Source organism: Hyla sarda, chromosome 5 (genome assembly GCF_029499605.1).
Source record: "Hyla sarda isolate aHylSar1 chromosome 5, aHylSar1.hap1, whole genome shotgun sequence".
Classification (NCBI taxonomy): Eukaryota; Metazoa; Chordata; class Amphibia; order Anura; family Hylidae; genus Hyla; species Hyla sarda.
In genome coordinates this window covers 351,682,626-351,754,714 of record NC_079193.1, presented here as the reverse complement: position 1 = coordinate 351,754,714, position 72,089 = coordinate 351,682,626, and positions in this window count along the sequence as shown.

The following is a 72,089-nucleotide window of genomic DNA, read 5'->3' as shown; positions in this document are numbered from 1 at the left end:
TGCTTTTGTGCCCTAGAGAAAGCTACTGTGCTTCTGTGCTCCTGATAGTTGTGTACCTGATCCTTGTACCGTTACCTGACCCTGCACCTGTGCCACCTGCCCTGACCTACTGCTACCTTGACCTCGCCTTGCCAGTGTCCCTTTGTGCCACGCCACATCTCAGCTACCTGTGTGGACGAGTCGTGCCAAGGGTAGCAACCTGGGTGCCACCTACAGCAGCAAGACCATCCTGCTTTGCGTCGGGCCCTGGTGAAAACCAGCGGCATCTAAGACTCCGCTCCCTCGCACGGCTGACGTCATCATCCACACAGGCCCAGAGGATCCACACCACCTGCCGTGACCTATTACAATTGTCTTGGTGGTCGCCAAACATTTCTAAACGCTGAACTGATATTTACAGCACAGCTCTATTCCTTTTTAATCTCCAGCAAATACATGAAGTCATTACTAGAGATGAGCAAACCTCCCGAAATTTGCTCGTATAAGCCATCACATTTTTTTCCTATTGGACTACCTGTACAGGAGCACAGACTCATTTACTGGGCAAGGCGACACTAGCATGGTATACCATCAAAGGTGCGTACAGGAGCAGGATACCATAAATAGTGTAGAAAGGACCAGGATACCATAAATAGTGCACACAGGATGGCTAGTGTACAAAGGACCAGTATACCATAAATAGTGTACACAGGAGCAGGATACCATAAATAGTGTACAAAGGACCAGGATACCATAAATAGTGTACACAGGAGCAGGATACCATAAATAGTGTACAAAGGACCAGGATACCATAAATAGTGCACACAGGAGCAGGATACCATAAATAGTGTACACAGGAGCAGGATACCATAAATAGTGCACACAGGAGCAGGATACCATAAATAGTGTACACAGGAGCAGGATACCATAAATAGTGTACACAGGAGCAGGATACCATAAATAGTGCACACAGGAGCAGGATACCATAAATAGTGTACACAGGAGCAGGATACCATAAATAGTGTACACAGGAGCAGGATACCATAAATAGTGTACACAGGAGCAGGATACCATAAATAGTACACACAGGAGCAGGATACCATAAATAGTGTACACAGGAGCAGGATACCATAAATAGTGTACACAGGAGCAGGATACCATAAATAGTGTACACAGGAGCAGGATACCATCAATAGTGTACACAGGAGCAGGATACCATAAATAGTGTATACAGGAGCAGGATACCATAAATAGTGTACACAGGAGCAGGATACCATAAATAGTGCACACAGGAGCAGGATACTATAAATAGTGTACACAGGAGCAGGATACCATAAATAGTGTATACCGGAGCAGGATACCATAAATAGTGTACACAGGAGCAGGATACCATAAATAGTGCACACAGGAGCAGGATACCATAAATAGTGTACACAGGAGCAGGATACCATAAATAGTGTACACAGGAGCAGGATACCATCAATAGTGTACACATGAGCAGGATACCATAAATAGTGTACACAGGAGCAGGATACCATAAATAGTACACACAGGAGCAGGATACCATAAATAGTGTACACAGGAGCAGGATACCATAAATAGTGTACACAGGAGCAGGATACCATAAATAGTGTACACAGGAGCAGGATACCATCAATAGTGTACACAGGAGCAGGATACCATAAATAGTGTATACAGGAGCAGGATACCATAAATAGTGTACACAGGAGCAGGATACCATAAATAGTGCACACAGGAGCAGGATACTATAAATAGTGTACACAGGAGCAGGATACCATAAATAGTGTATACCGGAGCAGGATACCATAAATAGTGTACACAGGAGCAGGATACCATAAATAGTGCACACAGGAGCAGGATACCATAAATAGTGTACACAGGAGCAGGATACCATAAATAGTGTACACAGGAGCAGGATACCATAAATAGTGTACACAGGAGCAGGATACCATCAATAGTGCACACAGGAGCAGGATACCATAAATAGTGTACACAGGAGCAGGATACCATAAATAGTGTACACAGGAGCAGGATACCATAAATAGTGTACACATGAGCAGGATACTATAAATAGTGTACACAGGAGCAGGATACCATGAATAGTGTACACAGGAGCAGGATACCATAAATAGTGTACACAGGAGCAGGATACCATAAATAGTGTACACAGGAGCAGGATACCATAAATAGTGTACACAGGAGCAGGATACCATAAATAGTGTACACAGGAGCAGGATACCATAAATAGTGTACACAGGAGCAGGATACCATAAATAGTGTACACAGGAGCAGGATACCATAAATAGTGTACACATGAGCAGGATACTATAAATAGTGTACACAGGAGCAGGATACCATAAATAGTGTACACAGTAGCAGGATAACTGGCGATCACAGGGGCCAGAGCATTGTGACGTCATGGCCCCGTCCCCGTGTGACGTCACGCCCCCTCCCATAGGCTTGCATTGAGGGGGCGGAGCATGATGTCACACGGGGGCAGGGACGTGACGTCACAATGCTCTGGCCCCAGTGATCGCCAGTAATCAGAACGTGCTCCGGGGACTGATTATAACAGGGTGCTGTGTGCAAGATCACAGGGGTCCCCTGCAGTGGGACCCCCACGATCAGGCATCTTATCCCCTATCCTTTGGATAGGGGATAAGATGTCTTAGCGCCGGAGTACCCCGTTAAGTTGCAAAGCCAAGGTGTCTAAAAGTAATAATTTAAGCAACCAGACGCCAACGAGGTATAATACAAAAATACACTTTCTAAACATGGTTCAGCCAATATGTTAGCTGCTTTCACTCCTTCAATTATGTTCAGAGCCATAAGGACCCAGTGGAACATACTATTTCTGATTCACTTTGACACTTGATTCCTATCTAATGTGCCAGACACATCTGCTCAGACACTTCACCATTCACTTTATGACCTCAAAGAAAACGCAGTGTCAAATGAATAAAAATAAACTTGGAATAGCTCCAAATGCAATAACAAATCAATAGACACATATAAAATAACACCAACCAATGGCTCTAATCGTGCCAACCAGTACAATAAATGGCACAACAATATAAACACTGCTCCAAGAGCTCTTCAATCCCCTGTACACAACACCCTCCAATATGAATGTACAATAGATGACAATAAATACGGCTGATGTCCGGCTGAGTAATATGCGGTTTGTTCTTGATATGGTCTTGCGAGTATTACTTGTCTGAATGCTCTGCTGCATCTTACTTTTGAATCAATGACACAGGGTAAAACTGCATGATCGGGATGCGTTGCAGTTGCATTTCGGTTTGAATCTGAATCATGACAGCTTCCTATAGTAAGTAATGGAAAATTTAATTAGTGTACTGATAGTGTGTTTCGGCACCTGTGCTGTTGATTCTGTGGTTGTCCGCACATGTTTTTTGCATCTACATGACCACTTTTCATTGTTTCTGCTGAACTGTGTGCAGTTGACATGCTAATTAAACAGACACATTGGCCCTCATTTACTTAGAAAATCGGGTTGTAAGTCTATCTTGCTTTCTTACCCGACTGCTTTTTTCCCTGGTATTTATTATTATGTTGCATCCTGTTTGTCGCACGTGGGTTTTGTTGGTTTTGGTTTCCAACTCCTCTGAGTTGTCGGGAAAAAATCCACAACAATTCAACATATTCGGGTTGGAAACCTTTATAAATACGTGGGAAAGCTCAGAAATGTCGGGTTACGCCCCTTTTTCGGGTTTGGGAGAATCCACATCGGGTCCCTCGGGAAAAAATGTTGCATCATGTCGCAGACTGGCGCACGATGTCTGCGACATGTCGCACACAAAGATGCACCAAAGAAACCCGACAAAACAAGTCGGATTTAGAATAGTAAATGAGGGTCATTAACATCGAAATTAATTAAGTAAGCTGTGATCTAATCGGGACCTCCACGGTGTAATTACGGGGTCCCAATGATCTGTGATGACAGCCAGAGGGTCCCTACCTGCCTCTGTGCCATCTAATTGGTGCTCTGAAGGTACAGGCAGCCTGTATAAGCAGAGCACCGATAACACTGATCAATGCTATTCTAGGGAACAGCATTGAACAGTGTTTTAAATAAAAAGATTTCATGTAACAGTCCCCTATGGGGACTATAAAAAAATAAAAACAAAAATAAAAGTGTTAATAAATATGAATAAGCCTCTACTCTAATAAACGTTTAAATCACCCCCCGCCCTTTTACCCTTTTTCAAATAAAATAAAATAATGTAAATAAACATAAACATATTTGACATCTTCACGTGCGGAAATTTCCGAACTATTAAACTATAATGTTAATGAAACCGCTCGGTAATAGCATAAACGTTAAATAATACCAAAGTCCAGAAATGCAGATTTATTGTCCCTTTATATACCAGAACAAAAAAAAAAAGGCAATTTAAATGTCCCATCAAAACAAAAACGGAACTGATAAAAACTACACATCACAGCACCAAAATGAGCCCATATACATCCTCGTATGTGGAAAAATAAAACATTTACAGGGGTCAGAAGAGGACAATTTTGGGGCATACCAATTTTCTTACAAAAAAAATATATATATACATATATATTTTTTTTTACTCTGGGGAATTAAACCCATAGTCCCTCCTTTCCTTCTTACCAACCTATGTATTTGTCTAAATATCATTCATTAGCTATATAGAGCAGTTTCCCCTCTTTCAGCTGTCACTTACATGCAGGGATTTAGAGAAAGACATCAGCATCAGATCCCCCTTGTCTTTGTCCAAAGCCCTCAGAGTAGTCCCCACCCTCCTGCAAGACAAACACCACATGATTTATGTCTTGTCTAGGGGTCTAGATTCACAGCCACACCTCCCCTCCCTGTGTGAGGATCTTGCCGGCAGAGAAACAGCCCAGCATCTCCTGTGAAGATTCTCAGTCAAAACTCAGCATATTACGCTGCTCTTTGCCTGCTGTTGATCTAATCACTGACTGCTGTCATTCAGAGGATAGCATGATTTATTGCTGGGGGAGGAATAGTTTGAAAGAAAAGACTTATACACTGTGTACTTGACATCTGCTGCTGACTGTGTTTACTACAACACAGGATGCAGGCAGATAGTAATAAAAATTGGCTGACAGCCATTACACAGAGCCGCACTGACTGCTGGGAGTTTTGGGCTGCAAGCAATAGAAAAGAATATTCAGGGACCACAGGATCTTGCAAAATCACATGGATAACTACAGGGGACACAGAACATGTATTGTGGTGGCTTTGGGGCATTTTTATTTTTCTCAACTTCCCCGATGCACCCCTTTAAAACAAACAAACAAACAAAAAAAAATCCTATATACATTGGGTATCATTGTAATCATACGGACCTACAAAATAAACATAACATGTCCCTTTAACCGTAAATTGCACTGCGTGGACACGAAACCCTCCAACAGTTGCAAATTTTTTTTCTCGATTTCTGCATGATCTAGTGCAGGGGTACTCAACTGGCAGACTACTGTCCAGATCCGGACTGCGGCCGCTAGTCATCCAGACCACCTGCCGGATCTCCCCTCATTCATTTGCATCTGTGTCTTAGACACCGATACAAATAAATAGCTGCGGCCGAACGCTGTGTCTCTGCCTGCCAGGTGCTTCTTTTGTGATGCAGGCTGCGAGATTAGCGCCACCTGCATCATCTGCTCTGGCCAGGCCATCGTTATTGCCACCACTGCTTTATACAGCGGTGGCTTTTGGGAAGTAGCGTGCACGGCGTAGTGCAGAGTAACGTGCTGCGCGCAGGCATGCCTGATGCCGCGCGGACTGAATACCGAAGATGGGGAGGGGAGGCTGCTGGGAACCGACGTGGCCCGCGCAGGTACATATGTCTGTTCTTAGACCGGCCTGCATCTTCCATCATGCACTGAGTGAGGGGGGAAAAGTAAATACCAGCCCGGTACACTGGTGTCCTGTCATAGTCGGCTGTGAGCGCTGCCGACCTGCACTACATCCCCTGCCACTGAAGCTGCTGAGTGATGCTGATCTCCTGTCAGAGAGGTGAGGGGGGGGGGGGGGTGAGAATGGGTGAAAAGGGGCACAGCGGCATAATTCATTGTGGTGGCACAGAGGCATCATTCATTGTGGGGGCACAGTGATATCATTCATTCTGGGGGCACAGCGACATCATTCATTGAGGGGGCACAGAGGCATCATTCATTGTGGGGGCATAGCGACATCATTCATTGTGAGGGCACAGCGACATCATTCATTGTGTGGGCACAGCAACATCATTCATTGTGGGGGCACAGCAAGATCATTCATTGTGGGGGCACAGCGACATCATTCATTTTGGGGGCACAGCAACATCATTCATTGTGGGGGCACAGCGACATCATTAGTTGTGGGGGCACAGCGACATCATTCATTGTGGGGGCACAGCAACATCATTCATTGTGGGGGCACAGTGCCATCATTCATTGTTTTATGGTACAATAAGTCGGTACAGGGCACAGTGTTTGTCAAAATTATACTTGGGGACATAGTGTGTGGCAGTAATATATCCAGGGGCACAGCATGCAAGCAGTAATATATCCAGGGGCACAGCATGCAGGCAGTAATATATACAGGGGCATAGCATGTGGTAGTAATATACCAGGGGCACAGCGTGCATCAGTAATATCTGCAGGGGTATAGTATATGGCAGTATTATATTCAGGGGGTACAGTGTGTTGCAATAGTATATTTAGGGGTACAGTGTGTGGCAGTAATATATTTAGGGGTACAATATGTGGCAGTATTATATTCAGGGGTACAGCATGTGGCAGTATTATATTCAGGGGTACAGTATGTGGCAGTATTATATTCAGGGGTATAGTATGTGGCAGTATTATATTCAGGGGTATAGTATGTGGCAGTATTATATTCAGGGGTACAGTGTCTGGCAGTATTATATTCAGGGGTACAGCATGTGGCAGTATTATATTCAGGGGTACAGTATTCAGGAATACAACATGTGGCAGTATTTTCATGGGTACAGCATGCAATAGTTTTATATTAAGGGGTACACAATTCAGTATTATATTCAGGGGCAGTATTTTATTGTCTTTGGCAGTATTATTTTCATGAGTACAGTATGAGGTAGTATTATTTTCTGTAATACACTCTGTGGCAGTATTATTTTCAGGGGTACAGTAGGCAGCTGTATTTTTTTAGGGGAACAGAATGCAGTAGTATTTTCAGAGATACAGTCTGTGGCAGTATTATTTTCAGGGGCACAGTATGTAGCAGTATTATTTTCAGGGGTACATTAGGCAGCAGTATTATATTTAGGGGTACAGTATGCAGCAGTATTATTTTCAGGGGTACAGTAAGTAGTGGTATTATTTATAGGAATACAGTTTGCGGCATTATTATTTTCAGGGAAACAGTAGGCAGTGGTATTATTTTTAGGGGTACAGTATGAGGCAGTATTATTTTTAGGGGTACAGTATGCAGCAGTATTCAGCAAATACAGGAAACAGTAAAATTTTACTTATATCCTTCATGGCACTGCGGCCACTAGGTATGAACCAGGCCTTAGCGCTTAGCTCGGACCTTTACCAGTGACAGACCTGGATGAGCGGACCCTCACTAAAAATAGTTGAGTACCCCCGATCTAGTGGGTAAGCATTTTTTTTTCGGTGATATGAGAGGTACCCTTTAAAGTGTTCAAGTCATTTGGCAATTTATGATAAGTGGCACACATAAAGCGAGTGTATTTAGCATACCTAGTGAGAATTATCGATATTTTGTTTTTTGATACATTTTGGGCAATTTCTTCCGTTATCCTGTCTCACTATGACACTATAGAGAAATTCTCCCAGATTATGTCATTACATCTCTGTATAGTTTTTAGATTTAAACATAAAGTCAATGAAAAAATTGAAACTCGTGTTATAGTCGGCATTTAAAGCATTTTTTTATTATTTTTTTTTACTTTTTTTTGTGTATTTGCACTTCTGAGCACAATATTGCAGAAAGCAGGAGGGCGGGCTGCAGACATTAAGTTGATGGAGAAGGCTACGCTGCCTATTCAATCCCATAAAAGTATGATTTCAAATATGTATCTGAGCACAACATGGCAGTAAAATGGCTTTTTCCCTGATTGTGTTCTTTTTCCACCTCCATAACATTTGGATTCCCCTTAGCAAGGTGATATATCTCAGGCCCATAATTCTGTGCAAGAAAGTCATCTTAAAGTAACTTAGCTGGAAAATATAGCGAGAGACTGTACAATTAACATAAAGTGCACTGCGCCTCCTAATGATCTCCGCTACCGACATAAAGCGGCGTAAAGACACAGAAGTATAAGCCGCTTTTATGTCCACAAAGCACTTAGATACAATACTCTGTGATTCCATAGATATTGCTCTGCACTTGAGCTGTTTTATAGTAATATTCCCAGTAAACCAATAATGATATTATCCGGGGACTTTTTACAATCTGGGTAAAGTGTGGTCCTGCTGTAGAAATAGGATTATAAAGAAGATTCACCAATAAAAATAAAAAAGGCTTTATTTAGAATACAATGCATTCAGGAAGCCTTCAGACCCTTTCACTTTTTTACATAGTACGGTTGAAAAAAGACATACGTCCATCAAGTTCAACCAGGGAATTGAAGGGTAGGGTTGTGGCGCAATATTGGGGAAGGGATGGGATTTTATATTTCTTCATAAGCATTAATGTTATTTTGTTCCAGGAATGTATCTAATCCTGTTTTAAAGCTGTTAATTGTTCCTGCTGTGACCAGTTCCTGAGGTAGACTGTTCCATAAGTTCACAGTTCTTATGGTAAAGAAGGCGTGTCGCCCCTTTAGACTAAACCTTTTCTTCTCCAGACGGAGGGAGGGCCCCCTCATCCTATGGGGGGGTTTGACCTGGAACAGTTTTTCTCCATATTTTTAGTATGGGCCATTTATATACTTATATACGTTTATCATATCCCCCCTTAAACGTCTCTTCTCAAGACTAAACAATTGTAACTCCTTTAATCGCTCCTCATAGCTAAGATGTTCCATGCCCCATATTAGTTTAGTCGCGCGTCTCTGCACCCTCTCCAGCTCCACAGTGTCCCTTTTATGAACAGGCGACCAAAACTGAACAGCATATTCCAGGTGAGGCCGTACCAATGCTTTATAAAGGGGGAGTATTATGTCCCTGTCCCTTGAGTCCAGCGTTTCCCCCAGACATGATGCTGCCCCCACCATGATCACTGTAGGGATGGTATTGGGCAGGTGATGGCCAGTGACTGGTTTCCCCCAGACATGATGCTGCCCCCCCCCCCCCATGATCACTGTAGGGATGGTATTATGAAGGTGATGGGCAGTGCCTAGTTTCCTCCAGACATGATGCTGCCCCCACCATGATCACTGTAGGGATGTTATTGGGCAGGTGATGGGCAGTGCCTGGTTTCCTCCAGACATGATGCTGCCCCCACCATGATCACTGTAGGGATGGTATTGGGCAGGTGATGGGCAGTGCCTGGTTTCCTCCAGACATGATGCTGCCCCCACCATGATCACTGTAGGGATGGTATTGGGCAGGTGATGGGCAGTGCCTGGTTTCCTCCAGACATGATGCTGCCCCCACCATGATCACTGTAGGGATGGTATTGGGCAGGTGATGGGCAGTGACTGGTTTCCTCCAGATATGATGCTGCCCCCACCATGATCACTGTAGGGATGGTATTGGGCAGGTGATGGGCAGTGCCTGGTTTCCTCCAGACATGATGCTGCCCCCACCATGATCACTGTAGGAATGGTATTGGGCAGGTGATGGGCAGTACCTGGTTTCCTCCAGATATGATGCTGCCCCCACCATGATCACTGTAGGGATGGTATTGGGCAGGTGATGGGCAGTGCCTGGTTTCCTCCAGACATGATGCTGCCCCCACCACTGTAGGGATGGTATTGGGCAGCATAGGCGTGCGCAGCCTATTGCATTAGGGTGTGCACCATAAAGCACAAACTCACGCGGCGCGTGTGCATATATATATATATATATATATATATATATATACGCACACATACACACAGTTAGTATAGTTCCCCCACATTAGGTGCAGTATAGTTCCCCCACATTAGGTGCAGTATAGTTCCCCCACATTAGGTGCAGTATAAGTCCTGCCACATTAGGTGCAGTATAGTTCCCCCACATTAGGTGCAGTATAAGTCCCACCACATTAGGTTGGCAGTACAGTTCCCCCACATTAGGTTTGCAGTACAGTTCCCCCACATTAGGTGTGCAGTACTGCACCTAATGTGGGGGAACTGTACTGCACCTAATGTGGGGGAACTATACTGCACCTAATGTGGGGAACTATACTGCACCTAATGAGGGGGAACTGTACTGCATCTAATGTGGGGGAACTGTACTGCACCTAATGTGGGGGAACTGTACTGCACCTAATGTGGGGGAACTGTACTGCACCTAATGTGGGGGAACTGTACTGCACCTAATGTGGGGGAACTGTACTGCACCAGTACAGTTCCCCTACATTAAGTGCAGTACAGTTCCAACACATTAGGAGTTGTATAGTTCCCCACATTATGTGCAGTAGAGTTCCCCTACATTAGGTGCAGTATAGTTCCCCCACATTAGGTGCAGTATAGTTCCCCCACATTAGGTGCAGTATAGTTCCCCACATTAGGTGCAGTATAGTTCCCCACATTAGGTGCAGTACAGTCCCCCACATTAGGTGCAGTATAGTCTCCCACATTAGGTGCAGTATATCTTTCCACATTAGGTGCAGTACAGTTCCCCCACATTAGGTGCAGTATAGTTCCCCCACATTAGGTGCAGTATATTTCCCCCACATTAGGTGCAGTATAGCTCCCCACATTAGGTGCAGTATAGCTCCCCACATTAGGTGCAGTTTAGTTCCCCACATTAGGTGCAGTACAGTTTCCCCACAGACATACAGCCTTCAGCCATATACAGTGTATGGCTGGAGGCTGTATGTCTGTGTACTGCCCCACTTCAGTGTTCCAACCACCGGTCCTCCGGTCCGGGGTCACGATCTACTGCTATGGCCTATAGGCCATAGCAGTAGGTCCCGGGACTGGAGGACCGGTGGTCGGAAAACTGAAGACGACATGCTGCCAGCTCGTGTTGGTCACTTACCATTCCGGCCGGCGCTCATCCTCTTCCTTGAATCTCCGCTCCTCCGTTGCTATGGGCGCACGCACGGGACGTCAATGACGTCCCTGCGTGCGCTACTTCCCGGCGGCCGCTGTGTTTTTAAAGTTAACACGGGGGGCGCTGTAGAAAGGTAACCGGGACATCCTTGTGTTCCGAAAAGATCTTTCGGGACACAGGGATGTCCCGAATGTGACGGGGGGGGGTCCTCTGCGAGCTGCTCAGTGGTGGCCTCGGATGCCCCCCTGGGCTTGATTAGTGTGTGCCTGGGCACACCCGGCACACCCCGTGCGCACGCCTATGTTGGGCAGGTGATGGGCAGTGCCTGGTTTCCTCCAGACATAATGCTACCCCCACCATGATCACTGTAGGGATGGTATTGGGCAGGTGATGGGCAGTGCCTGGTTTCCTCCAGACACGATGCTGCCCCCACCATGATCACTGTAGGGATGGTGTTGGGCAGGTGATGGGCAGTGCCTGGTTTCCTCCAGACATGATACTGCCTCCACCATGATCACTGTAGGGATGGTATTGGGCAGGTGATGGGCAGTGCCTGGTTTCCTCCAGACATGATACTGCCTCCACCATGATCACTGTAGAGATGGTATTGGGCAGGTGATGGGCAGTGCCTGGTTTCCCCCAGACATGATGCTGCCCCCACCATGATCACTGTAGGGATGGTATTAGGCAGGTAAGAAGCAGAGCCTGGTAAGGAGCAGAGTAGTAAGGGTCTATTCACATGGTGGAACTTCACCTGATATTAAAGCCCAGAGACTTCTATGGGATTCGGCACACCCATTCACACTTCTGCAATTCTGCAAGCGGAAATTCCGCCATGTGAATAGCGAGGCGGTCATAGCAGAGACCATTATTAATGAAAAGCTTTAATGTAAAGGAGGATGCTATATTTTAGCCCAAATTTTCCTTCACAATTACTATACATTTAATGGGGTACTGTACTGGAAAACTTTTTTTTTTTTTATGAACTGGTGCCAGAAAGTTAAACAGATTTTTAAATTATGCAAAAGAATTGGAAGGCGCTCACTTAGCCTTTAACCCCTTAAGGACGCAGCCCTTTTTCACCTTAAGGACTGTCAGCCCCTGACAACCATCACTTTACGAATTAATAACGCGAAAACGCTTTTACTGAATATTCTAATTCTGAGATTGTTTTTTCGTGACATATTCTACTTTATTTTGGTGGTAAATTTTCGGCGTTACTTGCATCCTTTTTTGGTGAAAAATCCCAAAATTTCATGAAAATTTTGAAAATTTTGCATTTTTCTAACTTTGAAGCTCTCTGCTTGTAAGGGAAATGGATATTCACAATACATTTTATTTTTCTTCACAAATACAATATGTCCACTTGTTGGCATCATAAAATGGACATATTTTTGCTTTTTGAAAAAATTAGAGGGCTTCAAAGTAGAGCAGCAATTTTCAAAAATTTCATGAAAATTGCTAAATCTGAAGGGACAGATGTTACAGAACTACAACTCCCAGCATGCCTGGGCAGTCGAGGCATGCTGAGAGTTGTAGTTTGGCAACATCTGGAGGGCTACCATTTGGGCACCACTGTAACAGTGGTCTCCAAACTATGACACTCCAGATGTTGCAAAACTACAACTCCCAGCATGCCCAGACAGCCTTTGGCTGTCTGGGCATGCTGGGAGTTGCAGTTTGGCCTTCCTAGTGGTTGCCACAGTAAAGATCGTTTTACTTTCAATCCCCCCCCCCCCCACCCTACCGTTGATTCCCTACCTGAGCAAGTATCCAGCAGGCTCCTGCAAAGATCCCGGGTCCCCAGGCATCTTCTCCTGCAGGTACGGCCTTCATCTTCTTCCCAAATCCCCTCGACATCCAGGGGCGGGCAGAACGGGGGTAGCCAAGGCCACCCCCTGTCCTGTGCTGGCATTGGTTAGAACTCCGTTCTGACTAATGGCAGGGGATAGGAGGAGATCGCAGCTCTGCGACCTCACTTCTATCCCTTAGGCTGATCGGGGCTGTTGCTGACAACTCCGATCAGCCCTATTTTCCGGGTGATCGGGTCACAAGAGACCCGATCAGCCCAGAATTGGAGAAAATCGCATGTCTGAATTGACATGCAATTTTCTCCGATCTCCGACATGGGGATTTCAGCAGGCATCCGGCTCCGGTCCCCAAACGGCTAGCGGTGGGGACCGGATTTCCCACGGGCGTATGGATACGCCCTCGGGCCTTAAGGACTCGGAATGTATCCATACGCCCTGTGTCCTGAAGAGGTTAATACCAAAAATCGAGCAAAACCCATCTGAACACCTATACCCTAGGTGTTAAATGAAAAATGTAAATTTAGGAAAAGAATGACAGAGCTCAAAGTTACATGGATATAATATCTCAAGTATGTGTTTATTAAAAATAACAATATAAAAAATACATAAAATATATGGTTGTCTGAAAAGCTACAGGGCCCTTGTGGCTGACCTCTAGCTATATAAAAAATAACGAATGAAACATGAAATAATGATACTAATAATGGGAAAGAGATAAAAGATATAGTGCCGTGGGAACTGCTGCTGAAATCAAGTGCAAAAATAAATAAAAATCCAATATTCAAGTTACTCCTGCACATATATATTTTACACTTTCAGGTGATTATACATTCTAATGTCCTCGCAAGATGGATAGCACTAATTCCAGCAAGGAATTTGGTAATGCACTTTGCTCCGGCAATTGGTTTCAATGATTTTTATTTGTTTTTGAGAAAATTTTACAAGAAATGTTGGCCAAAGAAAACAAAACGCGGCCAAAAGAACATTACAAAACAATGTATCATATCCGTATAGAATTAGAATCGAACGAACACTCAGTAGTATTATAGGTTTTTCTATCTATAAAATTGAATCAAAAAATTATAAGGCTATTGTATAGTCATATCCGGTTAAATTATATAAATTAGTTTGAGTAAAAGAAAGTTGTATATAATCATAATCACTAAGTATTATATAATCATACTTATGATGCGTCAGCAATTGGTCTATTATTAAGAATATGGATAGTAATATACAGCAAGTTATAGTGCGGCGGTGCTGTGCACCTCTCACCTATACCACCGGTCACGGGAGATGTGGATCGATGCGGTGCGATCCTGCAGCTCCTGGAGTTGACAGCGCAACTCTGATGTCACGGGCTGTATAAGTTGTATCTTGCCGGCACGAATCTTCTGCAGCGGCGTGCAGGTACTGTCAGCTGTATGATCCTCGGAGACGTGTGGACCTCTGCTCTGCGGCAGGTATATGAAGCCCCGGTGTCCTCTTTGAGCATGAGGGGTGCTTGATTGACAGGGCACTATCTGTCCAAGGCACCTGTAGCGGTATTCAGGCAGAGAACAAGAGGAAAATCCAGCTCCCAAGGTGCAAGTACAATAAAACTTAACGTTTACCTCATCCAATTAAAAATAAAATTCCGTGGGGGAAGTGAGTGGTGACATGTCACTCTAAAATCAAAGTGAAACGCTGATGCGTTTCGAGCATAAGCTCTTAGTCAAGGCCATGATCAAGAGCTTATGCTCGAAATGCGTCGGAGTTTTACTTCAATTTTAGAGTGACATGTCACCACTCGCTTCCACCACAGAATTTAATTTTAAATTGGATGAAGTAAACGTTAAGTTATATTATCCTTGCACCTTGGGAGCTGGATTTTCCTCTTGTTCTCTGCCTGAATGTTACGGGGATAGGTGGATCCCTTCATCCGTCCTTCCATAATATCATTCGTCTGTGTCTGGAGTCTCCAAGCGGTGAGCTGATCTGTTTCCCTTCTGTACCTGTAGCAGTATGCTGGGCAGCAGCAGACCTCACTTAGGAATGATGAAATACGATTAATATTCAGGCTGGACTAGTTTCAGGGTCACCATAGATCCTTTCTTCAGCAGCCATAGTATATTGTGATGAAAAAAAATGTTAAAAAAAATCACAATATACTATGGCTGCTGAAGAAAGGATCTATGGTGAACCTGAAACTAGTCCAGCCTGAATGTTAATTGTATTTCATCATTCCTAAGTGAGATCTGCTGCTGCCCAGCATAGCGCTACAGGTGCCTTGGACAGATAGTGTCCTGTCAATCAAGCACCCCTCTTGCTCAAAGACACAAGGACGCCGGGGCTACATATACCTGCCGCAGAGCAGAGGTCCACACGTCTCCGAGGATCATACAGCTGACAGTACCTGCACGCCGCTGCAGAAGATTCGTGCCGGCAAGATACAACTTATACAGCCCGTGACATCAGAGTTGTGCTGTCAATTCCAGGAGCTGCAGAATCGCACCGCATCGACCCACACTCCTGTCTCCCGTGATCGGTGGGATAGGTGAGAGGTGCACAGAACCGCCGCACTATATACCGTGACATTATTTCTAACTTGCTGAATATTACTATCAATTGCCGGAGCAAAGTGCATTACCAAATTCCTTGCTGGAATTAGCGCTATTCATCTTGCGATGACATTAGAATTTACAATCACCTGAAAGTGTAAAACATTTATGTGCACGGACTACTAACTTTAATATTGGATTTTTTTTGCACTTGATTTCAGCAGCAGTTCCCACGGCACTATGCATTTTATCTATTTCCCATTATTAGTATCATTACCGTATTTTTCGTTCTATAGGACGCACCGGCGTATAAGACGCACCCAATTTTTAGGGGCAAAATCTAAAAAAATAAAGATTTTGAACCCAATAGTGGTCTTCAACCTGTGGACCTCCAGATGTTGCAAAACTACAACTCCCAGCATACCCGGACAGCCGTTGGCTGTCCGGGCATGCTGGGGGTTGTAGTTTTGCAACATCTGGAGGTCCGCAGATTGAAGACCACCGCATAGGAGGTAATACTCACGTGTCCCCGCCGCTCCGCACCCGTCACCGCTGCCCTGGATGTCGCTCCATTGCTGTCACCGTGTCCCCGTCGCTCCGGAACGTCTCTGCTGCCAGCCGGGTATCCTTGCTCTCCGTCGCCGCCATCACGTCGTTACGCACGCCGACGCACGTACGCGACGACGTGATGACGAGGAAGGAGAGCGCCAGCCATACAGGGGATCCCTGAACGGAGAAGACACCGAGGAGGTAGGTAATGTCCCTCCCGGTGTCCTGTAAGCACTAACCCGGCAATTCAGACGCGCTGTTCGGGACCGCCACGGTGAAATCGCGGCGGTCCCGAACAGCCCAACTGAACAGCCGGGTTAGTGTCACTTTCCCTTCAGACGCGGCGGTCAGCTTTGATCGCCGCGTCTGAAGGGTTAATACAGAGCATCACCGCGAGCGGTGATGTCCTGTATTAGCCGCGGGTCCCGGCTGTTGATGGCCGCAGGGACCGCCACGATAGGGGTGTATTCGCCGTATAAGACGCACCGACTTTTTCCCCCCAGTTTTGGGGAAGAAAAAGTGCGTCTTATATGGCGAAAAATACGGTAAGTTCATGTTCTATTCGTTATTTTTATATAGCTAGAGGTCAGCCACAAGGTCTATATATTTTATGTATTTTTTATATTGTTATTTTTAATAAACACATACTTGAGATATTATCTCCATGTAACTCTGAGCACCGTCATTCTTTTCCTAGATTTGTAAATTACTCTCTATTCTATTTAAAAAAAATCTTAATCCTTCAGCTACTGTATGATCCACAGGAAGTTCTTTTCTTTTTGAATTTCCTTTCTGTCTGACCACAGTGCTCTCTGCTGACACCTCTGTCTATTTTAGGAACTGTCCAGAGCAGGAGAGGTTTGTTATGGGCATTTGTTCCTGCTCTAGACAGTTCCTGACACGGACAGAGGTGTCAGCAGAGAGCACTGTGGTCAGACAGAAAAGAACTTCCTATGGAACATTCAGCAGCTGATAAGTACTGGAAGGATTAAGATTTTTAAATAGAAGTAATTTACAAATCTGTTTAACGTTGTGGCAACAGTTGATTTAAAAAAAAAAAAAAAAAAAACATTTTTAGTGGAGTAGCCCGTTAACAAAACATTACCAAATTATTAACAAATTAACAAAACTGTATATTCCAAGGGCTTAAGAAGACTCCGAAGACTTCCGTGCCGTGTTACATACATTTCATTCTATTTATAAAAATGCATTGGGTCAAATAACCTATTTAGCCTAATATCTGTAAATTCACATAAAAAGCACAAAAAAATCCACAATAAAGCAAAAAATTTTTACCAGAAGAAGAAACAATATCAGAAACAAAAGAATAAAAAATTATATATTATGGGTAAAAAAAAAAAAAAGAATAAAAGAATACTGTATATTAGACATATACTGAACATACTGTATAGTAGAACAAAAATAATACATTCAATAAAATAATATATCTACAAAAGTAAGATAATAATAATCCATAATATAGACAAATAACATAAAATAATATGTCATAAAATCAGAAAAATCTAAAAATAATGTATGAAATAAACCAAGACAAGCTCCAGTTTTTAATAGCTGTCTATGACTTCTGTGTAAACATCAGGGACGAGGGGAGTTAGTAATAAACATAAAGGCAGTATATGGTAACTTGGTGCATAATCAGGTGATCAGAATTAATGCCCCAGGAATGTATATGGTTTGGAAACAACATAGAATTCTCATAAGTACTTTCATTTTTATAGAGAACATTTTTCCCAACCATGAAACGGAACACCTTGGCCAACGTTCCAGATCTGCACTGAGATTACAGGGAAGCTCTGGAGAGTCATCGTGAGGATGGAAGGCGCCGATAATTAGACAAAAAACACATTTCATCTTTATTCTGCTGTAAATTGCTAATGCACCGGATACACGGGAAAACACAACAAATGCCACCGGGTATAATAGAGGCTTCTATCAAAGCCAGAGATGCACATTGATTTTTAGACTTTTCATTCGTTTGGGGTTAAAGAGGTACTCTGCTGCAGGACATCTTATCCCCCATTCACAGGATAAGGTATAAGTGTCTGATCATGGGGCAGTCCAACTGCTAGTACCCCCCCCCCCCCACCCCCGATCTCCTGCCCGGTGCCTCGGCTCTCTCTCTGCTGCATGCATGGATTACTGTTGACCACCACACAAAGCGATGGCCGACACAGCCCTCTATGTATCTCTATGGGAGAGCCAGAGACTTACATGTAGATAGGGGATAAGATGGCTTGATTTAAATATTCATAAGTGCTGGTCACGTGAGCGCTCATGCCTACTGAGCGCTCACGTGACCAACGCTTATGAATATTTAAATCCACCCAGCAGGCACGTCTCAAAGCGCAAGTCAGCACTAGAAGACGGGGACGTTTGGAGGATCGGTGCTCCGGACTGCAGGTAGGTATAGCAGTCCAAAAACCTGCATCGGTCTCCTCTTCACCCACACTATAACCGGGTGTATCGGGTTATAGTGCGGGTAAATGGGTGACTGTTTTCCTTTAAAGGGGTACACCCATGGAAAACATTTTTTTTTTTTAAATCAACTCATACAGATTTGTAAATGACTTCTATTTAAAAATCTTAATCCTTCAAGTACTTATCAGCTGCTGTATGCTCCACATTAAGTTATTTTCTTTTTGAAGTTCCTTTCTGCCTGACCACAGTGCTCTCTGCTGACACCTCTGTCCATGTCAGGAACTGTGCAGAGCAGGAGAGGTTTGTTATGGGGATTTGCTCCTGCTCTGGAAAGTTCCTGACATGGACAGAGGTGTCAGCAGAGAGCACTGTGGTCAGACAGAAAGGAAATTCAAAAAGAAAAGAACTTCTTGTGGAACATACAGCAGCTGTTAATACTGGAAGGATTAAGATTTTTAAATAAAGTTTAGCCTCTCAGGTAAGGGCAAAACACATACTCAGGATATCCTGGAGAGGTCAACATGATTGCCAGACCTAGTTACACACAATCCTGGAAGTCTTTGACCAACTTCAGATTGAGACAGCAACAACCTCAGAAGTAGGGTTTACATAGGGAGATAAATGCACAAGCACAATTTATACCAGAAAGTGCTAGGGAATTCTAGTAACGCTTTCCACCAAAGGTGGCACCAGAGAGCAGAAAGTGTATGTGTATGGGGATAAAGGGGTACTCCGGTGGAAAACAAATGTTTTCAAATCAACTGGTGCCAGAAAGTTAAACAGATTTGTAAATTACTTCTATTTAAGAATCTTAATCCTTAAAGGGGTACTCCGGCACTTAGACATCTTATCCCCCATTCAAAGGATAGGGGATAAGATGCCTGATCGCAAGGGGTCCCGCTGCTGGCGTCCCGCCTCCGCCCCCGTGTGACGTCACGCTCTGCCACGCTCTGCCCCGCCCCGCTCCTTCCCTCGATGCTAGCCTATGGGAGGGGGCGTGACGTCACACGGGGGCGGAGGCATGACGTCACACGCCGCCTGCCCCGTGGTTGCCCGTAATCAGACCTGGAGCGAACATGCTCCAGGGACTGATTTTAACTGGGGTGCTGCGTGCAAGATCACGGGGGTCCCCAGTGGTTGCTAGGGATATTGGTTGCTAGGGATATTGTTGATAACCTCTGACAAGTGTATTGGTTGCTAGGGATGTTGTTGATAACCTCTGACAAGTGTATTTGCATCATTCTAATTGGCCCACAAGTGAAAAGAAGGGATATGCAAATATTCATATATGCCCAAATGCGGAAAAAAAAGTGAATATTCGCAATTTCGAATATATAGCAAATATATATTCACAATATTCGTGAATTTGTGATATTCGCGATAAAAATTTGAAATGCGAATATTCGTGCCCAACACTAAGAATGATAGCGGTAGAAGGAATCGGCACTCGTACGTGTAGGGTGGTGCTCGCGGACAGGTAATTGTCCGCAGTAGGTTAAGGAATCCCGGCACTCACCATAAATGCTTGAATCACCTCTAGGGTTTTATTCACATCAAAAGCATAGACGTAACACGGTAGCGACACGCAGTGTCGCTACCGTGTTACGTCTATGCTTTTGATGTGAACAAACACTTGAGGTGATTCAAACATTGATGGTGAGTGCCGGAATTCCTGTGAAAAGAATGATACTTACCATCTTGTTGCTGGTCTGCGCCTATTCTTGTGTAGCTCCGCCCCCTCATGGTGTCATCCCTGGAGGTGGGGGGCTACACAAGAAAGGGTGCAACTTATCCCTTTTCACTGATCTCCGCAAACCCAACACTTTCTGAAAGTTTGCTAAACTCTAATGGTAAATTTATCGTAAAAAAAACACAAAACACGAAAATTTCTCTCTAGGCACATGGACCGAAGTGAGTGATGACAACACCTGTACAGTGCTGTGGAGTATGTTGGCGACATATAAGTGAACATGATAAAAAAAAATATATAAAAAAAAATCAAAAATATTACAACCTTTGGCGCGTGTTAAAGGGGTACTCCCGTGGAAAACTTTTTTTTTTTTTTTAAATCAACTGGTGCCTGAAAGTTAAACAGATTTGTAAATTACTTCTATTAAAAAATCTTAATCCTTCCAGTACTTATTAGCTGCTGAATACTACAGAGGAAATTGTTTTCTTTTTGGAACACAGTGCTCTCTGCTGACATCACGAGCACAGTGCTCTCTGCTGACATCTCTGTCCATTTTAGGAACTGTCCAGAGCAGCATATGTTTGCTTTTGGGATTTTTTCCTACTCTGGTCAGTTCTTAAAATGGACAGAGATGCCAGCAGAGAGCACTGTGCTCATGATTCAGCAGAGAGCTCTGTGTTCCAAAAAGAAAACCATTTCCTCTGTAGTATTCAGCAGCTAATAAGTACTGGAAGGATTAAGATTTTTAAGAGAAGTAAATTACAAATCTGTTTAACTTTCTGGCACCAGTTGATTAAAAAAAAAAAAAAAAGTTTTTCACTGGAGCACCCCTTTAAGTCAACAAAGCTATCTGACTATCAACTGGCTCCAGAAATTTAAACAGATTTGTAAATTACTTCTATTAAAAAAATCTTAATCCTTTCAGTACTTTTGAGCTGCTGAAGTTGAGTTGTTCTTTTCTGTCTAAGTGCTCTCTGATGACACCTGTCTCGGAAACCGCCCAGTTTAGAAGCAAATCCCCATAGCAAACCTCTACTACTCTGTGCAGTTCCCGAGACAAGCAGAGATGTCAGCAGAGAGCACTGTTGTCAGACAGAAAATAACAACTCAACTTCATCAGCTGATAAATATTGAAAGGATTAAGATTTTTTAATAGAAGTAATTTACAAATCTGTTTAACTTTCTGGAGCAAGTTGATATAAAAAAAAAAGTTTTTTCCTGCAATACCCCTTTAAAAAAAGTTTTCCATGGGAGTACCCCTTTAAATAATTTTTTATCTCAAAACTGTCATATACAACAACCACATCCTAAATCTACTTTCCACTGCTTCACACAAAGTTCTATTTGAAAAGCAAAAAATTAAAATCTTAAAACGACCCAAGCGAAGAATAATACAGAAACGGGCTGATTAAAAATCAATGATGTTAACAAATATTGAATTCGGGAAAGAGTCCAGATGAAAGCAGGGCTAGTTTTATGAGGCTGTAAGCAAATAAGACTCCGTCAGCCAATAAACAAGTACATAAAACTTTGCTTTAAAAACTAGTGTGAATAAAACATTAAGGTTATGTAGCCTCCTCGGTCAGACCTTATTATGGTGGGTGCAGGACGCCGGGGTGAAGGTTTTACATCCACATCATAATGTGTAAATAAAGTCTGCAGAGTTCTACACAGCGTCAGCAATTTCCCTGTAATGTCCTTTGTGTGAAGTTTATAATTTTTTTTTGCGCAATTAAAAAGCGAAATGCGAGTTCCATTCGTGTTGAATTAAATTCTTATCTGTCGGTGAAATTAAACTTGTATTGCGGCCACCTTGAGTTTATGGTTTCTACATTACGCTGCATCCAATGCCTATTGTGGAGCTCTATTCTGCGGCGGCACTTCGTGTCAAAAGATTACAAAAACTTCTGAATCAGAAAAAAAAAGCTAATTAAGCGACGCTAAGTGTATGCAAAATGAATGTTAACACACTGGGAGAAGGCAACATAGTGGAGAACAATAACAATTTCTAGGTTGGAATGATTCTGGGAGAACGTAGCTGAACGATTGGATTTTCAAATGTTAATTTGCAAATAAGTTTGTATTATATTACACTGGAAGTGAAGATTGAGGGGGATTTTTAACCCCTTAGCACCCACCCACTAAAAAGACAGGAGGCGCAATCCTTTTACCTCTTTTTGCGTTGCTCGAGTTGAGGAGGGGGGGGGGGGTTGTAGCTCTGGATTACGCCTGTTCTAAGAACTGGAGCTGTCATTAACAGTTACAGTTCTTAGAGGAGGCTTTTAAAAGGGGTACTCCACTGCCCCAGTGTTTGGAACGGGTGAGTGGGCAGGGGATTGAATTTAGGTCCAGCAGTCACGCAGACATTAGCGGAGAGTTGTGTTGTAACTCACGATTTGGTAAGTTGCGGTATTGTCAGGCTTCGGCCTGGTCTTGTCTTTTGAAAGTTGCACGGATCTCTCCTCTCTGCTAGTCCCGAACCCAAGAGAGCGAGGATTGGCTGGCAGCTCCCTTATATGGGCAGGGGCTGGCCTTGATCTCATTGGTCCATACCATCTGTCATTCACTTTACACAAGGAATTATGGTCTTAGCATGTGACCGCACACGTGACCTAGGAAGGTCCTTTAACATACCCTAAGAGAATTAACATTAGTCACATGGCTTAAGGTCCTGCAACACTATATCTATATATATAAAACTCAACGTGTGTGTGTGTGTGTATGTATGTGTGTATGTATGTATATATGTATGTATGTGTGTATGTGTGTATATATATGTGTGTATGTGTGTATATATATGTGTGTATGTGTGTATATATATGTATGTATGTGTGTATATATATATATATGTGTGTATGTGTGTGTGTATGTATGTATGTATGTATGTATGTATGCATGTATCTTCCACAAAAACTTCCAAACGGCTAAAGATATTAACATGAAACTTGGCACACATGTTACTTATATGTCAACAACAAACATAGGAGAGGTGATTTAATCCTTACTCACACCCATTTGCCAGGGGCGGGGTTTATGTTTAAAGTCCTATACAAGTCAATAGAAAATATATATTACTGCATAACTTCCAAACAGCTGGAGATATTTCCATAATACTTGGTCAAATGTTACTTATATGTCCACTTAAAATATAGGACAGTTAATGTAACCCTTAACTACCCCAATTGTGAGGGGCGGGGTTTTGGTTTAAAGTCCCATGCAAATCAATGGGAAATGTATGTTCCCACATAACTTCCGTACGACTGGAGATATTTCAATACCTGGTACACATATTACGGGTCGGGATATGAGGACGGGGATATGAGGACGGGATGGGAGGTCGAGATAGGAGGTCAGGATAGGAGGACGGGATAGGAGGACGGGATATGAGGACGAGATATGAGGTCGGGATAGCAGGTCGGGATAGGAGGACGGGATAGGAGGTCTGGATAGAAGGTCGGAATAGGAGGTCAAGATAAGAGGTCGAGATATGAGGACGGGAAAGGAGGTCGGGATAGGAGGATGGGATAGGAGGTCTGGATAGGAGGTCGGGATAGGAGGTCGGGAAAGGAGGTCAAGATAGGAGGTCGAGATATGAGGACGGGAAAGGAGGTTGGGATAGGAGGACGGGATAGGAGGATGGGATAGGAGGATGGGATAGGAGGTCTGGATAGGAGGTCTGGATAGGAGGTCAAGATAGGAGGTCGAGATATGTGGACGGGAAAGGAGGACAGGAAAGGAGGTCGGGATAGGAGGTCGGGATAGGAAGACGGGATAGGAAGACGGGATAGGAGGGCAGGATAGGAGGTCGAGATATGAGGACGGGAAAGGAGGATGGGAAAGGAGGTCGGGATAGGAGCTCGAGATTGGAGGACGGTACGCGCTCTGGAACAGCTGATTGAAGCAGGACAGCCATGACGTACGTAAAGGTGTTGTGTTTACAGGTATACATGATCCCTATTGGCGTGACAGGTATCTCATGCGACGTGCATGAGCCGATTGGTCATGACATCAGACTCATAGGGCTTATAAGCTGACACGTGTAGCATTCATTCTGCTAGCTGTCATCCTTGAGAAAGCCACACTTACTGGCGAAACATGTAGGATGTTAGCAGATACACGGTTTTAATTGCACAAATATCCAGTGGCATATAAGGCTAGGTTCAGACTACGGAATTTCCGCCTGCAATTCTGCTTTGAAATTGCAGGCGGAAATTCCGCTTGCTAAAATGCATAGTGTAGTGAATGGGTTTCCGTTCACATATTCACACTTCGGAATTTGTGAAGCAGAATTTGTGAACGGAAAATTCGCTTGGAAATTTCCGCCTGAAGTATGGCGTTGCTCTTCAGGCGGAAATCCGCGAGGAACACATTGCAGTCTATTGTAGACTGCAGTGTCCGCGCGGTCCTAGCGCCGACTGATTCAGTCAGTGCTGGCCGCACTCGGAATCTCCGGGCGGAAATTTTCTGCCTGGAGATTCCGTAGTCTGAACCTAGCCTTAGAAGTTAAGTGAGAGGCAGTGCACACTGCAGGTGCAGCTGCCTCCAATGTCAGCACAAAGAGCCCTTAATCAGCACTAGTTTAGTACTAAACATCCTTTTCCTAACTAGTTCTGAATAGAACAATTGTTTACAATATTGGAAAGGATAGTGGATTCCATCCTGTGGAATTAGTTGTGGTTTTAATATTCCTCCCTTGGTGAATTTATAAATTAATGAATAAAAGTTACGTTTTATAAGAGTAGGGATTATGAGGATTCCAGTGCCTTATGGGGACACTTGTTGTTTAGTGTAATTGTACCTCCCCTCCTCTTGGGGCATTATTTAATTGTTGGTATACCACACAATGGAGACGTCACAAACCGAAATGACGTCCCATTCATTGATAAAAAATCAAGAATACCACACAGTAAAGGGAAATTGCGTTTTCATCAATTAATAACAGTCTGGAGTGTGAAAAATAGGAAAAGAAAGAAGCAGAGATATCACAACATTTGGGTTCACAACAAGGCTGGGTTCACACCATGTTTTTCAAGTACAGTTCCCATATACGTTTTCAATAATGAAAACGTATGGTACCGTATTGAAAACCGTTTACATAGACAAATAATTGAAAACTGCATGCACCTGGATGCATCCGGTTTGCGGAGGGTTTGCTTGCAATACGTTTGTTTCCCGGACTCAAAACGTGGTTGACCATGGTTTTGTCTCTGGTTTAAAAACCGTACTGCAACCGCATACATTTTTTTAAACATGGACATCAATGGGAAACGCACAAGTATACGTTTCCATACGGGAAAACCGTGTACGGTTTTTACTTTGCACATGCGCATTTGCATCCTAAAGTTAACATTTTTAAAAATGTATTTATTTTAAATAACATTTTCAAAAACGTATGTTTTTTTTTATTAAAAACGGACGGAACCATGTGCACTTTTAAAAACAGTATACGGTTTAAAAACGCATACGGTTTACTTTTTCCCATACGTTTCCATACGGTTCCATAAGTTTTTTTTTTTTGCCATAAGGTTTTCTTTTGAAAAACTGATTGAAAACAGAATGGCAAAAACGTGATGTGAATCCAGCATAATAAATATCAGTAAATATCAGTAAAACCTAGTGACCTATAAATAATATTCACTTCAAGTGTTTTTTCAATCATTTAATTTAACGCTTCGGGCAACAAAGAATTAAGATTAAAAATCCAACATGATTCTCTATTGGTGTTTTTGATCTCTATTGAGAATCCCTTCAGGAATGGATTCAGTTATGCGTACTGACAAACAATCTGGATCACTCGCATGGATCATAGTAATGAGCCTCGATACACTGGGTTCCATGAATTTTGTATGAATGTTGTGGCGGTGTTTGTTCCTTCTAGCTCTGAGGGTCTGTACAGTCCGTCCAATATATTGGATCCCACATGTACATGTGTGTAGATAGATAACACACATAGAAGAACAATCATGTCTTCCTTCGATGGAAAAACTTCACCTCTAGAAAATAATTATAATGTCGACGTGTCACTATCAGGGATCCATGTGCAACACAGGTATCTAGAGCGACCACATTTAATAGTGCCAGTGCAAGAAGAAAGTGCATTTATGTTACTATTCAATGAAAATGCCCTGAGGCGACTTGGTGCAGAGTGACTCCTTAAAGTACGTGCTCCCCGATAAGTAATGAGAGGTTTGGTGGGAATTTTTTTTTTGTATGGGATAAGTAGGAGTAGGGCCCAATGTTTTTTAAGGATATTATGAATTTGGGTGGTGGAGCTATTATAATTCGTTATAAAATTATATTTCCTCTTATTCTCAAAATTCCCACTGTCCTCATTGGATGGATCAGTTTTATGATTACTCTTAAAAATTAAATCACTTTGTTTAAGGGTCCTTGTTTTGTTGTTTGCCATATTAAGTAACCTCTTGGGGTAACCATTTTTGTAAAATGTCAGCTTGATTAGTAAAATCCGAATCTAAAGAACAGTTTTGTCAGGATCCGGACTGATATGCAGAGAGGACACTGGAGGTGGATCCTCTGTGTCAGTGAGGTGATGGCGTGGGCCGTACCAGGGGAACGGAATGTAAGGGGTTACTGGTTTTCACCAGAGCCCGCCGCAAAGCGGGATGGACTTGCAGCGGCAGGTAACCCCCAGGTCGTTCCACCCCATAGCGACTCAACCCCACTGACAGCTGAGACAGGCGCGGTACACAGGGAAAAGGCAAGAGCAAGGTCGGACGTAGCAGAAGATCTGGGCAGGCAGCAATGGTTTGTAGTCAGGGGCAACGGCAAGGGTCTGGATACACAGGCTTAGGATACACAAAACGCTTTCTCAGGGCACTAGGACCACAAGATCCGGCAAGGACAGGAAGGGGAAGTGGGTTTTTATATGTTTTGCAGGTGTAGGTACTGATTGGGCCAGGCACCAATTAATGGTGCACTGGCCCTTTAAATTTCAGAGAGCCGGCGCGCGCGCGCCCTAGAGAGCCGGGCCACACGCGCCGGGACAGAACAGCAGGAGGACGCGCCGGTGATAACAGTGCAGCGCTCCCGGTCAGCGGGTCTGACCGGGGCGGTGCACACAGAAAAATGCCGCGAGCGCTCCGGGGAGGAGCAGGGACCCGGAGTGCTCGGCGTAACAGTACCCCCCCCCCCCCCCCCCTTTGGTCTCGCCCTCTTTTTGGAGCCCAGGAATCTGCGGACGAGCTCCTTGTCAAAAATGTTGGCCTCAGGTTCCCAAAACCTCTCTCCAGGGCCACAATTCTCCCAATCAATTAAAAAAAATCTTTTACCTCGGACGATCTTGGAAGCAAGGATCTCTTTGACAGCGAAGACATCAGAGGAGCCAGAAACAGGAGCAGGAACAGTAACCTTGGGGAAAAAGCGGTTGAGCACAAGAAGTTTGAGAAGAGACACATGGAAAGAGTTAGGAATGCGAAGAGAAGAGGGAAGATGAAGCTTGTAAGAGACAGAATTAATTTGATTCTTGATTTTAAAAGGACCGAGGTAGCGAGGACCCAACTTGTAGCTAGGGACACGAAAGTATATGTATTTGACAGAGAGCCACACTTTGTCCCCAGGGAGAAAGACAGGAGGAGTTCTTCTCTTTTTATCTGCATGTCTCTTCATTCGAGACGAGGCCAGTAGGAGCGACTTTTGAGTCTCCTTCCAGATAGCGGAGAAGTTCCGGGTTACTTCATCCACGGCAGGAACTCCAGAAGAAGTGCGCTGCGGAATCTGTAGGCGCTATATAAATAAAATTATTATTATAATTATTATTATAAGAAGTGGGAATGGGGAGGGGGGGGCAGAGGGTGACGGCCGTACACCACAAAAAATGGGGATTTGGTCGAAGATTCCGAATTTTTGAAATTGTACGAGAATTCAGCCCAGGGCAGAAGGTCGACCCAATCATCTTGGCGGGAGGAGACAAAATGTCGCAAGTAGTCACCAAGAATCTGGTTTACTCTTTCCACTTGTCCATTGGATTGGGGGTGATAGGAGGACGAGAAATGTAATTTGATCTTTAATTGATTACAGAGAGCTCTCCAAAATTTTGACACAAATTGAACGCCTCTATCCGAGACGATATGCGTGGGAAGCCCGTGAAGGCGAAAAATCTGCAGGAAAAATTGCTTCGCCAACTGTGGCGCAGAAGGAAAGCCTGGAAGCGGAATGAAGTGAGCCATTTTGGAAAAACGATCAACGACCACCCAGATGACAGTGTTGCCATGGGATACAGGAAGATCCGTGATAAAGTCCATGGCTATGTGGGACCAAGGCTGTTCAGGCACCGGCAGCGGATGAAGAAGACCTGAAGGCTTTTGACGAGGGGTCTTGTCACGTGCACATACTGTACAGGCTCGTACGAAATCGGTCACATCCTTTTCCAAGGAGGACCACCAATAGTGTCTGGCAATCAATTGTAAGGTCTTTTCGATTCCAGCGTGACCAGCCAGAAGGGAGTAATGGCCCCATTTGAGGATCCGGAGGCGAATACGGGAAGGAACATAAGTCTTTCCTGAAGGGACAGGTACCAGAGAAGAAGGAGCAGAAGATATCAGGCACTCAGGGGGAATGATGTGCTACAATAGGAGCAACAATGGTGGAGAAGTGGGGAATGAATTGATGGTAGTAATTTGCAAATCCGAGAAATCTTTAGATTGCTCGCAGGCCAGTGGGACAAGGCCAATCCATTACCGCAGAAAGTTTATCAGGGTCCATTTGAAGACCTTGTCCGGACACAATGTAACCCAAGAAGGGAAGACTGCTGTGTTCGAATAGACACTTCTCGATTTTGGCGTAAAGTTGATTTTGGCGTAGTCGCAGGAGCACTTGACGAACATGAAGGCGATGTTCCTCTAGGTTGGAGGAAAAAACGAGGATGTCGTCAAGATAGACTACCACACAAGAGTACAGCATATCCCAAAAAATGTAATTAACAAAGTCCTGAAAGACTGCTGGGGCGTTGCATAGACCAAATGGCATAACTAGGTATTCAAAGTGGCCATCCCTGGTATTGAAGGCGGTCTTCCATTCATCGCCTGCTCGAATACAGATGAGGTTATATGTGCCCCTTAGGTCTAGCTTAGTAAAAATCTTAGCACCTCGCAGACGGTCGAAGAGTTCGGAGATGAGTGGCAGAGGGTAGCGATTTTTTATGGTAATTTTATTGAGACCGCGGTAATCAATACAAGGGCGGAGAGAGACATCTTTTTTAGAGACAAAGAAATATCCAGCTCCAGCCGGGGAAGAAGATTTCCGAATAAAACCTCTTTTGAGGTTCTCCTGTATGTACTCAGACATAGCTCTGGTTTCCGGGGCAGAAATAGGGTAAATCCTGCCACGGGGCGGTGTGGTGCCAGGGAGTAGGTCGATAGGACAGTCATAGGGTTTATGTGGTGGTAAGACCTCTGCCTGCTTTTTACAAAAGACGTCCGAAAAGTCCTGATAGGCTTTAGGAAGACCTGGCAAAGGAGTAGCCATGGAGACTTGGCAGGAAGAAACTGGGTGAAGACATCGCTTGTGGCAAGAAGATCCCCAGCTCTTAATGTCCCCAGTGACCCAGTTGAGGCTAGGCGAATGACGTTGGAGCCAGGGCAAGCCCAGAAGAATTTCAGAAGTGCAGTTGGGTAACATGAAAAATTCAATATGTTCATGATGGTGAACTCCAACAGTCATGAGTAGCGGTTGAGTGCGGTAACGCACGGTGCAGACCAGTCTCTCTCCATTGACGGATGATATGAAGAGAGGCTTGACGAGACGGGTAACTGGAATGTTGAATCTGTTTACTAGGGAGGCTTCAATGAAACTTCCTGCTGAACCAGAGTCCAAGAAGGCCACAGAGGAGAAGGAAGTAGCATTAGCGGGTATAGCAATCCGCACAGGTAAAGTCAAACGTGGGGAGGTAGAATTCAGTCCTAGCAACGACTCTCCTACGTTGACTAGGTGAGTAGGTGTGTTTCTCAGACGCAGAGGACGAATAGGACAGTCTTTTAGGAAATGTTCGGTGCTAGCACAGTATAGACACAGGTTTTCATTCCTACGGCGAGTCCTCTCTTGTTGGGTCAGGCGAGACCAATCCATTTGCATAGCCTCCTCGGCAGGAGGCACAGGAACAGATTGCAAAGGACGTAGGAGGAGAGGAGTCTGGGAGGAAAACCGCCTGGTGTGAACAAGTTCCTTTTCCTGACGAAGCTCCTGGCGTCTTTCCGAGAAACACATGTCGATGCGGGTGGCCAAATGGATGAGTTCAGACAGGTTAGCAGGAATTTCTCGTGCGGCCAGGACATCTTTGATGTGACTGGATAAGCCTTTCTTGAAGGTCGCGCAGAGGGCCTCATTATTCCAGGAAAGCTCTGAGGCGAGGGTACGGAACAGGATGGCGTATTCACCCACAGGAGAACTCCCTTGGACAAGATTCAGCAAAGCAGTCTCAGCTGGGGAAGCCTGGGCTGGCTCCTCAAATACACTACGTACTTCAGAGAAGAAGGACTGGATTGTAGCAGTGGCAGGATCGTTGCGTTCTCAAAGCGGTGTGGCCCATGACAAGGCCTTTCCAGACAGGAGGCTGACCATGAATGCCACCTTAGACCGTTCAGTAGGGAATTGGTCCGAAATCATCTCCAGGTGTAGGGAACACTGGGACAAGAATCCACGGCACAGTTTAGAGTCCCCATCAAACTTGTCTGGAAGAGACAGGCAGAAACTGGGAGCAGCCACTCGCTGCGGAGGAGATGCAGGAGCTGGCGGAGGAGATGGTTGCTGTTGTTGCGGCAGAAGCTGTTGCAGCATAACGGTCAGTTGAGTCAGCTGCTGTCCTTGTTGCGCGATCTGCTGTGATTGCTGGGCGACCACGGTGGATAGGTCAGCGACACTAGGCAGCGGGACCTCAGCGGGATCCATGGCCGGATCTACTGTCAGGATCCGGACTGATATGCAGAGAGGACACTGGAGGTGGATCCTCTGTGTCAGTGAGGTGATGGCGTGGGCCGTACCGGGGGAACGGAATCTAAGGGGTTACTGGTTTTCACGAGAGCCCGCCGCACAGCGTGATGGACTTGTAGCGGCAGGTAACCCCCAGGTCGTTCCACCCCATAGCGACTCAACCCCACTGACAGCTGAGACAGGCGCGGTACACAGGGACAAGGCAGGAGCAAGGTCGGACATAGCAGAAGGTCTGGGCAGGCAGCAATGGTTCGTAGTCAGGGGCAACGGCAAGGGTCTGGATACACAGGCTTGGGATACACAAAACGCTTTCTCAGGGCACTAGGGCCACAAGATCCGGCAAGGATAGGAAGGGGAAGTGGGTTTTTATATGTTTTGCAGGTGTAGGTACTGATTGGGCCAGGCACCAATTAATGGTGCACTGGCCCCTTAAATTTCAGAGAGCCGGCGCGCGCGCGCCCTAAAGGGCGGGGCCACGCACGCAGGGAAAGAACAGCAGGAGGACGGGGCAGGTGAGGTGATTGGGATGCAACCCGCGGTCGGGCGCGTCCTGCTACGCGGATCGCATCCCCGCTGGTGATAACAGTGCAGCGCTCCCGGTCAGCGGGTCTGACCGGGGCGCTGCACACAGAAGAACGCCGTGAGCGCTCCGGGGAGGAGCAGGGACCTGGAGCGCTCGGCGTAACAAGTTTTTTCGTACCCTCTAATACTGCCCATAGGGTATACAGTATTCTTCACCCATTTAGGGAAATTACATCTATCATAGGATAAAAAACTGTTCGCATCAACTTGTTTAAAATGTATACGGGTTCAAATATAAACATCAGGTCCTTTAAAAATTTCCAAATCCAAAAAAACTATAGACTCCAGAGATATGCTAGGTGTAAAAGACAAATCCCAATTGTTACAAATAATTTTGGCAACAAAATCCAAGGCTTGTTGTTCGGGACCATCCTAAATAATGACCAAGTCATCAATGTAGGACACGTGGATGTGCGATATACATGGACTCGAAATGCCCCATGTACAAATTTGTAGAACTAGGGAAAAATCGAGTCCCCATCACACATCCACCCGTTTGGTGGTAGATGACATTGTTAAAAGAAAACACGTTGTGGCGTAAAATGTATAAAATTTAATCAGATAAAAACTCAGCTTGCACCTTGGTCATGTTAGTGTCCTGATCTAAGTAAAATCTAATGGATTCTAGACCTTTATCCTCTAAAATGTTCGAATAAAGTGCACTTACGTCCAGAGTTTAAAGAAACCAATCTGAGAGAAAGGTTTGGAGGATAAAATCTGAAATGAGTTGAGTAGAATCTTTAAAAAATGATGGTAGATTACGGACATAACTTTGCAAATATAGGTCCATATAATGAGATAAATTGCAACTGATTGCACCAACACCTGAAATAATCGGTCTCCCGGCCTCCTCAGCACAACACCATCAGAGCGAGTACTTCACCAGTTTCGTTCTCACCCCACATGCTTTGTTGATTCCACACAGGGATCGCTCCTTGTGTTCTTCGTTTTGATTGCAGGAGCATTCCTCCTGTGAAAGCTCTGTATCCCCTCTGTGAGAGTGGACCTTTTACTTAGACGCAGCACCCTATTATCGTTTGGAATCCTTATCCAGCCTTGGTTTAATGTGAATTGAACTGAATCTCCGGACTGGTAACAATATTTCCCTGAATTATATTGTCGTCTTTGTGACTTTCCTCAGTTACCATTAGTGACTCCTGTATCTGATTTTATTATTTATTTGTGGTGATCCCTCTTTTGGACTAAATGGAATTCCATTTGGATCGTTCTAATAAGCGAGATGCTTTGTTATCCCAGTTGCTGGGAATTATGGTACATTCAGCCCCTATAAAGAGTACTGCACTACATGTTCCCTCCAGTGATTTAAAAGACATGACTGACCTCTTTCTTAAGTTGTAGGCAGCAGAAGAAACAAAAATGGAACTTATTCCAAGCGCCAGATCCCTTGAGATAGTCAGTCTAACAAAGTAGACCAATTTCCATAAAAGATAACATTTATTCCAAGTATAGATCAACGCGTTTCAGATCCGAAACAGGCCCTTCATCAGCATTCTGGGTTTACGCATGCCCTTTGAATCTTCGTTCAAAAATTACTCTGCTTTTACCGCCATGTAGGTAGAATGTATGGAATCATGCTCTTTGGGTATGATATTCTGCCTGTTGGAGAAAAGAACGAGTCTAATAGATATACACAAACAAGAAGCATTTGACATTGTTAAAAAGCTATTTGTTTATCGAGAAACAGCTGAATTTGACAAGTTAAATCGTAACTTGATTCAATCAAGATCGAGTCGGAGTTGATAAATAAGAAAGTCTTTAATTTCCATCGAGACAAAGAGGATTATTCCACCAATCAGATCAGGAAGTGACTCAAACATCATCCAGGGCAGGCTAATTATATAATAATACATCAACTCTGGTCAATCCACCCCAGATACATGTTGAGGAATCATCCACCATTAATGGTGCTCAGTTCAAAAGACAGACACATAATCCACAAAGGGGTAAAAAAAACTTCCTAATTTCCCTACTGGCATGAGAACCATTGTGAACACAAACTGGAGGAAAAAAACCTGAGGACCATCGTGATGACATTGAACACACTAATACCGCTGTTCTCGGGAATACTGCTGTTCTTGGGAGGATAGACATATCCACGTCTGATAGGGCATTGATTCATATGTCCCCCTTACCCATCATTTACATGAATAGTGTTGCAGATTCCCTTACATCTTCAGAGAGTGAGATGGAAGTGGTGATTCCCGATCAAATTCGGGTAGCCCCTACTTGTCCAAATCCATCTGTTGTCGGAGACGAGTCCTCTTCATTTACAATTGCTCATTTGGAGTTGGCACTCTCTGATAGTGATATCTCTTTGTTCACAGTTCATGAAACATCCTCTGACAGTGAAGAATCTGAATTAAACCACACCATCATAGCATCTTCTTGTATCTTACCAGGATCCATTAGTGACAGTTCCAGCCTTTCATGTCCCTCTGACAACTCCATCACCAAGGTTTCCTTTTTAGGCTCCCGTTCGACTGTTGTGGACACTGCTCCCGCACACACAGTGTACACCTCTTCGAACACCCTGAAAATGAAAACCATTTGTCACTTTTTCCCTCCGGTACGTACAGTACATCAGAAAGTAGACTATGTCCTACCAGCAATAGTGGGGTTACATACACAAAAAAATCTAAAAAGAAAAATAAATCATGAGGAAAACATGGGGGTCGGAAGAAAGGAGATAAAATGGAACGGCTCAAACTGAAATAAAAATATTCAATTTATCATCTCATATTCTCAGGGAGAATGAGACATCATTATTGTCTGGGGGTCTCTTGTTTTGCCCTAAGGCCCCAGCACATTCATTTCAGTTATTTCTTAATTTAAATGAATTTATCAGGAAACTAGCCCTAACCAGGTTTTTTATAGTCTCTGAAAATAAAGACAAAATTGGGGTTGAAAAATCCCTTATTATAGACGTGGTTAATCCCTTATTATAGACGTGTAGAAGTACACAAAAATCTTCTTTTTTTCCACTTTCCCATGAGAGTAATTTTGTGGAGACATTTTATTCCCTTATTTGTAATGAGTTCCGAATGATGAAGGATGTTACTGTTTCTCCTAATCTTGATAATCTTACATGTGATAAAAGAGCTGGTTTAAAAACCCTCAAAAATAGTGACTCCATTGTAATCCGTCCGTTGGATAAGGGTGGTGGTACAGTTATACTAGATCGGGCCGACTACATTACAGAAGTATCTGTGGTAGCCCTTGGGGGGTGTTTGTAGTGGGGGTATTGTTTGGGTAAATGAGGGGTTAATGTTAACCCTATAGTTTGTGACGCCAGGCTGAGGGCTAGCATGCTGAGGTAATTCTCCGGCCTATCGACGCCCTTCCCAGTAACGATAGGTGCATGTAAGAAAATGACTGAAGATCCACAAAGTAGTTGAACTTTAACTTGAAGAACTTTACTTAGATGATTGCGGTACATCCAATGAACAATAACAGCCTCAGGCAAGCAGTCTCTATATATCTCAATGACTGACAATTGTTGCGGACCTTGAATGAAATTAAAGTCTCTTAATTTAGGGTAATTATTGCAGATCCGTCCGGATTTAGGGGATAGATAAGGTCCGGTGATCCTGCAGAGTGCTTAGGGATTGATACACTCGCGATCCTGAATATATCAGCCGTTGCCGCAAGGCTCAGGCCTAACTCACTGCGATAGACAGCTGCGCAGATCCTGCTCGTTTGACAGCCCGGGAACAAGAGAGATGCTTACTGCTTGGCTGCGCAGGAACAAGAGAGAGAACAATGGCCGCCGCTCCCTTATATGGGCAGGGGCGGGGTGATTCTGATTGGTCCGAACATCCGTCATTCACTGTTACACAGTGTGATGGGATTGACTAACGTCACAGGGACCTCCAAAGGTCCTTAAGCAGAAATACCATAGAGTTCACCTAAAACATTTTATTAGCTCTCTACACATTTTATGAGGCTAAACTGAACATTAATATAACTCTCTATACATGAGACTATCTAGACATTAGTTCAGCTCTATATACCTTAAGCGTCAAGCTGGCTAGACAATTTTATTATCTCACACATTTTATCTTTTTGCCAACAATAAGTTACCTGTTAGTACACATAAGGTTATACTGGCTAGCCGGAAGCTAGGTCACAGTAAGGGTGGCTGCTAGGGTCTATCGGCTACACGCTACTTACCCCTAGAGCACTTTCAAAACAATCTATGCTTGTATTAGCAAGAGTACCTACTGGCCAGGCAGAGCATCTCACACACGCAATGAAAGAGAAGAAGAAGTGTACCTAACAGTGGCAGGAATTGGGTATCAATATGCTACAATTCCTAAGTATTTTCTTAAGTGAGATATTTATTTTGATGTATGTACTAGAGAAACTTGAGGTAGTACATTTAAGTCAGTAATCTAGGGTACTGAAAAGTGATTGGCAGAGCATTGAAGTGGGTTACCAAAGGTACTATGTGTGCAGGTACTAAATGTGAGTCCTGGTACCTTACGGGTAGTTTGCCCTGTGTAGTCCTTTGAGACCGCCGCAGCACCACCTCCGAGTCATCAGGAGTTCCTTCACTTGGGGATTCTTCAAGAACTTCAGTCCCCGAGGGACCAGCTGGAGGGCTGGAAACAGAAGAAATATCTTCGGTTGGACTGGGGGATTCTCTGCAGGCAGGTGGAGTAGGCACATATTCTCTCATTGGCCTTGGTGGAGGTGGAGTAGAAGTAGCAGGAGGATCATTAGGAATAGGAGAAGATGGGCCAAGCATATCTTCTTTCAGGCACACTTTTATCCTATTCTGGTGGACCACCTGTGGCTCGAACCCGTCTTTTTGTATCTCGTACACGTCCGTTTCAGGATAAGGAACCGCAGTAATGGTGTATGGCTCCGTTTCCCACAAGGAGTCCAACTTATGGGTTCTAGGAAATTTTCTAAGCCACACTTTATCTCCAAGCTGCAAGGGCTGAGCCGAAGCATGTCGATTATAATCTTTCTGCTGGCGCACATGAACTTCACCTATCTTCTTCTCAACAATGTCCTTGGCTTCCTCAATTCTTCGTTGATGCTCTGACACCCAACCTTGGGAAGCCTGAGGAGAATTGTTGAAAGGTGCCTGTAGCCCGAAGGTTTGATCCTTTGGCAATTGGCCGTGTCGGCCCATCATCAGGAAAAAAGGCGTATACCCCATAGAGCAGTGGACAGTGTTGTTGTAAATTTCCAGGAGTTCAGGCAACAGCTGCTTCGTGCTTTGAGACAGAGGCAGCTCTGAGCATCTGGATGAACACTTGATTGATCCTCTCGCAGAGCCCATTCCCTTGGGGATGGTAGGCCGTTGTCCGGAGCTTCTTGCAATCATGCAACCGGCAAAGTTCCTGGAACAACTGGGCTTCAAAGGCGGTTCCCCGATCCGTGAGGACCGATTTGGGACACCCCAGAGGTTGGATCCAATGTCGATAGAAGAGCTGAGCAGCAGTCTTGGCGGTAAGATCCTTTACAGGGACCACAACCACCCACTTGGAATAATAATCCACCATAGTTAGAGCCAGGTGGACAGATCTTCAGGGACTTTGGGTTATTCAGGTCCGTCACCCGCCTGGGCAGTTAGAGCACTCTGGCTCACGAACCTTCGGTAGAAGGGAGGCATTTCCACATCTTCCCACACATCTTCAGCAGGAGGTGCTTCTCCTGGGGCCATGCGAGAAAGTACATCCGCATTAACATTGGTTTTTCATCTGCGATACTTAATGTTGAAATCATAGTTGGCCAACCGAGAGGCCCAACGCTGTTCAAGAGCTCCCAACTTAGCAGTGTTCAAATGGGACAAGGGGTTGTTATCAGTGTAGACCGTGAGTAGCAGCCAGATAGTCCTTAAACTTCTCAGTAATGGCCCAGACCAGGGCCAGGAGCTCCAGCTTGAAGGATTTATAGTTGGCATCATTCTTCTGAGCACCTCGAAGATGCCGGCTGGCATAGGCATTCACCCTCTCTTTGCTATCTTGCACTTGAGATAATACCACCCCCAGACCTTCAAAGCTAGCGTCTATGTATAAAAGGAATGGCAGGCTGTAGTCAGGATATGCCAAAATGGGGGGTTCCGTGAGGAGGTACTTCAGGGCTCGAAAGGCATCTTCTTGTTCTTCGGCCCACTGTATGGGAAGCCTCCCATTATAATTATCCCGGGCAGTACCTCTCAGCAACTCGGTCAAGGGTCCAGCAATTTGAGCAAAATGGGGAATGAAGCGCCGGTAATATCCAGCAAACCCCAGGAAACTTCGGACGTCTCGCACCGTCCTGGGTGTAGGCCACTGTTTCACAGCACTCACTTTGTCTGAATCAGGCTGGACTCCTTGAGCACTGACGACATGTCCCAGATAGTGCACTTGTGGCTTTAGCAGGTGACATTTAACCTTGAGTCCATGTTGGATAAGGACTTGGAAAACGTCTTTCAGCTGATCCAGGTGTTCCTGATACGTCCGAGAATAGACGATGACGTCATCTAAATACAACAGGACACTCTGGAAGTTAAGATGCCCCAAGCATCGCTCCATTAGGCATTGGAAAATAGCTGAAGCATCGCACAGTCCAAAGGGCATACTCTTGAGCTGGAAGAGACCATAGGGGTCACAAATGCGGTCTTCTCTCTCTCCTCTTCTGCCATTGGCACCTGCCAGTAGCCGCTCGTCAGATCCAGTGTGGAAAAGTAGGTGGCCGACCACAACGCAGTCAAGGATTCTTCGATGCGAGGGAGAGGATAGGCATCCTTATGAGTTATGTTGTTCAACTTCCGGTAATCCACGCAAAAGCGGATAGTTCCATCTTTTTTCTTCACCAGGACCGAAGGTGCAGCCCAAGGACTCTGGCTTTCCTGGATGACATCGGCCTCTTTGATCTCCACGAGCATTTTCTTTATGGTCTGATACATCCCAGGAGCCACAGGACGATGTCTCTCTTTAATGGGTGGATTGTCTCCAGTGAGAATCCTATGTTTGATCATGGTGGTCCTGCCAAAGTCTGTGGGGAACTTGCTGAAGGCTTCTTGATATTTCTTAGCCACCTGGATGACTCCTTCCACCTGTTCCTTGGGGGTACCTTCACTTCCTATCTGTAGTTGGCTCCACCAAGGTTCCGCAGGATTCTGGTCAGGTCCTCGTTGAACCACTTGTGACTTCGAGACCACATCTCTGACGTCTAAATGGTGTAGAGTAGCCACTGGGGTATACTTGGGTAGTTGGACCGCAACTTGAGAGAGGTTAATAAGTCTCACTGGAACCTTCCCATTACGTACGGTTACCAGGCTTCTAGCGGCTCGCACCAAAGGGACAATCTTCCAGTAGAAGGGGTTCCAAGAGCGCTTGGTAATCTTGATTTTTCACCCCGGGTCGGGAACGGCACCAAATAACTGTCTCCGTCTGTGGCTGTAGACTAACGGCTCGGATATCTTGAATCCTTATTCGACAGATTTCTCCTTGATGATTCACGAACTTCTGTTCTGCTTGGAGGATTTTGAGGTGGTGTTGGGCAGCTCGCCGGCCTGGGGGTGACAGGTGAGGGAGAGATGCATGAAGTGCACAGACAATGTCATCAAAACAGTGCCTCATAATATTCATGCCTAAAATAAAATCAGCTGCCCCCTCATCCCTAACATTGGTGACAATCACACCCTGCCTTCCTAACACATGTTTTCCCACCTGTACCGTGGGCTCCCAGTAACCATGCCTGGGTACTGGTTTCCCGTTCCCTGCAATTACTCTAAACTCCGCTTCCTGAGGGTCACACAACCTTTCTGGGCCCCAGTACTTATAGAAAACCCCCTGCGGAATAGTGGATACCTGAGACCCTGTATCTATCAGAGCTTGTAACCGGATACCTTCAATTATCACCTGTACATAAGGACAAGAAGCTACATACATAGACAGTCCCTTCTTGTCACTGGTTGATTCTGGACCTTCAGCCTCTACTCCTGGGGTGCGGTCCTCGACCCCAGGGGACGCCCGTTTAAAGCCCAGCATTGGCTCTTCCAGTGTCCATTCTTGTTACAATAGCTACAGACGGGTCTCTGACTCCCAGGTGGTCTCACAGGAGGGGTACCAGGTGGACCAACAGGGCGGGGGTCAGCCTTCTTAGGTGGTGGTGTTGCAGATCTAGAAGGATTTAGCCGTGCAGCCATTTCTTTAAAGGCCTTGGCTAACTGCTCAATGTCCTGTTTAATGTCTTGTAAGTCAGCTGTCCAAGGGCTAGAAGAAGGTGTTGGCGGGGCAGATTGAGAAGGGACAGGCGGCTGGCCCCGGAGATTCGGTAGCAGGGACACTAGTTTCTTCTGTCTGAGGTCCCGACTCGATTACTTTAACCGCGAGTCTCTTAAAAGCTGGGAAAGCCATGTCGGGATTTTGCACGGCCAGCATTCTAAGTTGGGCCTTGTCCCATTTGTTCAGTGCCCCTTCTATAAAACGGTCCATCAGTACTCGATTGCCCTGATCGGGCGTGATGCCGTCCAACTTCTGTACCGCCTCTAATGCGCTCTGCAAAGCCACTGCATATGCTCGGAGAGTCTCACCTGGCTTCTGGCGCCGTTGATAGAGTCGGAGGCGTACCTCCGAGGGAGAATGAGATTCAAACACTTGAGAAAGTCCTTCTAAAACCTGTCCCACTGTAGCTTTATCAGCCGCTGGCCAGGTGCAAAGTTCTTCCAAGGCGGGCCCCTGGAGCTGTCCCAGAAGCAGCTGTACCTGTTGATGAGGGGGAAGTGCATAAAATCCAAAGAGGCTGTAGAATTTTTCTTTAAAGTCTCTTAATGTAAAAGGGTCACCATTGTAGGTGGGAAGCACAGGATTCCCCAAGAAGACAGGTGCAGCAACAGGGGCTCCCAACACGTAGGGAGAGACTGAAGGTGGACTTGCTGGGTCCTGCTCGCCCTGTGCTGGAGGTCTTGCTGGAATCACAGGCAGAGTACATCCTTGTGAGGTAGAAAGTGTTGGTGAAGGCGGCAACACCCTTCTGACTTGGGGTGGAGACCCCGTTGGTGGGGCCACTGGAGCATCGCCCCCTTGCTGTTCAGATGGGGACTGTGGGGCTGCAGGTTCTGACATCTCTGTATTTGGTATGCTGGCCCTTTAAATAGATCTTGAATTCCTAGGTCCCAAAGAAATACGCAGTTGTTCTCTAATCTGGAACTTGAGAGCGTAGACTTCAAATATGAGAGCGGTGACCTGAAACTCAACAGCCTTTAATTGAAATTTGAGTGCGTTGATCGGTAGCTGAAGCGACTCTATGTAAGACTTCAATTTGGCAATCTGATCTCAGAGTCCCGTACTGTTCCGGCTCCTCACAGCTTCCAGCCCGTTGTCGCACTCTGCGCCTTTTCCCACGCTGAACTTTCTCTCTTTGTTGGTTTCTGGCACTAGACTCCAACAAAATGGCCGCTGCGGCACCGAGAGCTTCGGTGGGCGGGGTCTCTGGATCACGTGCGCAGGGATGTCCCGTGCTAACTTGTAGCTCTCCTGTACTGTTCGCCTCCCCCATTACTTTACATGCGCACTTCCTCCACACAGCACTGTGTGCGCAACCCCTTACTCCGGAGTATAAGTCACAGTACATAAATAAAGTTATTTTTCTGGGGGGAAGTACACTTTCACTAATGGCGACTGTAGTAGGCACACACCCGTATCCTGTTCGTGCAACGCCAAAAAGGCTTTGTGGTAGCCCTTGGGGGGGTTGGTAGTGGGGGTATTGTTTCGGTAAATGAGGGGTTAATGTTAACCCTATAGTTCGTGACACCAGGCTGAGGGCTAGTATGCTGAGGTAATTCTCTGGCCTATCGCCGCCCTTCCCAGTAACGATAGGTGCATGTAAGAAAATGACTGAAGATCCACAAAGTAGTTGAACTTTAACTTGAAGAACTTTACTTAGATGATTGCGGTACATTCAATGAACAATAACAGCCTCAGGCAAACAGTCTCTATATATCTCAATGACTGACAATTGTTGCGGACCTTGAATGAAATTAAAGTCTCTGAATTTAGGGTAATTATTGCAGATCCGTCCGGATTTAGGGGATAGATAAGGTCCGGTGATCCTGCAGAGTGCTTAGGGATTGATACACTCGCGATCCTGAATATATCAGCCGTTGCCGCAAGGCTCAGGCCTAACTCATTGCGATAGACAGCTGCGCAGATCCTGCTCCTTTGACAGCCCGGGAACAAGAGAGATGCTTACTGCTTGGCTGTGCAGGAACAAGAGAGAGAACAATGGCCGCCGCTCCCTTATATGGGCAGGGGCGCGGTGAATCTGATTGGTCCGAACATCCATCATTCACTGTTACACAGTGTGATGGGATTGACTAACGTCACAGGGACCTCCAAAGGTCCTTAAGCAGAAATACCATAGAGTTCACCTGACCACGTGACCCGCAGGTCCTGCTACGCTATAGACAGGTAATTAACTATTTATAGAATTTGATATCATATTTACATGCTTCCTAAATAAACTATTAGCGCAATAACTATCTGGATGAGAGGTGACCAGGGGTGAACTAGACAATGGGGACCCCGACATCCTAGGGACTCTGGCTAAGGGAACCCACACACGCAGGTACCGGATAGGATACGGTACCGGGACACCACACATCCATATTAAATTATTATGAAATTCTTGATAATTAATCCATTAGATTTTGCTTAGATCAGGACACTAACATAACTAAGGTGCAAGCTGACTTTTTTTATCTGATTCAATTTTATACATTTTAATGTGTTTTCTTTTAATGATGTACCGCCAAATTTGTTCATGGGGCATTTTGAGTCCATGTATATCCCACATCCACGCATCCTACTCTATTGTAGGCACATTGATGACTTGGTCATTATTTAGGATGGTTCCAAACAAGAAGCCTTGGATTTTGTTGCCAAAATTAATTGTAACAATTGGGGTTTGTCTTTTACACCTAGTATATCTCAGGAGTCTATCATTTTTTTGGATTTGGAAATTTTTAAAGGACCTGATGATTTTATTCGAACCCGTTTACATTTTAAACAAGTTGATGTGAACTGTTTTTTTTATCCTATGATAGCTGTCATGTCCCTAAATGGGTGAAGAATATATAACCTATGGGCAGTATCAGAGGGTATGAAAAAAAACTGTTCTTTAGATTCGGATTTTACTAATCAAGCGAAAATTTAACAAAAAACTTTTTAAAGAAAAAGGTTACCCCAAGAGGTTACTTAATACGGCATACAACTAAACCAGGACCCTTTAGCACAGTGATTAAATTTTTAAGAGTAATCATAAAACTGATACATCCAGGACATGAGGACAGTGGGAATTTTGAGACTAAGAGGAAATATAATTTTATAACGAATTATAATAGCTCCACCACCCAAATTCATAATATCCTTAAAAAATATTGGGCTGTCTGTACTCCTTAGTGATCCCATATACAAAAAAAAAATTCCCACCAAACCTCTCATTACTTATCGGAGAGCACGTACTTTAAGGAGTCACTCTGCACCAAGTCGCCTCAGGACATTTTCATTGAATAGTAACATAAATGCACTTTCTTCTTGCACTGGCACTATTAAAGGGTACCTCTCATCAAATAAACTTTTGATATATTTTAGATTAATGAATGTTGAATAACTTTCCAATAGCATGTTAATGAAAAATATGCTTCTTTCTATTGTATTTTTCCCGATCAGTCCTGTCAGCAAGCATTTCTGACTCATGCTGGAGTCCTAAACACTCAGAGCTGCCAGCCTGCTTTGTTCACAGCCAAACAGGCTGTGAACAAAGCAGGCTGGCAGCTCTGAGTGTTCTCCTTTGTGAACAAAGCAGACTGGCAGCTCGTAGTGTTTAGGACTCCAGCATGAGTCTGAAATGCTTGCTGCCAGGACTGGTAGGGAGACCCCTAGTGGTCATTTCTTCAAAGTGGAAAATTAAATAGAAAGAAGCATATTTTTTAATAACATGCAATTGTAAAGTTATTCTGCATACATTAATCTATAATATATCAAAAGTTTTTTTGATGAGAGGTACCCTTTAAATGTGGTCGCTCTAGATACCAGTGTCGCACATGAATCTCTGATGATGACACGTCGACATTATAATTATTTTCTACAGGTTTTTTCCATCAAAAGAAGACATGATTGTTCTTCTATGTATGTTATCTATCTACTCACATGTACATGTGGGATCCAATATTTTGGACGGACTGTACAGACCCTCAGATCTAGAATGAACAAACACTGCCACAACATTCTTACAAAATTCATGGAACCCAGTGTATCGAGGCTCATTACTATGATCCATGCGAGTGATCCAGATTGTTTGTCAGTACGCATAACTGAATCCATTCCTGAAGGGATTCTCAATAGATATCAAAAACACCAATAGAGAATCATTTTGGATTTTTTATCTTAATATTTTGTGGCCCGAAGGATTAAATGAAATGATTGGGGGAAAAAAAACACTTTTTAAAGGGGTACTTTGCTGCTCAGCGTTTGGAACAAACTGTTCCGAACTCTGGAGTCGGCACCGAGAGCTCGTGGCATCATAGCTCTGCCCCTCATGACATCATTCCCCGCCCCCTCAATGCAAGTTTATGGGAGGGGGCATGACGCTGTCACGCCCCCTCCCATATACTTGCATTGAAGGGACGGGGCGTGATGTTATGAGGGGCGGGGCTATGACAACACGAGCTCCCGACGCCGGATCCAGCATTCGGAACAGTTTATTCCAAATGCTGAGCAGCGGAGTACCTCTTTAAGTGAATATAATTTATAGGTCAATTCAGGTAGAAGACAGACATGGTCACATCTACAATCTTGTATAATGATCTAATTGCTTCTCAGCATAATTTCAAAAACTAACAGGTTGTTAGTATACGTTTTGATCAAAAAGAACAAAGCCCACTCGCCACGTCAAGGCCACCTATTTAGAGTGGGTCCCTAACGTCCCTGGCATAAAATGGTGTAGCACTGGGCGGCCACCACCGCGACACCAGTGCCCACAGGGGGAACGACCCACTGGCAGAGCGGCCCCAACGCCACTCAAACCAGTCCATGGGTCGCACCTCCCCGCAGACACGGCGCCACGGCAGCAACAGATGCCGCACAGCACCACACCAGTGCCCACAGGGGGAACGACCCACTGGCAGAGCGGCCCCAATGCCACTCAAACCAGTCCATGGGTCGCACCTCCCCACAGACACAGCGCAATGGCAGCAACAGACCTATAATTTATAGGTCACTAGGTTTTAATGACATTTCTTACATGTTGTGATATCTCCGCTTCTTTTTTTTTTTTTTTTCACACTCAGGACTGTTATTAATGAATGAAAACGTCATTTCCCTTTACTATGTGGTATTCTTGATTTTTATCAATGAATGGGACGTCATTTCTGTTTGTGACGTCTCCATTGTATTTTGTATAAATTTCTGTGTAAGGCTAGGTATCATCACACCTGATGAATAGACCGGATTGGTCTTGAAACGTGTTGCGTGTGCATTATTATATTCCACAATAAAGAAATCTGTTGCTTATACATCCGGACATACCTGGTTCCCTTCAGTAGCACGATCTCCAGCTTCCAGCTTCCTGTGTGTCTCTCCGCCTCCTATTGTCCACACTTTTGCCAGTCGATGCAGTCGAACTCCTTCATATACATATAATCATCAGAGTGTTGTGCCTCCTCAGCACAACATCAGGTGAGCAAGTACTTCACCAGTTATATTATGCATGAATTAATACATAACACATCAATATCTCACATTATAACAGGTCAGACAATGGAGCAGTGGGCCCAACATGTAGACATTAGGGATGCTGAGGTAATCTTCAACCCGTAGGACAGTCTTTGGTGCTGGGACACCTTAAAATGTCTGATCGCTTGAGGTCCGACCCTTGGAAACCCCCAGCAATCTCCCATGTGGAGCACGAGCTCGGCCCCGACTCTGCTTGTGCACTTCAGCTGGTCGAAACACATCCTTCCATTCATCTCTATGGGAGAGGTGGAGACCGACGAACACTGTGTCTCAGCCTCTACCATAGAGATGAATCGAGGGTGCATTTCAACCAGTTGACGTGCTGGGTGCGAAACGTCATTTCCTAAAGGAGAGACGGACCCGTACGGGTGATCCCAGGGGTCCCATTGGTCGGACCCCCCACGATCAGACATTTATCCCCTAACCACAGGATAAAATTCTGAACGCTGGACATCTTCTTTTACTTAACCTTATGTTTCCCATATCATTCACTCTGTATGCAACTAACAAACCCATCACAAAGAATATTTACCAATTTGCCTAACTTTAGAATTTATATATATACATACATACAGTATTTCACATACTATATATATGTATGGAAATTTGCTACAATAATCAAGACTGGAGTCCCCTCTGCTGATGGTAGAAATACTGGATTTCCATACCATACTAGTCAATGAATAAAACTTGGGAAGATAGAACTCTATTTACCGTTGCAGCAGTGGACATAAGCTGATGGACAGGCATGATCACATCACAAAATGGGATTATCGAAAATAAAAACCAGAATAGTGCTCGACGATGGGGACTACAGGGAGCCGAGCACAAAGCATCACTAGATTATGTATAAGACTGCGCTCGGCTTTCAAAGGGAATGCAACTAAAAATCCTATTTGCAGATATTTTATGAAAGGCGGCGGAGCTGTGTACGATAACCTGTTTATCTGCTCCTCATGTCACTTGTGCCTACAGGAGATGGGAATTTAATAAGCCAGTATTACGCTCTATGCAGAGGATTCCTACATGGGCTTGGTGTATCAGCCAGGACAAGTTCTACTTGAAATAATTCATCGCGGAGGCAAATATATTGGATGGATGAATCCGAGAGTCAGGTTATGAGATATTGGGAGGCTGAAAGCAGGAGATATGATTTCTTATTATCCATTATGTATATAAGATGAGATATTATGCAGCGCAGTATATAGAATGAATTTACCCACATCACCGGCACCATTGGGGCCCAGAATCTAATTTTTGTGCCACAAATATGTAGATGTTCAAGGGGCCATGTGGTAGAGGGTGTGATGCAGGGCAGATAGTATTAACCCCTTGTATTTGTGATGCCAGGTCGTGGTTTATCCTCAATACCACCAGAAGGTATACCGCTGGATCCTGGGCTAGGCATGGGGGCAATAATGACTCCTACACCAAGTTACGGATAACGATAGATTTACTGAGGTTAAACAGGTGGAAAAGTCTATACAGTTCATCCAGGGCCCATGGAGGTGACCAGTGACTCAGAGACCTTAAGGGCTTGCTGGGACTTGTAGTAGATGGGGTTAAGTTAATGCAGGCCACGATGACTTGACAAATGATGACTGTGACTGACTTGACTTGTGACTGATGACTGACAAGACTGTGACTATGGTTACTTGTAGGTTTGTAGCTTGTGGCTGCAGACTGGACTTGAGGCTCCTATTACTCTGGACACACACTTAGGCTCGACATGACTGGACCTCAGAAGGAAGCAAGAGAGAGAGAGAGCAGAGGCTCCACCCAGGGCTTATATGGGGTGCCCATAGGTCACCCCTGGGATCACCTGGTCACTGGTACCCCCGCCGCCCTGCTCTCTCTCGTACAGGCCCTGCTTGTCCTCAGGTACAGATCCCTGCTTGTCCTCCATGTAAAGAGCCCTGCTTGTTGTCAGTGTACAGAGCCCTGCTTGTTGTCAGTGTACAGAGCCCCACTTGTTGTAAGTGTACAGAGCCCTGCTTGTTGTCAGTGTACAGAGCCCCGCTTGTTGTCAGTGTACAGAGCCCCGCTTGTTGTCAGTGTACAGAGCCCTGCTTGTTGTCAGTGTACAGAGCCCCGCTTGTTGTCAGTGTACAGAGCCCTGCTTGTTGTCAGTGTACAGAGCCCCGCTTGTTGTCAGTGTACAGGGCCCGCTTGTTGTCAGTGTACAGGGCCCCGCTTGTTGTCAGTGTACAGAGCCCTGCTTGTTGTCAGTGTACAGAGCCCTGCTTGTTGTCAGTGTACAGAGCCCCGCTTGTTGTCAGTGTACAGAGCCGCAATTGTTGTCAGTGTACAGAGCCCCGCTTGTTGTCAGTGTACAGGGCCCGCTTGTTGTCAGTGTACAGGGCCCCGCTTGTTGTCAGTGTACAGAGCCCTGCTTGTTGTCAGTGTACAGAGCCCTGCTTGTTGTCAGTGTACAGAGCCCTGCTTGTTGTCAGTGTACAGAGCCCTCCTTGTTGTCAGTGTACAGAGCCCTGCTTGTCCTCAGTGTACAGAGCCCTGCTTGTTGTCAGTGTACAGAGCCCTGCTTGTTGTCAGTGTACAGAGCCCCGCTTGTTGTCAGTGTACAGAGCCCTGCTTGTTGTCAGTGTACAGAGCCCCGCTTGTTGTCAGTGTACAGAACCCTGCTCATTGTCAGTGTACAGAGCACTGCTTGTCCTCAGTGTACAGAGCCCTGCTTGTCCTCAGTGTACAGAGCCCTGCTTGTCCTCAGTGTACAGAGCCTCGCTTGTTGTCAGTGTACAGAGCCCTGCTTGTTGTCAGTGTACAGAGCCCTGCTTGTTGTCAGTGTACAGAGCCCTGCTTGTCCTCAGTGTACAGAGCCCTGCTTGTCCTCAGTGTACAGAGCCCTGCTTGTCCTCAGTGTACAGAGCCCTGCTTGTTGTCAGTATACAGAGCCCCACTTGTTGTCAGTGTACAGAGCCCCGCTTGTTGTCAGTGTACAGAGCCCTGCTTGTTGTCAGTGTACAGAGCCCTGCTTGTTGTCAGTGTACAGAGCCTCATATATGTTAGTAAGGATACAGTGTTGTACAGAGATGCACTTATAACAATTTTATAGACCAATGATAGTATTTACAGTCGCGCGGGGGCGCAAAATGTTTTCTTCTTCCTAGGGGGGGCATAACAGAAAATAATTGAGAAGCACTGCTCTAACCTAATTATCTATTATCCTGTCACTATATGGAGATAATGGTCGTGGTCATAGTGTGGTACAAATATTTGTCCCTTGCATAGTAGTGTTGTTAATGATACTGGTCTGTGTATAGTGGTTTTATTCAGTATGGTAGTATTATGCTGTCACTATATGGTGGCAATGTTAGTCTTGGTGTAATATCATTATTTGTCTCTTGTATAGTGTTGTTATGTTGTTATTGGTGATACTGGTCTGTGTATAGTGTGGCTTCTATTCAGTTACCGGTCACTATATGGTGGTAGTATCAGTGGCAAGTGGTCATGGTGTGGTGCAATTATTTGTCCCTTGTATAGTGGTGCTATTGGTCTCTGTACAGTGGGTTTCATTTAATAACAGTATGACTGTATTGGTCACTGCAGTAGTAATATGTTGTCCTGGTGTGGAGGTATTATTTTATGTTTTTAAACCCCGATCTGTGAGAAAATCCAGCGTGCCCACTGGTAAGCAGTGATGAATACACTGTTTACATCACCATTCTTCTAAATTCACAGGCTGGGAGGGGGGGCTCATGATTGAGCCAAAGGCCTCACAAATTCTAGAGCCGCTGCATTGCCGTAGAATGAGATTTGCCATAGAATGAGATCTCCTCTCCCTGTGATAGCTGAAGCTGTACGGAGCTCTCATGGCCTCTGTGGCCCGACAGAAGTTCACACATGTACGCAGCTCATACGGCTGCCTCATATACATTTACTGTTCATCCACAGCGCTATCGGGATCCCGATGCGCAGGACTACTTTACCTGCGCCCGATGCTCTACTTTCTGTTCCCCGCTCCCTGAGCGTTAATGGGACGGGGAGTAGAGCTGCGGGCGTGGGGCGCTCTCGGGGACGCACACTGATGACAGCGCCATCAGGCATAGGGATCCCGATAGCGCTGTGGATCAACAGTACATGTAATAATAGAGTAAATGTATATGAGGCAGCCGTATGAGCTGCGTACATGTGTGAACTTCTGTCGGGCCACAGAGGCCATGAGAGCTCCGTACAGCTTCACCTATCACAGGGAGAGGAGATCCTCTCCCTGTGATAGCCAAACTGACACTGCTGTGCGCATCGATGCGTGACGTTTAAATATGTCACGTGACAAGAGAGAGCCAATAGGATGTGATGGAGGCGGACCATCTCATTCTATGGCAAATCTCATTCTACGGCAATGCACCGCTTCTGAAAATCAGTAAATAAATTTACTTTTTTTTAACCCCTTAACCCCTTAAGGATGCAGCCCTTTTTCACCTTAAGGACTGAGCCCTTTTTCGCAATTCTGACCGCCGTCACTTTATGCATTAATAACTCTAAGATGCTTTTATCGATTATTCTGATTCTGAGATTGTTTTTTCGTGACATATTCTACTTTATTTTGGTGGTAAATTTTCGGTGTTACATGCATCCTTTTTTGGTGAAAAATCCCCAAATTTCATGAAAATGTAGAAAATTTTGAATTTTTCTAACTTTGAAGCTCTCTGCTTGTAAGGAAAATGGATATTCCCAATACATTTTATTTTTAAAAGTAGAGGCTTCAAAGTAGAGCAGCAATTTTCAAAAATTTCATGAAAATTGCAAAATCTGAAGGGACAGATGTTACAGAACTACAACTCCCAGCATGCCTGGGCAGTCAAGGCATGCTGAGAGTTGTAGTTTGGCAACATCTGGAGGGCTACCGTTTGGGCACCCCTGTAACAGTGGTCTCCAAACTGTGACCCTCCAGATGTTGCAAAACTGCAACTCCCAGCATGCCCAGACAGCCAAAGGCTGTCTGGGCATGCTGGGAGTTGAAGTTTGGCACCCACTAGGAAGGGCAGCAGTAAATATCGCTTACTGCCCCCTTCCTCACACACCCCACCGTCGTTTCCCTACCTGCGCCGTGATCTCCGCTGATGTGTCCGATGATCGCCGGGCCCCATCGCATCTGGTCCTCAGGTAAAGGCCTCCATCTTCTCCCCCCATTCTGCCCGACATCCAGGGGTGGGCAGAACGGGGGTTGCCATGGCAACCCACTGTCCTGCGCTGCCATTGGTCAGAACTCATTTCTGTCTAATGGCAGGGGATAGGAAGAGATCGCAGCACTGCGACCTCGCTCCTATCCCTCAGGATGATCGGGGCTGTCACTGATAGCTCCGATCATCCCTATTTTACGGGTGATCGGGTCACCAGAGACCCGATCAGCCCGGAATAGCAGAAAATCGCATGTGTGAATTGACATGCGATTTTCTGCGATCGCCGACATGGGGGGTCTTAGGACCCCCCTCGGCGATGTGCCAGGATGCCTGCTGAATGATTCCAGCAGGCATCCCGGTCCGGTCCCCAACCAGCTAGCGGCGAGGGGACCGGAATTCCCACGGGCGTATGCATACGCCCCACTTCCTTAAGGACTCAGGATGCAGGGCGTATGCATACTGAAGAGGTTAAAGGGGTACTCCGGTGGTTAATTTTTTTGACTATAGGGCATCTTCTTTGTAAGTTTTGTTTTTTTTGCAATATACATGTGTTATATGTTTTGGCAGCATGTGTACGTTTTTCTTACCTGTTTGTTGGGCAGGAAGTTCTGTAGTTCAGAGGGTTTTCTTTTACTGTTGTCCACAGTTCTGAGTCTGTTGTGGACAAGATGTCACAGCTTTTTTTTTTTTCTCTCTGTCTGCATGAGAGGAATAAGCCACGCCCCCTCATCTCATCCAGCTGAGTACACAGCTCCTCACCTCCCCTCCCCCTGCTCTGTCTTCTGAGGACCCAGGTCTGCACAGGAGAAGAAACACAGATAAGATAAGTGTGCGATCTCAAGGGGAGGATGAGAAGGTGCACGGGCTGGGGATGTATGAACTGCAGGGGAATAAATCTCATACTGGGGATGATCTCTATATGTGAAGGGGGAGGGGGGACTCCTGAATGACACATGCTGGGAGTTGTAGTCCCTGTTGTGTGTGTATGCTAGTGTTTACAAACCAGTGTGCCTCCAGCTGTTGCAAAACTACAACTCCCAGCATACCCTGACAGACTTTAGGCATGCTGGGTGTTGTAGATTTGCAACAGCTGGAGGCACACTGGTTGGGAAACACTGTTCTAGCCTATTCAGCATACACATCATGTTACACCAGTGTTTCCCAACCAGTGTGCCTCCAGCTGTTGCAAAACTACAACTCCTAGCATGCCCAAAGGCTGTCAGGTCATGCTGGAAGTTGTAGTTTTGCAACACCTGGAGGCACCCTGGTTGGGAAACACTGGTGTATGCACTACAGAGGTGTGGTGAACTACAACCCCCAGGAGACTACAGAGGCAGCATGCTGGTGTTATACCACAGACTGAAGACTCCTGAATGACATGCTGGGAGTTGTAGTCCCTTTTGTGTGTATGACAGTGTATCCCAACCAAGGCTGATTATATTAGTGTGCTGTGTATAAGGGGGCTGATCCAGGAAAATGGTAGGGCAGGTAAAGGGCAGAACAAATAGACAAAATAAAAACCGAACCGCCCCAAACCAGCAAGGCATGTGGCATGCTGGGATTTGTAGTTTTCAAGAAACAGGAAATAGAAGCAAAGATAGGAAAACAAAGTGGGGGATAAAAAGACAAAAAAGAACGGAAATAGAGTAGGCTAAACAACAAGAATAGAAATGAAACAAAACAAATAGGGTAAGTCCAAAACGGAAAAACACGTTGACCACCGGAGTACCCCTTTAAGGATGCAGGGCATACCTGTATGCCCTGAGTCCGCTCCCTTTCTATAACGCGGGGCCTGGCCAAAATCGCGGCATCTCGAACAGCTGGCAGGCACAAGGAGGGTTCTCAACTGCCTCCTGTGTCGCCAATGGCCAAATGACAAGCGGCAGAATCATCGATCAATGTTATCCTATGCGATAACAAAGCTCGATGTAAAAGATCAGTTAGTGCAGTGTTATAGCCACTAGAGGGGGCTATAACATTGCAAAAAAAAAAAAAGTGAAAAAAAAAAAAGTTTTCCCATTCGAAAATGTCTGAATAATAAAAATATATCGTTAATTAAACCTCACAGTCAATGGCTTACGCGCAAAAAAAATTCCAAAGTCCAAAATAGCGTATTTTTGGTCACTTTTTATATCATGAAAAAAATTAATAAAAAGCGATTGAAAAGTCCAATCAATACAAAAATGGTACCGCTAAAAACTTCACATCACGCAAAAAATGAGCCCTCATACCACCCCAGACGCGGAAAAATAAAAGAGTTATAGGGGTCAGAAGAGGACAATTTTAAACGTATACATTTTCGTGCATTTAGTTATGATTTTTTCCAGAAGTGCGACAAAATCAAACCTATATAAGTAGGGGATCATTTTAACCATATGGACCTACAGAATAAAGTGAAGGTGTAATTTTTACGAGTAGAAACGGAATCCCCCAAAATTACAAAATGGATTTTTTTTCTTCAATTTTGTCGCACAATGATTTTTTTTTCCCGTTTCACCGTAGATTTATGAGTAAAATGGCTGATGTCATCATGTAGATTTTTAGGTGCAAAATTGAAAGAATTATATTTTAAAGGTAAGGAGAAAAAAACAAAAGCGCAAAAACAGAAAACCCCTCAGTCCTTAAGGGGTTAAAGCATGCATGTCATATCACAGAAAAATAAATATATGTTACGCACTAGGTTATGCAGATTATGTACATTTTTGTATGTGTCTATCTTCTGTATTTGGCTCACAAATCTCTCTGTTTTGCTGCTCACTTATTCTGTCATCCACTGCTCAGGAAGGGGCGTGTCAGAGGCAAGTACTTAGCCCGCTCTCACTCGATGCATTTGCGACCTTCCTGAGTCTGCTGTGCTGTTTTGTGTCTTCATGCACTCATTTCAGGCTGCTCTGTAACCCTATCATCTCTGTTTTTATGCTGCAGTCTGATAGGACTGATTTCTAGAAAAAGGGAATAACATTTTTTATGAATTATATTTAACCCCTATGGAGTTGGCTGCAGTACCTGAAATGCCCAGTAGATTGAGACCACAAATGAACTTTGTATGCTGTAAATAAAAACTGGAACTGTGATCACATGATAAACAGCAATTTCATGAGAGATGATTCAGCATTGGTGGAGACTTTGGTCACATGCTTGTGACATCACACAGGTCCTGTGCTCTAAGGATTTGCTCAAAGTACCACAAGCCCCGCCAAAGAAAGGATGGGTAACCAGCTGTGAGAGACTACACCACAGAGACTACACCCATTCAGAGAGAGACCTGCTGGCTGCACTGAGAAACAAGAACTATGTCCAGACATCTGGTGAATGCAGTGAGAGGAAACTGTAGCTGGACTGACCTGGTTAGGGGCGCTGTAAGGTAAGCCAAAAGCCCTCTCTACCCTGATCCACCACAGGGCACCTGTCTTCTCATTCAAAGGAAAGACTTTGTCCACCAGTGGCGGACATTACCCAGCTCAGCCGTTGCGGAGCAGGACTTGTATGGGCCCCATCTCTCCTATGTGCACCACGGCCATTAGGACGAAGACAAGGGGATGGGCCGCAGGTGTGCGAGTGGTTGTGTAAGGAAAATCCACATTGCATTGCTTTTCATTTTATACTGCTTGTCATTGTATTTTCTTATGTTTGCTTGGTCATTTGCTATTTTCTATATAAAGTTAGTATCAGTTAGGCTGTACCAGTCTTATTGCATTAAATATGTTCCCAGAGGGACCCCACATTCCTACCCCGGATACTTCACTGGGTGGAGGCACTGCCGCAGACATCTACCTCAACTCCCAGATAGCAGAGGCTTGGGATACGCCTGTTAAGCGTAGTGAGGTAACTATGGTAAGGGACCCCAGAGACTTTAAGGGACACCCTCCCCCCCCCCCCCCCGTTATGTATATTAGAAAGGTTAATGTTTTGCCAAGATGTAAAACATATAAAAAGTTTTTGAATCTGACAGTGTCCATTTAAAGGGGTAGTCCGGCTTTATACAACTTATCCCCCATCCAAAAAGGATAGGGGATAAGATGTATGATCACAGGGGTCCTACTCCTGGGGACCACAGTGATCTCGGTGCAGCCCCCCGGCATTCTGTGCAGGAAGATGCCTCCGAGAAGGGGATGTGACGTCACAGCCCCTAATGATGTCACACCACACCCCTCCATTCATGTCTATGGAAGGGGGCGTGATGGCCATCACGCCCCCTCCCATAGACATGAATGGAGGGGTGTGGTGTTACGTCACTAGGGGGAGTGGCCGTGACGTCACGTCCCCGCCTCAGAGGCATCGCCCAGCACAGAATGCCGGGGGACTGCACCGAGATCACCGGGGTCCCCAGGAGTAGGACCCCTGCAATCATGCATCTTATCCCCTATCCTTTTTGGATAGGGCATAAGATGTATAAAGCTGGTATGCCCCTTTAAGACCTCGGGGCCTTTGAGTATAGTGAGCTATTATTAGGATCCTGAGTAGGTGGCTGCTATAGGTGAAGACTGGTTCTGCAGCCTAGTGGCCAGCTAGTATGGTTATGTTGTTGCTAAACATGGAAACAAATGGCATTATCAAGGAAACTGAAAAAAGGGGGCTCATGTGACAAGATGCTTCTAAGCACTTTGAGTAAACCAGTGTAAATTATTATGACGACCCACTATGTTTTGTTTCTATTGTATTGTTGTCACTGAGGATGCCATGGAGGATCATGAATGGGTTATTTGGGCAACAACTTCCAAAAACCACATGCTATTGATGAACCACGCTCCAGGCCTCTGAACTTTTTTTGGGGGCCTGTTCAACCCTTCCTATACAAACAAAAAGGACAATAACTGAAAGAACAATGTCTAGGAAGGTCCTTAAAATTATAACAGTAATAATAATTACCATTTAGGGCAGGGGTCTCAAACTCCCAGCCCGCGGGCCATTTGCGGTGTGAGGTGGATTTTTGCGCCCCCGTAGATAGATGCGTCCGCTCCTCCCCCAGCTCTCCGAACATTTCCGAAGCTAGAACTGGGGGAGGGCAGAGCAAGGGGAGAGAGAAGTACACGCCCCCTCCCTCACCTCCCATCCCTAAGCTCGGCTGGACGCAGATCTCTACGGCACGCCCCCTCCCTGAGGTTATAGATCTCCACGGCAGGTCCCTCCCTCATCTCCCCTCCCTGAGGACGTAGAGCAGTGCTCCCAATGAGCTCTATGTGTAAAGGGGACATACTGCACGGGCTAAAGGAGGACATACTGCACGGGCTAAAGGGGGACATACTGCACGGGCTAAAGGGGGACATACTGCAGGGGCTAAAGGAGGACATACTGCACGGGCTAAAGAGCCCGTACAGTATGTCCCCCCTTTACACATAGAGCTCATTGGGAGCACTGCTCTATGTCCTGAGGGAGGGGACCTGCCGTGGAGATTTACGTCCTATGCTCGGGGAGATGGGGGAGGGACCTGCCGTGGAGATCTATGTCCTCAGGGAGGGGGCGTGCCGTGGAGATCTGCGTCCAGCCGAGCTCAGGGAGGGGGCGTGTACCTCCTTCCTCCTCTTGCCCCAGCTCTAGCTTCGGAAATGTTCGGAGAGCTGGGGGAGGAGCGGACGCATGGATCTACGGGGGCGCAAAAATCCACCTCACACCGGCCCGCAGAACGAAAGTTTGTGGCCCGCGCCAGGTAAGTAGTGAAGAAAACTGTGTCTTGAATCAGTTCTGTGTCCTGAGCAGAGCAGAGACTGCACACGCCCCCCCCCCCCCCCCCCATCAACCAATCACAGTGTCTCAGCACTCAGCACTTTCCTCAGCTATTCGGGACACAGAACGGTTCAAGACACAGTTTTCTTCACTACTCCGGGGAGGAGAATCGCAGTGCAGGACAGATAAGGTTGTCTATGTGTGTGTGTGTGTCTGTGTGTCTGTCTGCCTGTGTGTGTGCATGTGTGGGTGTTTGTCTGTCTATGTGTGTGTGCATGTGTGTGTGTCTGTCTGCTTGTGTCTATGTGTGTGTGTGTGTGTGTGTGTGTGTGTGTCTGTCTATGTGTGTGTGCATGTGTGTGTGGGGGAACCTGCTTCTACCTAATGTGGGGAACCTGCTACTACCTAATGTGGGGAACCTGCTGCCTACCTAATGTGGGGAACTGCTGCCTACCTAATGTGGGGAACCCCCAGAAGTAGCACCCCCATCATCCGTCAGCTCATGCTATTACCACACGGGGTAGCGGGAATGGGAGGGGGGGGGTTGCTGGTGGATGATGGGGGTGCTACTGCTGGTGGAGGGTGTTGCTGGTGGATGATGAGGGACGTATGATGAGGGCATTATATGTAATGGGCGCATGAGGCCCAGCCTCACCCAGCTGCTACCTCCAGTGGCGCCCAGATAATTTGAGTTTGAGACCCCTGATTTAGGGCAATTAAGACTATTGAAAAGTATGAGATACAAAGTAAGGCAAGAAAGTTTCTTAAGTTTCTACAACTTCCATCTTTCACTTCTATTTTTCTATATTATCGACTCAGTGTTGCAGGTGAATCTCTCCCAGTAAAATCTGGCAAAAACTCGCGGCTCCTTATAATGTTTTTGTCAGATCTGGTTACCAAAGGATTTTTTCAAGAGCTAAATCCTAAAATGCTGTTTATTATTCCTGGCATAAACTTGTTCATTGTGCTTCAGATTCTATAGCTGCTGACTCTTTGTTTTTTCGGGTTTGGGGTCGATTGAATTGGATTTTCTGTTAACTCCTTTGTAGCCACCGGGACGCCAGGTACTTACGGTAATCCGCCAGCACCTCATGCACAACATAATGCAGAAGAGATTTATGAAGATTTTTACAGAATATTACAAAGGGGGAACATTAGAAAAAAAGGGAAACAGAAAAAGCAATTTAACTCTGGCTCTAGAGATGGAGATTAGCTTGCCATGTGTAGGACTGGTATTGAAATGCCTGAAGTTACAGATGTAATGGAAGTGACTCATGAAAGGAAAGGTTAAACATTATCATGTATTATGTATGAGGTCTCATTCAGGTTGGAGAAAGCTACATTTGTATATAATTAGAGAGAATCACAACACAATCGCCTCTGACGCTTTATGGACCCAGGACATCGAAAAGAATAATTGGTCTTCAAATTAAAATGTAGTTTAGGAACCAAAGAAACAAATATCTGGGTGCCGTAATGTTTCCATAGTGCAATTCTTACTTAAAAAATGTTACCAGAATTTTATCAGAATAATGTTTACTCACTTTATACATTTATTTGTAAAGAAATAACAGGTGCATCTAAAGGGGTTCTCCAGGGAAGTATATATATATATATATATATATATATATATATATATATATATATATATTTATATATATTATTTTTTAATTTTTTATTTTTTTCTTCAATTCACCACACTACCCTGCAAATTATCCTGCCTGATATGCATGGTTCCTGTGGCCTCTGTTGTCTTCTCTGGCTGCTTGATATTCTTTGCTATCCTTCCCTTCCCTTGCCTACATCTCCCAGCAATCTTTGCAGCTTTGCTCTGCCAGCCAGCTCACTCTCTGAGAGCAGCCCCTACCCTGATTAGTGCTGAGCACTGGGAGGAGTCTGCAGCCTTAGCCACAGAGAGAATGACTCACCAGTGCAGGGCAAAAACTACATGGTCTGTGCCTCTAAGGAGGGTGTGGGCTGCTTTTAGAGAGGGATTTGGACATAGACAGAGTGGATGGCTGGATGATGTCATTCCCTCAGTTCATGTAAGTTAGTGACACCCAAAGAGGAGAAACTTCTCTATAAAGCTAATGAATGATATTTAGACAACTAGATTGATGTGAGGTAAAGGATGGGCTATGGGTTTAGTTCCCCAGAGTACCCTTAAAAAACAGAAATATCTACAAGATGCTAATTGGGGTTAAATGAGACCTCCTCAATGTCTAAGAATAAAAGCACTGCCCTAAGATGTGGTACCAGCAAAGAAGCAACAAGGAGGAAGCAGGAGAATAAAGCAGGTACATGAGAACAAGTATGAACACCTCAGGTTTTTTATTCTCTACCTTGGAGATAAAAAATTGGACATCAAAGCAGCTTAGATGCATAAGGTTTTATTGCTATATCTGGAAGACTAATTTACATCCTTTAAGGAGGAACTGGACTCAACCCCCAAAAAATCAGTAGAATTTTAAATATCATCTGATTGCCTGGTCTCACATCTTTTTAAAGCTTCTTGATATGTCCTTCTGTTCATGAGATGTACAAGTTTATAGCTTGTCTGACAATTCAGGTAATCCATCAGATGGGCGTAAACTTAATAAAGGATCAGGTGATGTGCGGAATTATACAGTCAGGCATACAAACCCCATTAGTCACTTCAATTTTTAAAGTATAAGGAAAAAGTGTCTGATGGCGGAGGACCCCCGCAATCTCCTGCCCAGTGCCCTGGCTCTCCCCATGAAAGAGGCTGTGTTGACCATGGCAGGAAGCGGTGACCTTCAAGCTCCCTCTACGCCAGAGAGACAGCCTTCATGTATCTGCAGCTCTCCCATAAAGAAACATGGAGGGGACCTGTTGACCACTGTTTTGTGCTGTGGTCAACAGTCTCCTTGCATAGAGCAGAGAGCTGGGTGCTGGGTCCCCACGCGATCAAACACTTATCTCCTATCCTTTGCATAGGGGATGAATTGTCCTATGCCACGGCACTCCTTTAGAGTAAAGTTTACATCCATCTGACTGATTCCCTGAATTGTCAGTCAAACTATACCCTCATATCTCAGGTGGGAAGGGTGTATAAAGAAACTGGCAATCCTAAGCTATTTAATGATCATAACAACTCATTTTTTGGAGTTAGCCAAAGGTCCTCTTTAAAGAGGATACACAAAGAAAAGTTTTCCAGCCCGTGCTCTCATTCCTCCCTTCCCATTTCCATAGCACTCTTTCTCTGTCTATTGTAAGTTAAACAGACTAGACAGACGACAGCACTGTATCTATATGAAAATGAAGTCACAGGGAAGATAGAGAAAGAGGGCAAAGTTCTTATAACATAAGAGGACATCATTGCTGTCTGTGCCCAGCAAAACAATCCAGCAGACAAAGTAAATGTATGTAGCATAGTGTGTGTATGTGTGTGCATGAATTAATGTGTATATATATATATATATATATATATATATATATATATATATATATATATTGGGATATCTACAAATTACACCTACAGGAGATTTCTTCACATACTATTCCAAATCCCTAGACATTAAACTGTATCTGTCATTTGCAAAACCTTCTTAATGTAGATAATAACATTATATGTATATTTTTGATAAAATGCTGTCCCTGCAGCTATTGCCTGTGTGTCTCTGTGCAGAAACAAAATACAGGAAGTGTAGGGACAAGCAGGGCTCTGTACAATGAGGACAAGCAGGGCTCTGTACAATGAGGACAAGCAGGTCTCTGTACACTGAGGACAAGCAGGGCTCTGTACACTGAGGACAAGCAGGGCTCTGTACACTGAGGAAGAGCAGGGCTCTGTACACTGAGGAAGAGCAGGTCTCTGTACACTGAGGACAAGCAGGGCTCTGTACACTGAGGAAGAGCAGGGCTCTGTACATTGTGGAAGAGCAGGGCTCTGTACATTGAGGAAGTGCAGGGCTCTGTACACTGAGGAAGAGCAGGGCTCTACACTGAGGACAAGCAGGGCTCTGTACACTGAGGACAAGCAGGGCTCTGTACACTGAGGACAAGCAGGGTTCTGTACACTGAGGACAAGCAGGGTTCTGTACACTGAAGACAAGAAGTGCTCTGTACACTGAGGACAAGCAGGGCTCTGTACTCTGAGGAAGAGCAGGGCTCTGTACACTGAGGACAAGCAGGACTCTGTACACTGAGGACAAGCAGGGCTCTGTACACTGAGGACAAGCAGGGCTCTGTACAATGAGGACAAGCAGGGCTCTGTACACTGAGGACAAGCAGGGCTCTGTACACTGAGGACAAGCAGGGTTCTGTACACTGAGGACGAGCAAGGCTCTGCACACTGAGGACAAGCAAGGCTCTGTACACTGAGGACGAGCAAGGCTCTGTACACTGAGGACGAGCAGGGCTCTGTACACTGAGGACGAGCAGAGCTCTGTACACTGAGGAAGAGCAGGGCTCTGTACACTGAGAAAGAGCAGGGCTCTGTACACTGAGAAAGAGCAGGGCTCTGTAGACTGAGGAAGAGCAGGGCTCTGTACACGGAGGAAGAGCGGGGCTCTGTACACTGAGGAAGAGCAGGGCTCTGTACACTGAGGACAAGCAGGGCTCTGTACACTGAGGACAAGCAGGGCTCTGTACACTGAGGACAAGCAGGGCTCTGTACACTGAGGACAAGCAGAGTTCTGTACTCTGAGGACAAGCAGGGTTCTGTACACTGAGGACAAACAGGGCTCTGTACACTGAGGAAGAGCAGGGCTCTGTACATTGAGGAAGAGCATGGCTCTGTACACTGAGGACGAGCAGGGCTCTGTACACTGAGGATGAGCAGGGCTCTGTACACTGAGGAAGAGCAGGGCTCTGTACACTGAGGAAGAGCAGGGCTCTGTACACTGAGGAAGAGCAGGGCTCTGTAGACTGAGGAAGAGCAGGACTCTGTACACTGAGGAAGAGCGGGGCTCTGTACACTGAGGAAGAGCAGGGCTCTGTACACTGAGAACAAGCAGGGCTCTGTACACTGAGGACAAACAGGGCTCTGTACACTGAGGACAAGCAGGGCTCTGTACACTGAGGACAAGCAGAGTTCTGTACTCTGAGGACAAGCAGGGTTCTGTACACTGAGGACAAACAGGGCTCTGTACGTTGAGGAAGAGCATGGCTCTGTACACTGAGGACAAACAGGGCTCTGTACACTGAGGAAGAGCAGGGCTCTGTACATTGAGGAAGAGCATGGCTCTGTACACTTAGGAAGAGCAGGGCTCTGTACACTGAGGACAAACAGTGCTCTGTACACTGAGGAAGAGCAGGGCTCTGTACATTGAGGAAGAGCATGGCTCTGAACACTGAGGAAGAGCAGGGCTCTGTACACTGAGGACAAGCAGGGCTCTGTACACTGAGGACAAACAGGGCTCTGTACAATGAGGACAAGCAGGGCTCTGTACAATGAGGACAAGCAGGTCTCTGTACACTGAGGACAAGCAGGGCTCTGTACACTGAGGACAAGCAGGGCTCTGTACACTGAGGAAGAGCAGGGCTCTGTACACTGAGGAAGAGCAGGTCTCTGTACACTGAGGACAAGCAGGGCTCTGTACACTGAGGAAGAGCAGGGCTCTGTACATTGTGGAAGAGCAGGGCTCTGTACATTGAGGAAGTGCAGGGCTCTGTACACTGAGGAAGAGCAGGGCTCTACACTGAGGACAAGCAGGGCTCTGTACACTGAGGACAAGCAGGGCTCTGTACACTGAGGACAAGCAGGGTTCTGTACACTGAGGACAAGCAGGGTTCTGTACACTGAAGACAAGAAGTGCTCTGTACACTGAGGACAAGCAGGGCTCTGTACACTGAGGACAAGCAGGGTTCTGTACACTGAGGACAAGCAGGGCTCTGTACACTGAGGAAGAGCAGGGCTCTGTACTCTGAGGAAGAGCAGGGCTCTGTACACTGAGGACAAGCAGGACTCTGTACACTGAGGACAAGCAGGGCTCTGTACACTGAGGACAAGCAGGGCTCTGTACAATGAGGACAAGCAGGGCTCTGTACACTGAGGACAAGCAGGGCTCTGTACACTGAGGACAAGCAGGGTTCTGTACACTGAGGACGAGCAAGGCTCTGCACACTGAGGGCGAGCAAGGCTCTGTACACTGAGGACGAGCAAGGCTCTGTACACTGAGGACGAGCAGGGCTCTGTACACTGAGGACGAGCAGAGCTCTGTACACTGAGGAAGAGCAGGGCTCTGTACACTGAGAAAGAGCAGGGCTCTGTACACTGAGAAAGAGCAGGGCTCTGTAGACTGAGGAAGAGCAGGGCTCTGTACACTGAGGAAGAGCGGGGCTCTGTACACTGAGGAAGAGCAGGGCTCTGTACACTGAGGACAAGCAGGGCTCTGTACACTGAGGACAAGCAGGGCTCTGTACACTGAGGACAAGCAGGGCTCTGTACACTGAGGACAAGCAGAGTTCTGTACTCTGAGGACAAGCAGGGTTCTGTACACTGAGGACAAACAGGGCTCTGTACACTGAGGAAGAGCAGGGCTCTGTACATTGAGGAAGAGCATGGCTCTGTACACTGAGGACGAGCAGGGCTCTGTACACTGAGGATGAGCAGGGCTCTGTACACTGAGGAAGAGCAGGGCTCTGTACACTGAGGAAGAGCAGGGCTCTGTACACTGAGGAAGAGCAGGGCTCTGTACACTGAGAAAGAGCAGGGCTCTGTAGACTGAGGAAGAGCAGGACTCTGTACACTGAGGAAGAGCGGGGCTCTGTAGACTGAGGAAGAGCAGGGCTCTGTACACTGAGGACAAGCAGGGCTCTGTACACTGAGGACAAACAGGGCTCTGTACACTGAGGACAAGCAGGGCTCTGTACACTGAGGACAAGCAGAGTTCTGTACTCTGAGGACAAGCAGGGTTCTGTACACTGAGGACAAACAGGGCTCTGTACGTTGAGGAAGAGCATGGCTCTGTACACTGAGGACAAACAGGGCTCTGTACACTGAGGAAGAGCAGGGCTCTGTACATTGAGGAAGAGCATGGCTCTGTACACTTAGGAAGAGCAGGGCTCTGTACACTGAGGACAAACAGTGCTCTGTACACTGAGGAAGAGCAGGGCTATGTACATTGAGGAAGAGCATGGCTCTGAACACTGAGGAAGAGCAGGGCTCTGTACACTGAGGACAAGCAGGGCTCTGTACACTGAGGACAAACAGGGCTCTGTACACTGAGGACAAGCAGGGCTCTGTACACTGAGGACAAGCAGAGTTCTGTACTCTGAGGACAAGCAGGGTTCTGTACACTGAGGACAAACAGGGCTCTGTACATTGAGGAAGAGCATGGCTCTGTACACTGAGGACAAACAGGGCTCTGTACACTGAGTACAAGCAGGGATCTTTACACTGAGGAAGAGCAGGGCTCTGTGCATTGAGGACAAGCAGGGCTCTGTACACTGAGGACAAGCAGGGCTCTGTTCACTGAGGACAAGCAGGGCCCTGTACACTAAGGACAAGCAGGGCTCTGTACACTGAGGACAAGCAGGGCTCTGTACACCGAGGACAAGCAGGACTCTGTACACTGAGGACAAGTGGGGCTCTGCGCAGTGAGGCTCTGTGACACGCTCCCATCTCACACAGCAGGATGATTGAAAAGCCAGAGGCCTGCAGAGAGCCCTGCTTGTCCTGCCCCCAATGGGTTGCTAGAGAAGTCCAAGGTCTTACCTGGTCTTCAGCATCTTCCCTGGATCTGTGATTGCTTAAGGCTGCTTTAAGCTGTGATTGCTTCCCCTTTTAAACCTTTAAAACATGTCTGATCGTGGGGCTGGCCACTGGGGACCCCTGTGGCACCCCAGTCATCCAGTGCACAGAGCGAACTCCACTCTGTAAAGGATGACTGGCAAACACTGCTGCTACACCCCCTCCATTCATGTCTATGAAAGGAGGCATGATGGCTGTTTACTAGCCGCCATGCTCCCTAGCATAGACATGAATGGAGGGAGGGGGTGGCGTGACATCATGATCACCATGATGTAACGCTGCAGCGCTGACCCGGAGATCATGGGGGGGTCCCGGCGGTCAGAGCCCCCGCAATCTCCGGGTCGGCGCTGCAGCGTTACATCGTGGTAAGTAAAAAAATAAAATTTCACATGAACAAGTATTTAGACCCTTTGCTATGACACTTAAATGGGTACTCTGCCCCTAGACATGTTATCACCTATCCAAAAAATAGAGGATAACATGTCTAGGGGCGGAATACCCGTTTAAGTGTCATAGCAAAGGGTCTAAATACTTGTTCATGTGAAATTTTATTTTTCCTTTTTAATTGTGAACACGAGCACAGAACGATAGTTGGAAGACGTGATTTTATTACATTTTATTTCAACACAAGGTTGCAACATAGCAAAAAGTGAAAAAATTGGAAGGGTCTGAAAACTTTCCAAATGCATTGGATATAGTGTTCTCTCTCTGGCATATAACTCAAGCAGCCAGTAACTTGTAGCATCCTCAGCAACATACAGAACTAGATAAAACGATTCTATGCATTATTTACACCTAACGTCTATGTCCATTATAAGATTTACAAATCGGAACAAAGTAATAGATGATCTAATTGTGAGAATTTTATTGCTACTGATCATAAGTCAATGCGCCCAAGAATATACCGGCTGAATCCGAGCACTCCAGAAGCTGAGGTTATATATTTTGGGAGAGCTGAGATCGCACAGATGGTAAAATATTTATGGATTTCTATGTCAGGGTGGGGGCGAGCGAGCAAAGTACAAGAACAGAGAAGGAAAAAACTACCCAATGCAATATTAAAGGCTTCAGACTTGTGTGTCAGGCAGGTTAGTGGATGTACAAGGTAAAACACGTTTTCTCAAAGGAAAGTAGCAAGTGTGGTGAAAGTAAAAAAGAGAACGAAAAGTAAAAAAGGGGACAAACTTTAAAAGGCAAAATGAGGAGAACTTTACATTGTTTGGTACAAGTAACTTCACTACAAGATAATAGTAAAGTATAAAAACTCAACTTAATGGAACTACAAAAGACCTGAGGAAAAATAATATTGTGATAAAATGTAGAATCTGATCAATATGACTCATTTTATAGTGGTTTTAAATGATACTTGCCCAGATTCCAGACCCCGTAAATAAATTTAGACCCTAGACCAGACTACTAGATAAATTCTGACCCAGACCAGACTCCTAAAATTCAGGCCGACATCAGTAATCATGCTGATGTCCACCATTACCCCTTTAGATGCCGCGATCACTGACGATCACAGCATCTAAAAGCTACAGTAAAATGACTATTGCCAGTTGGCTCAGGAAACTCTTTACCCTCTGCACTGTGACACAAAGCGCCGATATAACTGATCAGTGGAAGCAATATAATGAAAAGTAGATTTAAAAAAAAAAATTTGCCCCTCTGCCAATAACATTTTAATGATTCCCTTTTCCCATTTTACACAAAACACAAAAATAGGGCAATTAGACACAGGCATATTTTGTTATAAACCTTAGACTTTTTAAGTAGTACAATAATTGAAAACGATACCCATATTTATGTAGTTTTTCTTTGTATTGACCTATAGAATAAAGATACTGTGTAATGTTACTGTATGGTACACTGCATAAAAACAAAACCACCCAACATGAAAAATTTTGTATTCATAAATAAATAGTGACCAGACCCTCTAAACAAATACAGATTCCAGGTCCCCTAAATAATCAAGACCCTCTAATAAAGAGCTAATAAAGACTTCAGACAAGACTACCCCTTGTTACAGACCCCTGACCAAACTTCATGTACAGACCCCAGACTATATTATCCATTAATAGAGGCTCTAGACGAGACAACCCCTTAAAAATTACCTGTCACCAAATAAACTGTTCTCAACTACCTCAGGCTATGTTCCCTAACTACCCCTAACACCCCTCCTGCCCTTAAAAACAATTCCAGAGCTTTAAAAAGCTGTGTATCATACCTTTCTTCTTGCTCGTATAGTGCAATATCCCAGCAGAAGGAAGTGGGCGTTTCCCAGCAGGCATGATACAGTGGCTGATCCAGGGGGGGGGGGGGCAACGGGGCAATTGAAGCCCCCCCCCCCCCCCCCCCCCCCCCCCCGCTCCCTAGCATGGTGGAGCCGAAGCTGTAAGCTCCGGCTCCACCATTCACTGACCTTACACACACGCTGTGCGTACACAGCGTGTGAGCTGCGGGGACGAGATCCACTAAAGGCCGGCGCGATGACGTCACATCATCGCGCCGGCGCCTGGAGGACCCGTCCCCGCGGCCTGCATACTGTAAGTAAAGGTATGCTCAGGGATTAGGGAAACAGGATATGAGCCATTGTTATGAGGGGGGGTCAGAGAAAAGGGAATATTTAATGAGGGTCTGCAGGGCAAAGCATAGGGGGCATTATATGTGAAGAGCACATGACAGGGGGGCCCCCTGTCCTGTGCCCTTCACATATAATGCCCCCTGTGCTGTGCCCCTCACATAATGCCCCCTGTGCTGTGCCACACATATAAATTATATGTGTGGGGCACATAGCACAGGGGTCATTATATGTGTGGGGCACAGCACAGGGGGGCATTATATGATATAATGCCCCCTGTTCTGTGCCCCACACTTATAATGCCCCCTGTGCTGTGCCCCTCACATATATTGCCCCCTGTGCTGTTCCCCTCACATATATTGCCCCCTGTGCTGTGTCCCACACATATAATGCCCCCTGTGCTGTGCCCCTCACATATAATTCCCCATCATGCGCCCCTCATATATAATGCCCCCATCATGCGCCCCTCACATATAATGCCCTCTGTGCTGTGCCCCTCACATATAATGCTCCTGTCATGTGCCCCTCACATATATTTCCCCTCACATATAATGCCCCCATCATGCGCCCCTCATATATAATGCCGCCTGTGCTGTGCCCTTCACATATAATGCCCCCATCATGCGCTCCTCACATATAATGCCCCCTGTGCTGTGCCACACATATAAATTATATGTGTGGGACACACAACAGGGGGCATTATATGTGTGGGGCACAGCACAGGGGGGCATTATATGATATAATGCCCCCCTGTCCTGTGCCCCTCACATATAATGCCCCCTGTGCTGTGCCACACATATAAATTATATGTGTGGGGCACAGCACAGGGGGCATTATATGTGTGGGGCACAGCACAGGGGGCATTATATGTGTGGGGCACAGGACAGGGGGGCATTATATGATATAATGCCCCCTGTTCTGTGCCCCACACTTATAATGCCCCCTGTGCTGTGCCCCTCACATATATTGCCCCCTGTGCTGTTCCCCTCACATATATTGCCCCCTGTGCTGTGTCCCACACATATAATGCCCCCTGTGCTGTGCCCCTCACATATAATTCCCCATCATGCGCCCCTCATATATAATGCCCCAATCATGCGCCCCTCACATATAATGCTCTCTGTGCTGTGCCCCTCACATATAATGCCCCCATCATGTGCCCCTCACATATGCTTTATATGTGAAGGGCACAGCACAGGGGGCATTATATGTGAGGGGCGCATGATGGGGGCATTATATGTGAGGGGCACAGCACAGGGGGCATTATATGTGCGGGACGCATGATGGGGGCATTATATGTGCGGGACGCATGATGGGGGTTTATATATGAGGGGCACATGATGGAGGCATTATATGTGAGGGGCAAAGAATGGGGGTATTATATGTGAAGGGCACAGCACAGGGGGCATTAAATGTGTGGGGCACATGACAGAAGCATTATATGTGAGGGGCACAGCACAGAGGGCATTATTATGTGGGGGGAACAGGACGGGTCATAATTATTATATGTAGGGGTACAAGATGGGGCATTATTACTATATGTGAAGGCACAGAGTGTTTTCACTTTCAGAAGTATAGTGTATATTATGAGGAATTTCTGGGGTGGTACATTTTTTAGGGGCCACAATACATTACGGTATTTTACTCAGAGGGTGCACTGCACAGCAAGTTATATTCAGAGAGTGCAGTGTGTGGTAGTATTAGATTTAGAGGGCACAGTATGTGTTAGTATTATATTCAGTGGGTACAGTATGTGATAGTATTATATTTAGAGGGTGCCGTGTGTGATAGTATTATATTTAGAGGGTGCAGTGTGTGATAGTATTATATTTAGAGGGAGCAGTGTGTGATAGTATTATATTCAGAGGGTGCAGTGTTTGGTAGTATATTTAGAGGGTGCAGTGTGTGGTAGTATTATATTCAGAGGGTGCAGTGTGTGGTAGTATTATATTCAGAGAGTGCAGTGTGTGGTAGTATATTTAGAGGGCACAGTGTGTGATAGTATTATATTCAGAGGGTGCAGTGTGTGATAGTATTATATTCAAAGGGTACAGTGTATGGCGGTATTATATTCAGAGGGTACAGTGTGTTGTATATTCAGGGGGTACAGTGTGTCAGAATTATATTCAGAGGGTGTGTGCCAGTATTATATTCAAAGAATACAGTGTTTGGCAGTATTATAATAATTATTGTTTTCATATAGAGGATCAGAATGCGCTGACATAGTGAGGAGACGTCTGGGCATCAAGTTCTGCAGAGAGAAGATTTAGCTGGAACAAATCCTGGCGGTATGTACCAGCTGAATTAGATAAGGAAAGACTATAGAGAAGACGTCACCTGTAATCACTGATATCATTGTGTATTCTCCTCACTATAGAGAAGACGTCACCTGTAGTCACTGATATCATTGTGTATTCTCCTCACTATAGAGAAGACGTCACCCATAGTCACTGATATCATTGTGTATTCTCCTCACTATAGAGAAGACGTCACCTGTAATCACTGATCTCTATAGTGAGGAGAATACACAATGATATCAGTGATTACAGGTGACGTCTTCTCTATAGTGAGAATACACAATGATATCAGTGATTACAGGTGACGTCTTCTCTATAGTGAGGAGAATACACAATGATATCAGTGATTACAGGTGAAGTCTTCTCTATAGTGAGAATACACAATGATATCAGTGACTACAGGTGACGTCTTCTCTATAGTGAGGAGAATACACAATGATATCAGTGACTACAGGTGACGTCTTCTCTATAGTGAGAATACATAATGATATCAGTGATTACAGGTGACGTCTTCTCTATAGTGAGGAGAATACACAATGATAAGACGTCACCTGTAGTCACTGATATCACTGTGTATTCTCCTCACTATAGAGAAGACGTCACCTGTAGTCACTGATATCATTGTGTATTCTCCTCACTATAGAGAAGAGGTCATCTGTAATCACTGATATCATTGTGTATTCTCCTCACTATAGAGAAGACGTCACCTGTAGTCACTGATATCATTGTGTATTCCCCTCACTATAGAGAAGACGTCACCTGTAGTCACTGATATCATTGTGTATTCTCCTCACTATAGAGAAGACGTCACCTGTAGTCACTGATATCATTGTGTATTCTCCTCACTATAGAGAAGACGTCACCTGTAATCACTGATATCACTGTGTATTCTCCTCACTATAGAGAAGACGTCACCTGTAGTCACTGATATCATTGTGTATTCTCCTCACTATAGAGAAGAGGTCATCTGTAATCACTGATATCATTTTGTATTCTCCTCACTATAGAGAAGAGGTCATCTGTAATCACTGATATCATTGTGTATTCTCCTCACTATGTCCCATCAGAGCTGGAGTTACTTGTAAGTTCTGCAGTTATGATGGGTGAAACAACAACTCCCAGCATAACCTTACCACTGCTTAGGTCATACTGGGAGCTGTAGTTTTAAATGGTAAAAATGTCTTTAGCACTTTCCCATTCTGTGGCAATTGGTATATTTGATTATTATTCTGACATATGAGCATGGCCAAAAAGTCTTAAACAAGGTTAGGACTGTATGATACATTTAATAATATTGTAAATTCTGTAATCTTTTTTTCTGTCCGCCAACAGAAAATACTCTAATAGTGCCCCTCCCGAGACTCGACTCTGGATCCGCCCCTGGCATGATATCACTAAAGCCTGCTGGGGGACCACTTCTGCCCTCATATTGTTGCATCATTGTGATGAATAGAAAACCTCAGGCTCTGTGCATGTTTCAGTCTGTGTTGCTGTTAGTGAGGCTCTCCTGCAGGTTTCAGTCTGTGCAGCTTACTGTGGGAATCTGTGGAGCTTTCACTTTCTGTGCAGCTGTCAATCAAGCTCCGTGCAGAGAAGCACTTCCAGAGTTCGGACCCCTGCCAGACTGGGAGGAAACCAAATCACTTTATTAATTGTGGCAGGGAACAGAACAGAGACACCTAGTGGCTGTTTTTTCTATTACAGTTTAAACATATTTATTTTGATAATTTTAAAAGCAAGTACATGGGAAAATGTCTGCTAATTACACAAGGAACACTATATTAAAAGTTTTATTTGGTGACAGGTGCTCTTTAACCCCTTCCCGACCTATGACATACCTGTACGTCATGGGTGGCAAGGTGTTCCCGACCGATGACATACAGGTACGTCATGAACATTACTGCCGCTACTCGCGGCATCCCGCAGCGCCCGGAAAGATGGTGGCTATCACTGATAGCCAGCCATCTTACCGTGCGACCACGGGGGGTTTCATCCCCCACCCCGCCCCAGCGATCGCTGCTATCAGCTGGTCAAATCTGACTAGCTGATAGCAGTGTTTCGTTATCAGAATACTTAGCAGCGCGGTGTGTGAGTCCCGATCACGGGGATTGGGACACACACCGCTCTGCTAAGTGTCCCTGACCCGTCCCCCGGCGTCACTTACCCGTCCGAGCGGTGTCCCGAGCGGTCCCGGCGTCCTCCATGTCCCGAGCGGTCCCGGCGTCCCGGCTGCGCTGCGTCCCGGGGGTGAGTTTGCAGCAGCAGTGCGGCATCTTCATTGGCAGCAGTGAGATCGCCGTAAAGCGATCTCACTGCTGCCTCTGAGAGTTTCAAAACTGCAACTCCCAGCATGCCCAGACAGCCTTTGGCTTTCTGGGCATGCTGGGAGTTGTAGTTTTGCAACATCTGGAGGCCCACAGTTTGAAGACCACTGTATAATGGTCTCCAATCTGTGCTCCTCCAGATGTTGCAAAACTACAAATCTCAGTATGCTCAGTCTGTCCAGGCATGCTGGTAGTTGTAGTTCTCTAACATCTGGAAGAGCACAGATTGGAGACCATTATACAGTGGTCTCCAAACTGTGGACCTCCAGATGTTGCAAAACTACAACTCCCAGCATGCCCAGACTGCCCAAGCATGCTGGAAGTTGTAGTTCGGCAACATCTGATCCTTCAGATATTGCCGAACTACAACTTCCAGCATGCCTTGGCAGTCTGGGCATGCAGGGAGTTGTAGTTTTGCAACAACTGGAGGCACACTAGTTGGGAAACATTGTCCGTTTCCTACCTCAGTGCCTCCAGCTGTTGCAATTGTTGCAAAACTATAACACCCAGCATGCACTGACAGACCATGCATGCTGGGAGTTGTAGTTTTGCAACAGCTGGAGGCACACTGGTTTGGAAACACTAAGTTTGGTTGCAAAGCACTTGAAAGTTTATTACTTAACTTAGTGTTTCCAAACCAGTGTTCCTCCAGCTGTTGCAAAACTACAACTCCCAGCATGCACGGACAGCCAAAGGGCATGCTCGGAGTTTGCAACAGCTGGATGTTTGCCCCCTCCCCCCAATGTGAATGTACAGGGTACACTCACATGGGCGGAGGTTTACAGTGAGTGCTGCAAGTTTGAGATGGCGCAAATTTTGCGCTGCAGCTCAAACTTCCAACGGCAAACTTGCTGTGAACCTCTGCCCATGTGACTGTACCCTAAAAACACTACACTACACTAACACTA